Source organism: Lynx canadensis, chromosome F1 (assembly GCF_007474595.2).
Source record: "Lynx canadensis isolate LIC74 chromosome F1, mLynCan4.pri.v2, whole genome shotgun sequence".
NCBI lineage: Eukaryota > Metazoa > Chordata > Mammalia > Carnivora > Felidae > Lynx > Lynx canadensis.
Window position 1 is genome coordinate 65,947,956 of NC_044319.2, and position 69,246 is coordinate 66,017,201.

Sequence of the window (69,246 nt, forward strand, 5' to 3'; positions counted from 1 at the left end):
CCTGGGAGCTAATGGTTCTGCTCTCCCCGGGAGGCTGCCTCTGTGCAGCTAATTGCAGTGAGTAAAGGAAATGGAAAAGTGAGGAAGCCATCTTTCTCCTCCCCCAGGTTTCTGCTTTGCAAAGAGCCCTGGGGGCCGGCCGGACAGGCTCCACGAGGCACATCCCCTGGCATCAGGTCGCTGCCCGAGCTGTCAGTACATGGCGTGTGTGTGTGGGGCCGGGGGACGTTGGTGGCGGTCAGCTGTATGGCGGGATGCTGCAGAGCGGGGGTGGATGCCGCGGAGGCAGTGGACCGAGGTAATCAACTCGCGTTGGAATAGCATTGAGCAATTTGCGAGGGGTTTTGTGTATCCCATTGCACGGAGGACTCACGATGTTTTACAGGCCAAGAAAAGGTAGCTCAGAAAAGCGTGCTGACCTGCCGGGAGTTGTGGAGGTGCGAGGCAGTGCTGGGGGGGGGGGTGCGACTGTCCACTGCTCACGATGTCTCTGAGGACAGGGGCGGGTGCCCCCCGCTTCCCTTTCACCAGGCCGACGGAAGCTGACATTTACCGAGTGGTCCTGCGCTAGGAACTCTGTTAAGCTCGGAGATGGGGACAGGAGCCGTCAGTTCAGCTCCCACAGGGGAAAAGTGAGATGTAGAGAGGCACAGTGACTCCCCGAGGTGCGAGGGGGCAGGCAGTGAGGTCCCACATCCATCAGGACGTGCCCTGCGACGGCACGGTGACAGGCAATTCCACAATCTCGTCATCTTAACGAAACAAAGGTTCCTCTCTCCCTCGAGCTACATTGGGTTGGCGGAGGGGCTCGGCTCTGAGTAGCCGCCGGGGGCCCTGGGCAGAGAGGGACCCAGCAGCACGGACCGGCCCGTCTGGAATAAACGAGCTCCTGTTGGCCAGGAAGGTGGAGGGAAAGCCTGAGGGTCTCACACTAGCAATGAAGTGCTTCGGTCTGGAAGCCACAGGTCACTTGGCTTATCACACACTGGCCCGGACAGGTCAGGCTGGCCTTGTCCAGCGGCCCGGGGTCTCGGAGAGACTCAACGTTAGTGTTGGCGGCATCCGTCTGCACGGCCGGCTGATGCGACAGCCCGTGCTGGGGGCCGCCATGCTGTCGTGGGTGAGGTCCCCTCGGGGTTCACAGGGCTGCTCATGTTCCTCTCCTGCTCCCCATGCTCTGTTGGGTGGTGAGGATAGTGAAATCAATGATACGTGATCTCGGGTTTCAAGTGCCCTGATTAAAAAAAAAATTTTTTTTTTATGTTTCTTTATTTTTGAGACAGAGACAGAGCATGAGCAGGGAAGGGGCAGAGAGAGAAGGAGACACAGAATCTGAAGCAGGCTCCGGGCTCCCAGCTGTCAGCACAGAGCCCGACGCGGGGCTCGAACCCACGAGCCGCGAGATCATGACCCGAGTCGAAGTCGGACGCTCAGCCGACTGAGCCACCCAGGGGCCCCCAAGTGCCCTTACTTTAAGAGGAAGGTGCCGATGTGTCCCACATGTAATCCTGCCGTCGGAGCACACGGGTGCAAATGAGACCAGCCAGCTAGAGCTCCCAGGCCTGGGACTTCCCAGGAGGGAGAGAAGGTGGATAAGTAATGAGTCAGGCAAGGCTTCCTGGAGGAGGGGGCCTTTGAGCTGGGCCCTAAAGATGAGTAAAACCTGGAAATGAGGAGGCAAGGACGTGTACCAACTGGGCCGAGGAGACCTGGGACCTGAGCCCAGAGGCAGGGTGTGCAGGGCGGGGCCCCAGGACAGCCCTCCAGCTACCAGGACGTGAGAGGGAGGGAGGAAGGGCTGAACAGGTGCATCCTCTGGGGAGATGGTCTTGATGGAGACCAGTGGGGACCCTGAACTTGGCGCGAGGGAGGGCAGTGCCTCAGGCCGGAGGCAGAAGACCTCACAAGGAGGGAGTGGCTTTTAAAGCCGCAGAGCTTGGCGATTATGACTTGTCCTCAGGCTGGGGATGACTTAAGGGAGGGCTGGGCCCCCGTCACCACCGGAAGAGGCCTGGCCTGTCTTGTGCCCGGAGCAGAGTGATGCCGTCTATAGCTCACAAGCTGGTGCCCAAAGGCCCACCGGCCCCGAGCTGGGCTCTGGGGATGCGGAGAGGAAGACAGTGCACCCCACGCGGACCCACAGCACGGCAAGCGGCCACCGAACGCTCCTGGGCCTAAGGGAATTCACCTGGGTCTCCCTGTCTGCACACACGTGCCTCTTCGCCTCTGTTGTTCTTCTTGGTCTGTGCTGTTGGCTTCTGGACCCCAACTATCACGCCATGTTTTACCTGCACCAGTTCAACCTACCCGGCTGCCGCCTCCAGGTCCCCCTGCCCCTGGGCCTCTTGGTCCCGCCCAGGTGGCACCCGCCTCAGGCTACCTGCAGGCTCCTGGTCCTGGACACAGCCTCTCCCTCAGCGGGGCTCTGGGCCGTGACCTCCAACCTCCCCATGCCTCCCTCCGTCCCCGACTGTGTCCTGTGTCCCTTGTGCCACAGAATGGCTGCTGTGGACCAGCTTTAGTTTGCCTGGCTGGCACGTGGATGATGCAAACAATAAACCCTTGTGTTTTTCTGGTGATTTATAGCTTTCAGAAAGCATTATCTGGGGGCGCCTGGGTGGCTCGGTCAGTTACACGTCAGACTCTTGGTTTCGGCTCGGGTCGTGATCTCACGGTTCGTGAGTTCAAGCCCCGCGCTGGGCTCTGTGCTGGCAGCGTGGAGCCTGCTTGGGATCCTCTCCCTCCCTCTCTCTCTGTGCCCTTCCCCCACTCTCTCGCTCTCAAAATAAATAAACTTTAAAAGAAAACCCACATTATCTGAAAGCGACCTTTTTTCTCCCTGTGATCTTCAAAGGCTCCAGGGAAGCGTGCAGAGTGAAACCCTCACGAAGGCCACTAGACAGCAGTATTGTGAATTTCCCAGTGGGATGGCCGCGTGTGGGCCTCCAGGCACCTGCTCACACCTCCTCACGCCCAGCCAGAGGCCGCAGGCCTGGTAACTTCGCTCTTTACCCAAAGCTCTGCATCTTAGTAAAAGGAGAACCAACCCGGCTCCTACCCCCTGCCAGTTCCTTCGGGATCTGGACCCCAGGTCCAGTCACCCCCTTTCCTGCACCGCGATCGGACTTAGCACCAGACTTTCAGGTGTGGTGTTCCCACGGCACGGCCCCCCAGCTGTCTGCACGCCCCCTGCAAACTGCCCACCTTACCAGGCCTCAGGGTCCCGCTACAGCCACAGACATAAATGACGGCCCGCAGACGACACAAATGCCTCGGCTCCGCAGTCTCAACCCAAAGTCTCTCACCTTTTCCCCGAATCTGACCATTTCACCCCAAATCTGGCAAGCTCTTAGGTAGCTAAAGCTGCTCGTGCACTGAATAACACAAAACACGGTACTTTTTAAAACATTTATATTTATATATATAAAAAAATTAAATATATATAATATATAGTGTGTTTGAGACTAAAAATATAGTACATAATATTTAAAAAAAAGGAAAATGAAAACAGGCAGAATAGGAAAAGGCGTGAGGACACACAGACACATTGCTAAAAACCTACGATGGTCTGTCCTAACAAAAATAATATTTTTTTTTCCTCTTGTCTTGTCATCATGGATCCATTTATTATCGGGGTCTGGGAGCAGAAAACTCAACTCGAGCCAGAAACGCAGGCTGGGACCCCAAGGGCGGACAGGGTGCACAACCCGACCACCGGGGCCCCAGGCGCCTCTGGGCCAACACGGAACAGCCAGGCCTCCGGGGTCACGGCTGCTACAAGGTGGTGTCGAGCGTGACCGAAACGGCAGCTTGGCTGCTCTCTCCCCAGGGAGGGGTATTCTGGGTGGGGGGGGGGGGCAGCATCTGATCTCCAGAAGCACGTAGGCGGCCCCATGGCCCACCGACCCTCGAAAAGGCCAGTGGTCACGGCCAGCGAAAAGCCAGGAGCAGGGGCAGGAGGCTGGCGGGAATGTGATAGTTCTATGCAAATGGACTATTATTATTCATTATTATTATTTTCACCGTTATTATTTCTAAGGGCAGGCTTGTACCAGAACCGCCCATATGGCCTGTGGCTTCTGCGCAGCAATGATTTCTCCAGGGACGGGGCCTGGAGCTCCCTCACAGTGATGCAAGAAAATGGGAACCTGCCCTCCCCCACCCCCCACTCTCTGGACCCTCCCAGGGGGCCACACACATCTCCGCCCTTGCCACGAGGAGCCCGAGGCGGGAGAGCAGGCCAACGAGGCTGGCCTCTGGGAGAGGACAGAGACTATGGGGGATGGCGGGAGGTAGGGGAGGCAGGGACAAGGAAGTGGGGTATTTAAATGCTAGTTTTACAGCCTCTTCACAAAAATAAATGTCTTTCCAGTTGTGCCCCTTGGTCTGCGCGCATCAGTGTCCCACGGCCATCTCCCTGCTGGTCACGCTGAGTCAGGAGCTACACGGACGCCTTCCAGGGGCCTCCCTCACGAGGGCCTGTAGGGGCGCAGGGCGGTGACCCTCTCAGGACAGACCTGAGCTACCGTGGCAGAGAAGCCAGGGTTTCCGGGGCTGGGGCGGCCGAGGAGTGCAGTGTCCATGGACGGAAGCGTCCACACAGCAAGGAGCGAGGCAGTGACTGAGCCAGTTCAGTCCCGCTGGGGGCTGGGCTTTGATGTGGTTTTCTTACCACCTGGCCGACCACCGGATTCCTCGCTAAGGAGCCTAGGACCTGTGGCTCCTGACCGAGCGTGGGGGCAAGAGGGGCTCCAGGACAGGGGTCAAGACGACCTTTTCCATCCCAGGGCTGGCGTTCCGGGGAACACCACTCCGTCCCCTGTGGCTCTCCTTCCTGACCTCCCGAGGACTCTGGGGCTGGGCTTAGACAGATCCGGGATTTGGGGTGCAGGCTGGGCCCCCCCCCATGAGGAAAGAGACCGCGGCTCAGCCAGAATCACAAGAACCTCTTCGAGCTCCAGAGTTTACGTTAGAGCTGCTCTACCTGCCTCTATTGGCTGACCTCCTACCCGCCGCTTCACAGACGGGCTGGCCGAGCTCACGCCTCACCCTGCGGCTCAAGATACCTGGGCCCAGAGGTTTCACCCCGCTCAGCGAGAACGAGGCAGCATCCCTGGCTCCCGAGGACGGGGTCGGGGGTGGCTGCTCTCACTCTCCCCGAGTCAAAGCTGCCTGGAACCAGGGCACCAAGGAAAGAAAGTCCCCATGCCCTGCCCTAGACCGGCAGGTGGCTTTGCCAAACCGGCAGCATTCCGAGTGGGTCCCCAACCATGAGCGGCCGTTCCCGACGGTCAGAGGATACCCCCCACACCAATGTCACCGAGGCTCAGGGTACGCTTTGCTGCCATTTGAGATCCAGGGGACCCTGATGGAAACTCATTCACGACACTTCCAACAAGAGGCCCACAGTACAAGCTTTTTTTCAAGAGAGAATCTTCTACTCCCCATCCCTCCCCGGCTCACTTACTTTTTCCAGCTCCTTACAAGGGGTGGCTGGGCCCTTCACCTCACCAAATACAGCAAGAAGAGAATAATTCTAGCGTTGTGCAATCCGCCCCCCTACTTTTAAGGCCAGAAAATCGGGGGCAATAAATGTAAAGAGGTTAGGCCAAGGTCACTCAGTCAATGGCAGCTTCAGAACAGGGTCCCAGGTGTCCTGACCCCTAGTGCGGTGCTCTCCCACCAAAGCGAGAATGTGAAAGGGGATCAGGATCGCCAAGGTGACCACGTCAAGTACTCAGGCACCCTGCTGGAGGGCCCCCGCCTCAGACAGCAAAGCTCTATGTTCAAGGAAGGGCACCTTCAGCTCCCCAGAAAAGCAATCCCATTAAGCCCAACAGGAAGGCCCAAATTCAGATTGTGATCAGACCAGCGTGCAAGCTGCAGAGGCGGAGAGGGCCTGGGTTGCTGATGTCTCTCTGTGCCTTGCACTGTGCAAACTCAACACCCGGGAGGCCCTGGTTCACGTGTTAAAGAACAGAGAACGGTGAGTGGCTGTGAACAAGCTTCTGAAAACTAATGGTCCCTGTAGCGTCAGCTGAGTTAGCTAGTGACCTTGGGCCCCTCCTCTCCATCGTTTCAACAGAATGGGCCCAGCACTAAAACCAAAAAGGAGGAAACAGAATGTGGCCAAACCCCAAACACAACGGAGCATTTCTTGGAATATCCCTAAAGTTTAAAAAGCCATTGCCATCTTTAGACTTTGTTTGCATCATGAATGGCTTGTGTTTCTGCAAAGAGAATCAAAATACGTGCGAAATCATCTGCACAGGAACCTGCATCCTTAACAGATCTTCTCGCGTGGCTCACGTAGGACTCTGTGGGGAGGTGTCAGACCCCACGGGGAGGGGACAGAATACAGCTGGAGCCTGGACAAGGCCCCCAGCCGGCAAAGAGCCACCCAGGATTTGCCCCTGCTGCAGCCGAGGGGGACACGGAAGCAGCCTGCTACGCAGGAACTGAGCCACTTTCTTCCTGGGCGTTAGCTGGTCCCCACCAGCAGGGACGGTGAGGAATGTCACCCCACAGACCCATCCGCAAAGGTGGCGATGGCCCGTGGCTGATGAGCATGTAACTCATTAAAACAAACATGACTAATGAGCGGTGACCGCGAGAAAGGGCAAAGCGCGTTCTGGGGATCGCCCCAGAGGCCCCGCCCGCTGGGAGAAGGGGAGGCCGGGGGCGGGGGCACAGTTCTCTTTGGTCAGAAGGTGGTGGCTGTGAATGGCCATGTGGAATGTGTGTGTGGGAACAGCATGGGCATGACAGCCTGCAGTGCCCTCCCTGTGCTACCTTACTGGGTCAGCCCTTCCTTCCTCTCCAGGTCCCTCACCCGCCGCCCCCCTCCCCACGTTCTGCAACACCTGACGGTGTCTCTGGGGCTCGCAGTACCTGTCCCCTGTGGCCACCCACACAGGGCTGGTCAACCAAAGCTGGACACTCAAGGCACTGAAAGTGGAAGAAGGAATCTGATTGGTCCGAGGAAAAAAAAAAAAAGACACTTAACAAGCCAAAACCTGTCGACAGTTCGGTGCCCCCAGAGGGTGGCCTCTCTGACCAGCTAGCTGGTGGGCAGGACAGCGAGTCTGAGAGCCAGGCCCCCTCCCTAAACCTGTCAGAGCCCGCTGGCGACAGGTCTTACCACCTGAATGTTTAAAAATGGATTCAAAGTGCTTGGAAATCGAGAGTAATGGACGGTGTTAGGAATCTGGTGAGCAGGTGCCCCCTTTCCTTCCCATTGGGACTTGGGGTGGGGGAATCCCTACAGCTTTTAGTTTTTCCTCCCCACATGAGGTTTTTATTGTTTCTGTCGTCGTTGTTGTTGTTGTCTTTGAAAAACAGCCTATAGCATCCCACCCTCATGGCACCAGGCTCAAGAGTTCAAGCCAGGACGCAGGGCCCGCTGGGGAGGGAAGGGGCCCCTCTGGAGGGGACTCTGGAAACTGCTCTGTAGCACACAGCCTTCTTGCTGGTCAAACAGGACACGGGTCCCCACCGTTCTTGTCTCCACCCTGACCTCTCTGGCTGGCTCTGCACGGAGGGGCAAGGAGGAGGGCGCTACTGGAGAAACGTGGGTCCTGCGAAGGCTGACACACGGGTGTTCACGGGGAGCGGCAGAAAGGCTGGCACTTGCGTTCGGCTCAGCCGAATGAGGGCTGGGTCTGAACTCCGCGCCAGAGCTGTGGTGTGCACAGCCGCGAGAAACCCACCAAAGCCTTCCGCAGTCCCCCGGAAGGAGGGACGCTGCCAGGGTACGAGTGCAGAGAGCAGAGGGGCCCGCCAGGCTGTCCCCTTCCCACTCATCTGGGCCAGAGCCACCCCACCCCACCCCACGCCGCGTGTCCCCTCGGCCCAGGCCTGCTCATCCTCACACGGCCCTGTCCACTCAGGGGAGCCGAGAGAGGGGGGGTGGGGTGGGGACAGAATGGGAATGCTAAAAAGTGCCCCCCTCGGCTCTCCACGACCTTCGCTTCCCTGGCCCGCCCCGTGCCGGGGTCAGGCGAGAGCACAGGTCAGAAGACACACGTCCTCCCGAAGAAGAGGGAAGGGCAGGCCCAGGAGGCTGGGGCATGCACAGAGCACCATCCTCGGGAGGGGGTGTTTCCGGGAGACCTGCTCCCCACCTGCCCCGGGCGGCGGCAGGCCGGTCCGGGCCCCGCAGCCCCCGCAGCGACGCGCAACGCCCCTGAATATCAGGGAACGGCCGGGAGAGCCTCGTCCTCTGCCCCGCAGAGGCGCCCCCGCTCGGTGGCGCTCCGGGCCTACACGTGAGTCTGCATGCGCTGCTGGAACCGCTGGCCGTAGTCCGCGTGCTGGGACGTGTAGGAGAAGCGCGTGGCCGTGGCGTACTTGCCGATGGGGTCGTAAGGCTCGTACGCGGTCCGCTCCAGGCCCGACGGCGGCGCCTGCGGGTAGCCCAGTCGGTAGGTGGGGTAGCCGGCCGCCGCGGGGAAGGGGTGGGGGTTGAACTTGTCGTAGTTCTCGAAGGACAGCGGGCCGGCCGAGTCGGCGCCGGCGGGGGCGGCGGGCCCGGGGGCCGCGGGCTCGGGGCCGAAGTCGGACGCGGGGGCGCGGCCGTAGGAGCTGAGCTGCGCGTAGCCGCTCGAGTGCGATAGGCGCGAGGCCGGGCGCCCGTCGAAGCGCGCGGGCCCGGGGGCGCGGTAGTCGGCGTAGAGCACGGCCCGCGACGCCGGCCGGTCCTCGTGGGCGCGCACGTTGTAGTAGCCGTTGGTGGGGTCCTGGGGGCGAGGGGCGGGGTGGAGGCGCGGCCCTGGCGCACCTGCTGGGTCCCGCGGGGAGCCCGCGCCCCTCCTCCCACGCCTGCCCGTGCCTGCCCCGCGCGCGCACCTTCATCTCGTACTCCTCCCGCGTGTCCATGGTGTCGCAGCGCAGGTCCTGCTTCAGGTCCACGTCGTCCTTGAAGGACTGCGGAGCGGCAGGGGTGGGCGTCAGCGCTGGGCCGGCGTCGCCCCCCCTGCGGAGCCCGCCCCAGGCCCAGGGCCCCCCCCCCACCCCCCCTCACCCCCGGTGGCTGGCAGGGTCTGGGGTCGGAAGGCCAGGAGAGGGCGCGGGGCCCTGGTCCTTGTCGCTGACGCACAGTGACCTTGGGAGTGTGGCGGCCCCTCTCAGGACTGTCTCCTCATCTGAGCAGGGGGGCGAGTTGGACCGGAAAACTTCCAGGGGTTTCCAGCCCTGTGCGGGAAGGGTGCGGCGAAGCGCGCACCCACGGAGGGCCGCCCCCGCCTGTGCTGCGCTGGAGGGAGACCCGCGGGGCAGAGCACGTGCGCGCGCAGGTTCGTGGGTACACGCATGAGCGTTTGTGCGCCTGTGTATTCGCGTGAGCGTGTGTGTGTGTGTGTGTGTGGCAGGACCAAGGCAGGCTGACAAAGGGGGGACAGAGGGGAGGTGGTTAGTAGAGCTGGGGGCGGGGATGGAGGTCCCGAGAACGTGAACAGGGGAGTGGGCCAGGAGGAGCGGGACCCTCACCGAATAGATGGCCTTCATGACCCGAGTCGCAGTGGACACGCTGGCGGTATCGTCCTCCCGGTCGGAATGCATCGTGAGTGGCTCGCGGTTCACCGTCTCCACCTTGATGTCCAGCTTCCTCAGGGTCACGTCCTTGCGACCTGGGGACAGGGAGGGGCGGCCCTGGACACGTTCCGCCAGCCCCCCCAGGCCAGCCCGCTGGCCGCGCCTCGGGTCTGCCTGCGCCGGAGGTGGGGAGGCGGGGAGCTCTGGGCGGTGGGAGGCCCCTACTCACTGCCTTTGCGGCGGCGATAGAGGAAGAACGCCAAGGCGATGAAGGAGAAGGTCAGCAGGATGCCCGCTCCGATGGTGGCCCCGGCGATGATGCCCACGGGCAGCACCTCTTCGGAGGGAAAGACAGGCGAGGGTGAGGCTGGCAGCTCGCGGGTACCTGAGGCCAGGCACCACGAACTCCGCCCGCATCCAGGGACGGGGACGGCACACTGTCTGCTCGGGAGTTTGAGAGGAAGGTCTGCGTCGTGTCCGGGTTCAGGCCCGAGCTCCGGCTTGGTGAGTTGGGGGCACAGCCATGTGTCATCCCCGCGGTGTGGCACAACGTGACCCTGGCCCTGGCGGTCGGTCCGTCCCTGCCCTGCAGCCCGTGCGCCTGTGAGGTTTGGCCTCTGCTTCCTGGGCTGGGCTGCTCTTGAGGCCAGCTGTCGCCTCCCGATCTGTCACCGCCTTCCCCCCCCACCATTGTCAGGGTGGCATGGGCACCCACCCTCCCAGGGCTCCCACGGTTCTCCTTGGTTCCCCCGCTCCCCAGCGCTGAGGATCCGGGGAGCCCCCTTCGGGCTTTCTCTCCCTGCCCGGGGGTCCTGGATGCATCAGATCTGCAGGGAGCTCTTCCCCTCCTCGATGGGTGGGCCCCGCCTTCCTCCCGCTGCTCCGTTCTTCCCCACTGACCCTTTGCCGGCACCCTCAGCTGAGACACACCTGATGGGAGGCCCAGCTTTTCCTCCTCAGACTTCAGAGCTTCCGGAAAAGTCAAAGGCAGTGCCTCCTTTGACATGCAGAGTGTCTTAAAGGCGGAAGGATTCTCGAAGAGGTGGGGAACCACACCCTACTACTGGGCACCTCCTACGTGCCCAGTGTTTTATACACACGTGTCATTTAATCCTAAGGACGACCCAGTGAGGTCGGTGGTATTATGCCCTTTCACAAAGCATTTGATTGCCCTCCCGAAAAATCCTTCTACTCTGAGCACTGCTCCATGGGACCAAAAGCTCCGAGAGGGCAGGGCCCGTGTCTTGTCACATGCATCCCTGTAGCCCTTAGCACAGGGCTGGGCGCAGCGTGGATGCTCAATGAATGTTTATAAAAGGGAGTGGCTGTCCCCAGCTGAGCGGAGGGCGGGCCCGGGAGAGCTGTCTCCCCACGAGACCCACTGGGGGAGAGTAGACGGAGCCCCCCCCCCCCGGCCCCGGCTGTCCTGCGCCCCGGCCACAGTCACCTCGCTCCTCCAGTTGGATGATGGCCGTGCCCGGCCCGAAGCTGTTCCAGGCCGTGCAGTTGTAGTGTGTCTGAAAGTCGGCCTCCATGACGTTGTTGATGGTGAGTGTGGACAGCACTCCGCTACCCGAGTTGGTCCTCTCCACCGTGTAGCGCTCCAGCGTCCCCACCTCCAGGAAGTTCTCCTTCCATGCCCAGGCCTGGGGTGGGGAGGGCAGGCGGTGAGAAGGAAGGGGCAGGTGGCAGAAACACCCGACCCGGGCTCCAGGCACCCTCGCCCCGTGAGCCCTGTGCGTCCCTAGGCCCAGCCCAGCTCTCGCCCTGCAACAAACGCAAGTTCACCCTGTTGCCTGGAACCGTGGCCTGGAACCTCCAGCCTAGGAGGAAAGTGGCTCTGGACATGATGGAGATGTATGCCGGGAACATTCGGACATGCCCAGGGACGTTCTTTAAAGTGCAGATTCTTGGGGCTTAACTCCTAACTATGAATCTCCAAGGGAGAGATCCAGGAGTCTCTATCTTCATAACCATCCCACGGACGCAGGTGCGGCTGGGCCGACGAGCCGCTCTTTTGCCCAGACCCTTATAATGGGGAGGATCCCTCGCCCAGGAGGGGGTATCCCCAGGCTCCTCCCTCCCTGACCTCCCAGCTCGGGGCACCCCCCCCCCCGCCCCAGGTCCCCTCCCTGAATGGAGCCCGAGGGAAGGGGAACCACTGAGCACTGGCTCCTTTCCAGGGATCAATCCTCCCAGCTCTGCGAGGAAAGCCCCCGGGAGCAGAGCCGCCGGCTGCCCAGGCGGCCGTGGTAATGAAGTGTCCCTGGGCAGCCCTGGAGTTAGCCAAATGGTCATTCAATGTGATGAGGGGTTTGACGGTTAATGGGCATGGAAGGAATTAATGGCTCATGGTGTGGGGAAGAGAAAGGAGGGTGGAGGGGAGCTGGGAGGAGGAGGCAGAAGCAGGGAGCGGAGGGGCAGGGGCCAGGCAGGGCAGGGAGGGGAAGAGGGAGCAGGGAAAAGATGGGAGAAGCCCAGGAAAGGGAAGGGGACGAGGGACAGAGAGCAGACGGTGCCCCGACCTTTCACACCTGTTGCTACAGTCACCTCACAGCCACCCTATCGGGCGAGGACACCGCCCCCGTTTTGAGGATGAGGAACCTGAGGTTGGAAACGCCAAGCACGTGGCTCGGGGTCCCGCAACAAGTGAGAGAGGAGGTGGCATCCGAGGGAGGACGGGGGGCAGAGGGACGGAGCTGCGTGGGGAGCTGGCAGCGAAGCAGGTGGCTGGCTGTCCGCGGACCCGGCACTCACAATGCGGTCGGGGGGTGGCGTACTCCCGATGAAACACTCCACTTTGCCGCCGTCACCCCTGACGGCATACTGCACCGCCTCGCTGGAGATAATGGGGGGCCCTGCGAGCAGGGAGACGCGGTCAGGGCCGGCCGAACACGGCGGCACCTGCCCGCCCAGGCCCAGCCCCAGCCCCGAGGGCCGCTCACCGTTCACGTAGAGGGGCACCTCCCTCTCGGCCACTCCGATCCGAGGCACGATGGCCCGGCAGGTGTAGGTGCCGGCATCGGCCTGGGTCACGGACTTCAACAGCAGCTGGTTGCTGTTACTCAGGACCTGGGCAGAGAGAGCAGCCTCGGGTGGGGAGCCGTGGGGCCTGGGCCCCTGGGTCTGGGTGGGGCCCCGCATTGGAGGCATTGGAAAGAAAGCGGGAAGGGCCACAAGTGAATTCCCAGAAGGGAAAAGCGTGCGTCCCCTGACTCTCAACGGGGCCTCGCGGGCTGCGGTGGTTTTACAGAGGACGCAGCCTCTCGGGTGGTCTGTTCTAGGGCTTTTCCCGCCAAACAAGGTAGGAGGTTTCACCCTGGAACCCCTGTTCTGCGATCCTGGCCCGAACTATCTAACGCAGGTGTCCGTAGAGCTGCAGGGTTCAACCTCCCCACCCTCCTGTGTAGGTCCAGCCACCAGATCTCCCCCCCAGCACAGGTCCGTGTGTCCCTCCCACAGCCACCGAACCGGCCAGCTGTTCTGCAGGGAGAAGTGGGTCTTGATCTCAAGCACTGGCCTCCTCCTCCCCCAAATCCCAGGACCCTAGAAGCACTCTGGCTTCGACTCGAAAAGCACTGTTGCCCTTCCCTTGCCCCAACCCCGCTCCCCCGCCAGAGCCAGAGTCCTTCCCCCGCCAGCCAACCCCAGCACTCAAGACAGGCAGCAGGCGTCTTACCATGTTGGAATCCTTTTTGGTCCAGGTGAGGGTGAGGGGCGGATTCCCCACCCAGACACAGGTGAGGGTCACATCAGAGCCAATATCTGTGGTCGTGGGCTTGGGGTCAACCACGATCCGGGGGGCAACTGCGTACAAGGGAACACTAGTGAGGGTCTCAGTCTCATCGGGGGTCAGCTCCAACCGATCCTGTCTCCCTTCTGCTGCCCTCCCACCTCCCCATGCCCGTTCCCGCTCCCCACCCCCACCCCCACCCCCACCCGGACCCTTTAAAGGCCCTCGATCCAGCCCCGCCCTTGCGGCTGCTCACAGTGGACGTTTACTAAGGTGCTGACGTTGGTGCTTCCCACTTTATTGTGAACCTCACAGGACACAGGCTCCGTGAAGAAGGAGTAGTCGACGTTCGTCTGATAGCGACTCTCGTGCGCATCTTCAATCAAGAAGCCCCCCTTGGCCCACCTGGGGAGATGGCAAACAGGGCGGGGATCAGGGCTCGGGGCCCCGGTCCGCCACGCCCAGTGGCACTACCCCAACCCCCGGCACCACCCCCACTCCAGGCCCAGGGTGCCCCCAGCCCCCACGCCTTGCACCTGTAGCCCAGGATCTCGGGGTTGGCTGTGGCCTGGCACGTGAAGACGACGCGCTCACCCTCCTGTACCGTCTGTGGCTCGATGGACAGGGTCACCGTGGGAGGGTCTGCAAAGCAGGGGACGGGAAGGGGCTTTTCTGTCCCTCAAGCTTCTTTCTCTAACACACACACCCAGCCTTCCCCACTGTGCGGAGACCTGGGGGTCGGAGGTCACGTCGCATCAGCTCCAATAAATAAGCCACCTCCCTCACCTTTACCCCGTGGAGCCTCCAGGGGGCCGGCCAGGGTGCGGGACCCAGGCTGCCGCTGAAGGGACAATTGGGATGTAATGGTGCATCGTGGCCACGAGGCGTCAGGGTGGCCCCGCGTGGCTCCCTGAAAGGGGTGGGGGAGGGGCGCCTCCAATCCCTGCCCAGCTCCCTCCCTCCTGTGGGCGGAGGGACCCTGCGCTGAGCATCCCCTGAGTAGCAGCCTACATTTGGGGATAATCTGACACTATCATTTAAGCGCCACCCCCCCCCCCAGCCCCAAGAGGCAGGAACGGGTCCAAAGTCCCTTCTCTGAAGCCCATGGGTTGGGATGTGTTTCAGAATTCGGCATCCCCCACAGTCTGGAAAGGGACTGGCACGCACAGACCACGGACTATGTAGGATCCCGCAGGGTCTGGGCAACACCCCACAGTGACATAGGGGATAGACAAGTAAACTATGAAGAGCCTCAGTTCACGTCTTGCCAGGAAATTGCTTCTAATTTGGAATTTCAGAGAAGCGACTGGAGGTCCGTATTCGATTTTCTTCTAAGCACACAGAATTGGAAACTGAGGCTCGCAGAGATTAAAGCACAGCCCAAGTCACACGCTGGATGAGACCCAGGAGCGGCCTGGCTCGCAGCCGATGCCCCTCCCGACCCTCTGTGCCCACGGCCGCTGGGTGCTCCCGCCAGGGGATCCAGGGGGTGGTGACAGCAAGCATCTGTCCTGGGATCCCCAGAGGATTCCCGACGGGCACCCAAGGCCCCCTCCCCCCACCCCTGCCCCCAGCTCCGCTGTGGGACCCCTGCTCACGGTGCACATCCAGCTCGATGGAAGTCTCCTTGCCGCTCGGGACGGCCTCGTTCACGCTGCGGCAGGTGAACACACGCCCGATGTCCAGGTCTGTGGGGTTAACGAGCAGCTGGCTGACGGTGGTCTCCCTCTTCCCATCCTTCAGCAGCTCCTGGGGCGGGACAGGCGGGAGGCCGGGTCAAGCCAAAGCACCCCCCCTGCCCCCGAACACTGTGGTCAGGGTGGCCCGGCCCAGAGACAGGCTTGCGCTGGAGAGGCATGTCAACTTTTACCAGAAGCAGCCTTCAAACCCCCGGCCCCAACCTCTCCCCCAGGTTGGCTTTGGTTTGGTTCTCAATCGATAGACTCCATTTTTTGGAGACGTTTTAAGTTTACAGAACCGAAGAGAAAATGCGGTGAGTCCCCAAAGGCCCTGCCCCCAGACCCCACAGCTTCCCCTGACGAACGTGATACACGAGGACACTGCAGGCGTAAGCTGATGAACCCGCGGCCCTGCATCCCTCCTGACGGAAGGCCACGGTTGCCATCAGAGCCCACTGTGTGCGTCCTCCTGCGCCCCGTGGTTCTGAGCCCCATTCCTGGGATTTGTGGAGCGCAGGGCAAGTTCCTCCTCTCTGCAAAGTCTCCGTGGCCATCCCGGCCCTCAGGACCCTCCCAGTCGGTCTGTCCGGCTCTGCTCCGGGCTCACGGATCCTGGCCTCGTAGGTACTATGCTCCGGTGCTCTCCGGCTAGACCGCAGGCCCCTGGAGGGCAGGGAGGGCTCACTGGCTGTCCCACTGGCTCCGCGGTGGCCAACCTGAGGCCCCTGAATGTGGTCACAGGACCCCTAGGGCTGTTTTCCACATTGCAGCTGTCTAAGGGAAACCGGACTGCCTGCCGGCACCGGGCCCTGCGCTTTGACAGCCACACGCACGCCTTTCCCGGGCAGGAGCAGCACCAGTGTGGTTCGCTAGCACTGGCCGCTGCTGCTGCTTCCCAGGGATCCGCTGCCTTTAGTAAACGTAAGAGCAGAGCTGGACCCCAAGTGGCCGTTAACAAATCGGCTTGTTCGGTCGCCAAACTATCTCCAAATAGGTAGCCCTCAAGGAGAAAAATAGCGGGTGTCTTGGGGGTAGAAAGCTAAACACCTGGGAGGCCGAATTCTCCTTGGTCAAGTGGCGAAGCCAAGGCCAGAGAGCGGAGACCTGTCCGAGGTCACACAGCCCGTCGAGGGCAGAGCTAACCCGGTTCCGCCCCCGGGGCCGCCCTGCGCCGCACACAGGCGGGCAGGTGTCCCCCAGGACCCAGCAAAGGGCTAAGCTGTGTGTTTGCCCACAGCTGGCCGAAGGGACCCCACACAGGGGGCGTGGATCCTGATTCCAGCTCCTCCCAGGAGGTCCCTGGGTGGCTTCTCGGTCGCAGCTTCCTCGCTACGCGACGCACAGGCGAGCGCTGCCACGTCAACGCCTCACCTGTGCCACCTGGGCGCACGCACCCACTACAGGCCGAAGGTGGAGGTGCCCAGGGGAGAGCACGGCCAGCCGTGCTGCCTGCTGGCCGTGTGACCTCGGGCAAGGCAGCGACCTCTCTGACCACCGTGGTGAGTAGGAAAGGACACCTGCCTTACGAAGCTGCGGGGGCTTAGGAGGGACTGTCCACTAGGAGCTCGGCGTGCACCGTGCCTGCACGCAGTAGGTGCTTAACCCGTGCAGCTGGTGTTACCGGCACTCAGGCTCCACTAGCCACTGACTGCACCCCGAACCTGGCAGCTCCCGCCCGCTCCGTGGCTCTCAGCCTCCCCCACTACGTGGTGAGAGGGCTGGACCAGAACGGCCTCCAAGGTCTCCTCTCACGTCTGTGGCCCCCGAGCCTGGGTCGGGCCCACGTGGGAACGGAAGGCGCCCTGAGGCGGGGCCGAGGGGCCCGGGAGGGGGCAGGCAGCGTCTCACCGTGCTGGCCACCGCGCCCTCCTGCTGAGTCCCGTCCCGGAACCAGATGATGGTGGCGGCGGGCTTGGCGTTGAAGGCTCGGCACGTGAGGTTGTGTGGCGTGCCCGCTTGCAGCAGGATCACGGGGCCGCCGTCGATCCTGGTGTCCTCTGGGGGGACTGCGGGATGAGCGCAGCAGCCGATCAGGACGCGGCCAGCCCCCACCCCTGGAGGCGTCCCTCCCTCTGCATGACCACCCCGTGGCAGGGCGCTGCTGTTCCCGGGGGGGCTGCGCCCCAGGCCACCGGCCACCCGTTCTTTCCCAGCCCTTGTGGTGGATGAGGGGGGGTGGCCTCAACCAGGGAAGAGCTGGGCACACCCGGGGAAGCCTGGCACGGGAGGGTCTCCTCAGTCTGTGCCGTCCCGAGTGCCCTGTGCCCGGGGGTGGCCTGACAAGCCGGCTCTATCACAGCAGCCTCCCGAGTGGGCCCCCTGCCTCCAGTCCCCCGGCCGTCGACATCCATCACCCCGGCAGGTTATTTTCTCCGGCGCTGCTAAGACCGTGCGACTTCCCTGAGCAGACACCTCCGATGGCCGCCAACTGCCGCGGGCACCGTCACCGGCATCTCAGCCTGCCTGCCGGGCGGCGTTCCTCCAGCCAGCCCTGCACCCTCCTGCCTCCTCGTCCTCGCCCCTGCTGTCCGTTCCCCCGCCACAACCCGCCAGCCAGACTCTGGGCAGTTCCCAGGCAGGGGCTCTGAGTTCCTGACCTGCCTGGTGTTTGGGTCACTTGGGAGGACGGTCCGGGCCCTCCTCCCAGCCTAAGCTGTCACGCCAGAGAAGCAGGGACCACCCCTTCCAGTCTCACTGGCATTTCTCCTGTCTCCAGCACCTAAGAGCGGCCACAGTAGGCTCTCGCTAACAACTTAAGGGATCGAATGGATCGGATTCCCGACGCCAAGAAAGAGGGGGTCTCTCTGTGCCCCGTCCCCACAGGCTCCTAAACGCTCAAGCGATCCAATCACATGTTCCTTGAAGGTAGGACGGCCTCTCTCTCCGAAAGCCCGAGGTCCGGCACAGCTCGGTGGACAGCAAGCCCTCGGGGATGTTAGCTGAATGGATGAGGAAGGGACCGAAGAGATCGAGGCAGAATTTCGATTATGATCTTCCCGCCGCACCGCGTTCATCGGGCCAGCGGCGCAAAAGGCCTGTGTTTGCCTTGTGCTGGGAACGACCACCAAGACCCAAGGCCAGGGGGCTCTTGGGAGACAGCCCTCGAGCGCGGGCCCTGGAGGCCCGTGGAGCCCGGCGGTGGGCAGGGCCATCCTGGAGGGTAGGAAATGCAGGTCCCGAGCCTGGCAACCGCCTGCAGCCCGTCCGCGTCGTGCACGCAGAGTGGTGGGGTCTCCAAGCAGGAGGCCCCGGTCTCCAGCCCCAGCACGTCTGTTTACCTGCCGTGGGATCTTGGCTGAGAGTCTCAGTCTCTTCGCCAGGGGCCCTCGTGAAGGTCACCTGGGGTGTCGGGTCTGGCCTGTAGTGTGCGGGGCCCGAGTGACACGTGACATGTGTTCACTCGGCTGCTCGGACGACGGCCAGCTCCCGGCCCGCTGGGGCCCTGGCTCCTCCCCTTTGCTAGCTGCAGAACCCGGGGCTGGGGCCAGACGGGTGCACGTTTGCAAGCGGGACGGCAAGGAGTTAAAGGTGGAGGGAAACGGATCAAGAGCCACCACTCGGGGTCTGCTGGTCTGCGTGGACCCCTGCAAGGTCACGCCTGCTGTCTCGCCCAGGAAGAAGGTCCTGGACGAGCAGAGGCCCTGCACGCCGACACGGGCCACCGTGTCCGGACGCAGGAGCCCCCCGGAGGGAAGGCTTCTCCTCCCATGGGCCCTCCCTTCCCCAGAACGCTGGCAACTTTCCCCTCGTTCAGGGAAAGACCATCCCTCTGTCACTAATCTTTCTCTTCGTTTCTGGGACAAAGGCAAATAGAGCTGTTGAAGCGTCTGCTCGGCCATCAGTTAGAGGGCACGTGTCCGTGTGCAGGCCTGTTTACGAACACACTGTGACAAATCTGTCCATCAACACGCACGTGTGTGTGTGTGTAAAATTCTAGAAAATAACACTGACACCCTGTGACGTCGGAATGAGATCGTGGATGTGAAGCCAGCTGTAAACTGTGGTGTGATCGGCAACATTTCCGCCGTTCGTGGAGCGCCGACCGACGTGGCAACAGGCCGCGTGCGGGCTGCGGGCAGCCCTCACCACGGGCGTCCTGCGTTAGCGCTTCTGCGGTAAATACCAGTAACCCCAATTTGCAGACAAGGTCCTGGGGCTCAGAGAGGTGCAGAAATGTGCCCAGAGGCAGGAGAGTGAGCTAAGCAGCGGGGCCAGGGCAGGGACCGGGCCCACTGACCCTGGAGCCAAGCCCGTCCCCGCGGTGGCTGGGGTACAGCTGTGGCTGCTGATGATGGGGGGCCACAGGCCTGCAAGTCTATCCCGTGTCTGTGTCTCAGTCCGCAGGCTGGCCTGGCCTGAGGCAGGGGGCGGGGAGGCCACCTCGGAGCAAGGCTGCAGATGGGGGGGGGGGGGGGATCTATCAGGCACTGGACGCAACCCACGCTGGACCCCGCCCTGCCCAGTCTCCAGTCCCCGGTGCCACGAGCAAAGCTGGACGGGAGCAGGTGAGCAGGGAGCGCGCAAGAGATAGCCTGCCTCCCTAGCCTGCACGCGGCTGCAGGGGGGGTCGAGAGAGAGATGAACAAGGGCAAGGAGATCCGCACTAACCTCTCACCTCTCTTCCTCCTGGGGCCTCGTCCTGCCCCCCGCTCGTGCCCCCCAAATCACCCAGATAGGCTGGGAAGGCCCACACACGGACCGTGCCCTCCAAACTGGCCACCCAACAGCCCCACTGTGCGCTCCGCCTCAGTCTCCTGCAAGCTTTTTAACAAGGTACTCCTCCATCTAGGGTCCCCGTTGATATCCTCCTCTTCCAGGAGGCCTTCCTTGAGTGACCCAAGACACTGGACGCCATTATAAGCCCCGTTCCTGCGATGCCGAGAAGCTTGGCTGGCCTTTTGTCTTTTATTTCTCTGTCTCTGGGGGTCCGGGTGGGAGAGGGAAGAGAGTATCAGAGCCTCCTCGTTAGGATGGGGTCCTCCAGGGCCCCAAACACAGGCCGTTAGGGAGGGAAAAAAGAAGAGACAAGGACTTCCAAGAATTCCACGTCCCTTAGGTGTCCCAGGCTGGCACGGGGCTCACACACACCCCAGCGAGGGACAGGAGACGCCATGATGGCACCCCACGCCCATCCCTGGAGCCACCCTAAGTCTCCCCAACATCAGTGCCATGCTTTGCTCATCCAACAGGATGAATGAGCCCCCCTGCAGCCCTGAGTCCTCGCCCTGCGGGGCCCTGACACCCTGTCACCTCACTGCCCAGGCCCTCCCGGTTCACAGCTCCCCGGGGCAGGAGCGGCAAAGCAGAAGTTGCTAAGGAGAGGCTGGTGGCCCCGTGACGCATTAGCGACGGGCAGACTGATCCCCAGGGGTCGTGACCTCTTTGGGTCACAGTGCCAAAATGGCCCAGGCGTCCCGACTCCTAGCCCAGCCTTTCCCTGACAGAAGGAAGACTTCTCACGCCCTCCCCAAACCCCAAGTAAAACCCTCCTCGTGTCCAAGCTCAGGGTCTCAGCTCCTCCCTCCCCGGGGGTTTGTTCCCCCATCTCAGCGATTTCAGTAGGAAACGGGGAAGGGGCAGCACGGAGGGCAGAAGGGAAGAGGGAGGGTCTGGGCCGCACCAGGCTGGAGGGAGCCCCTTGTGCAAAGGGCCCCAGCGGGGAGGCCCACAGAGGGACATCTGCTCCGCTCCAGCAGGACCCAGCCCCCCGACCCCGGGTCTCAGCCCTCGGGGCTCATTCCTTCCGGTCCTGCTCCCTGGGGCTCCCGAGGGGCCTCCAGCGGCTTCTCAGTGCCCAGGGAGGAAAGGAGACGGTGTGGTGCAGCAGGGTAGGGGCTGAGTGAGGAGGAGGAGGGGCCCAAGGGGCAGTTGCCGGGGCCGGAGGCAGCAGGGGGAGGACGGGAGAACCGACACGCCTGGGCCAGGAGGGGATTTGTCTCCACCCCCCTGGCTCTGCCCTGACAGGGCCTTATGTTCAGCAGGCAGAGCCCGGTCCGGCCGGGCACACCGGGCACCAGGCCTCACGCACCCACAGTCCCGCCAGGGGAGGCCCACGTGCCTGCTTTGCTCTCCTCTGCCGGACTGGGCTTTGGGAGAAGTTTAGACAAGGATCTGGGGGCGGGGCGGGGGGGGGCAGGACAGGCATGAGGCCGGGAAGTGAGGAGTCCAGGGGACACGGGGGAAAGAACCCGAGGAAGGGGGGGCCGGGGCATTACTGAGCACGGTGAGCTTGGCCCGTCGTGAGCGCAGGGCGGCCTCCGTGGCCTGGCACTCGTAGGAGGCGTCGTCAGATAGCTCGGCGTCCGTGATCTCCAGGTTGTACTGCCCAGCTTCTGCAGAGCCCATGACCCGGTACCGCGGCCAGGCTGCAGGGACACACAGGGCGAGCGAGGTGAGCCCCCCTCCCCGTGCCGGCCTGGGAACCAGCCTGGACCACCCGGGCCCACGAGGGCCCAGACCGGTCCTCCTCCCCCCCACCCTGGCCTGGGAACTCGCCACAGCGGATAAGACGGATGAGGTCCCACGTGGGACACTGTGATGTCACCCCTGGGGCAGGAGCGACAGGGACACCGGAAGGGGGAGATGAGAAGAAATCTCCAGAGCTGTTGGCAGACAAATGTCTCTCATAATAATAGGAAGAAAAGAGGGGGAAAAAAGCAGAGAGGAAAGGGGAGGGAGAGGGGGAGGGCATGTGGGTGCTGGAAATACAGGGCATCGCAGCACAGATGGGGCTCCCTGGGGCCGGGGGAGCCAAGGCCGCACCCTTACTCGTGATGCGAGGGGCGGACGAGGCAGGGTCCTCCGGCGCCCTGAAGGAGCCCCTAACCCACACGGTCCCTGTGGTAGGTGGGCCCCTGAGCCTCCGGACCCCTCCCCTGCAGGCTCCCACCCCCTCCCGGGCACCCTTCTCCCGGGCTCCCCAGCGGCTCCCTCCCGTTATCTCCCTCTGTCCAGGGAACGTTGATCCTTCTCAGTCCATATCTATTGATCTCTCTCTCCCAGTTTCTCTCCTTTTCTGTCACCAGTAGACCCACCAGCCCACCCCTCTCTCTGCAGGACAAACCCCCCTCCCTGTACTAATGTGCAAAACCCACCGCCAACAACCTCAGCCCCCGGACGCGACAAAGAGAACAGAAATGCACGGCCCCTCCTGTGCCGGTGTCATGACGCTGCCTTACGGCGACCAGTGACTCTTCACGAAGCATCTTCTCTCATCTGGTTCAAAAGTCACAAACGCCACTCATAAGCCCGTGACTGTGACGCCTAGTTTTGCACAGCAGCAAACTGAGGCCCAGAGAGGGGAAGCGGCTTTCCTAAGGCCGCCCAGCTCACAGGCGGCAGAGGCAGAAGAACCGAGGTGTCTTTCTGCTCATCCACTGGCGGGAGGCCTTCCCCAAAGCGCCTTCCCTTGCTCCGTCATACAGGAGGCTGTTGGCTGTGTTTTCCTGAATCGTCACGTATGCTTCAGCACCGGCTGCGTCTTCCGGAATGCGTAGGGAAGTGAGTGCCCAGGCTGACACCAAAATGGGTTTTCGGCCTCTGAGCAGACGTCGCCCGGGCAGAGGCAGGAGAGGGGACTCGGAGAGGAGCTAGAGAAGGGTGGCCGCCCAGGAGCGTGTGCCGGGGACGGGGCACAAGGACAGGAGAGGCTGGATACTGTGGGGGGGGGGGGGAGCAGCCCACTCACCTTTGAGGCCCTGGCCCATGCCCAGCGCCAGCCCGTCCTTGGTCCATTGCACGATGCCCGAGTAGTTGAGCAGCACGCAGGGGAGCACGGCCCGCTGTCCTGCCACCACGGTCTGGTCGGCCGGCTCCTGGCTGAAGCGGGTCTGGGTCCCTGGCGGAGATAAACGGGCACGGGGTAAGGCCACGCGGCAGGGAAGGGGTTCCAGCAAGCGGCCACCCTGCAGCCCCTGCCCCACTGCAGCCCAGCCCTTGCCTTCAAGATGCACACGCTCGCCCCGGATTCCCTCCTCCCCCCACCCCCTCCCCGGCCCACGGGACCGGGTTTCAGGAGCCGAGGCTCAGCTGCCAGAGGGAGGGGCACGGTGTTACAGAAGGGCCTGACACGGGGCCGGGCCAACCCTCTCGTGCTGCAGGCAGGACACTGAGGTCCGAGGGGCGAGGAAATTACCCAAGGGTGCCGGCGGGGGCGGGGGGTGGCGGGAAGCGAGCTGCAGAGTGCGGCCTCGACCCTGAGGCTCGGCCCTCCAGCTCCCAGGACTGGCCCGCCACCTGCTGCCTCCCTCCACCCCCCCTCGACGCGTGCCGCGTCCACGACGGGGTCATACCACCCCCCCCTCAATCCCGGGGTGTGGATGTGCCACAGTACCCTTGCACGTGTCATAGGAGGCACAGTGAGGTAGCACATGTGCGCAGCCACGCAGGACCGTCCCCGAGGACGCACGCAGTGGGCGCGCGAGGGCGGGTCCGGCCACAGGCTGCCTGGGTCTCCGGGGGCCCGCGACGAGCCTCGGAGCCCAGTTCTCAGCACGCTCGCCTGCCCCACCCCGTGTGGCTGCCCCCTGCCCCCCCAGCTCCGGGGCACGGGTGCGGACGCGCGGACGCGGCGCCCCGTGCTGAGCCGCCCGCCGTGGGGGAGCCGAGCGCGCGTGTGACTGTCCCGCTCTCCCTCCGGCTGCCGAGCCACACATGGCCGCCCGGCCGGGAGCGTTTGATTAGAGAAGCTGCTGCGTAATTGCCTTTAATTGTGGAGCCCAAATGGAGCAGGGAATTGGACTGCAGCTGCTCCCCCCCCATCCCCCCACTGGCTCCCACCCCGGTGAGCCAGCGCTGGTCCCGCCGGCGGGGCAGGCCTGGGCACCTCGCTCCGGCCGCCCGGGCCGTGCGGAGAGGGGAGATGGCAGAGGCTGAGGTCTGGGGCCTCCGAGCCTCGTCCCCAATCTGTCAGCTTGGTCCAGAGCTCAGGGGACTCCTCCCTCTCCTTTCCCTCCCCAGCTCCCAGGTCTCCGCAGAGACCACGGTCCCCGCATCCAACCCTTTCCAAAATTTCTCTCTTCTCCACTCCTCTGTGTAAGCAGAGGGAACCTGTCCCTCCTCATTCTGAGACCTCCCCCGAAGCCACCAGAGACAGGCCCACCCCCCCCCCCCCCCCGCCAGGTTTCATCCCCTCCCTTCTGTTTCCGCCTCCAGCTCCATTTCTCCCCTTCTCTCCAAACTGGCCCCACATTCTCTTCTTCCAGGAAGCCCTCCTGGATTGATCCCGTAGCTCCTTGGACAAACACAGCTTGTCTCATCGCCCAGCCCTGCTGTCACAGCTCTGTCCGTGACGTTCCTGTCCCAAACTGTAAGAGTCTATGCCCATGTTTTTGTCATGGGGAAGAAGGCAGCTGGTGGGTGGGGGTATATGACCTACTGATTCTACCAGAAAGGAAACCTCTCCTCCAAAGCCAAGGGCCGTGCCATCTCCTCCCTCTGAGTCTCCCTGGACATCTGACACCCACATTGTTTGCGGTACACAAAGGGGACCGAGAGAGAGAGGGGGCAGGGCTGGGAGTGATGGCCAGCGTATGATTTAACAGAACGAGGCAGCCTCTGCTCTCGGTTTAGTGTACAAATTCAGCTCCTGGGGTCCGCAGGGGCTGGGAACTTAGAACCGGCGCCCCTCTGCACACTCCATGGGCAGCCCCCCACTCTGCCGACCTGCCATCCATCCCGCATTTCCAGGGATTCCAGCGGCAGGTGCTGAGATCCTGGGGGAGGGGGTGGGTCAGGTGAGCAGCGAGCATTATTAATTCAGGCATTGCCCTCATTATTATTCAAATTTATTCATATCTTTGCGCATTCCCTAGTGCTGCTACCTGCTGCGAGCCCCCCCCCCCCCATGCACGATTCTCCTTCCCACGGCCCTGGCCCCGGAGCCCAAGTCACCGTGCCTCAGAGATGGGACTCGTATTCACAGCCTTCTTGTGTGACCGGACACACAGGAAACACTAAGAAGCTGACGCTGCGGCAGGATGGAGTGTGAAGCCGTGTGCAGAGATGGGGACCTTGCCGGAGGGAGGGGCCGGTGGCTTGGGCATGCCCCCCCACCCCCCAGCCCAGCTGGCCTGCACAACGACAAGTCTGGGCACAGACTGCAGGGTCCCTCTTAGGAGCACAGGGGTCATAGGAGCACAGGCAGGTTTGCACAGTGCCTGCACCACACTTCCTAACTGCGACCTTGGCCAAGTCACTCTCTGAGCCTCCCTTCCTCACTGGTAAACCGAGGCATGATAACGCCTGCCTCCGGGCTTCTGTGAAGGCTCGTGGGTGAGGCATAAGGCAGGCCCGGTACCTCCCCCTGCGTGGGCCCACTCACTGCGGCTACGGCCCTCCCCGCCCCTTGGCAGCTGGATAGAGGCACCCCGGAGACCGGAGCGGGGACATGACAGAGAAGGCGACACCCATCGATTCGGGGATCTAAGAGTGGAACCTGCTTTGCTTTAGGCCTACTTGAAGCAACTCAGCTGGGAGACAGAGGGATGGAGGCAATGACCCTGAAGAGTCAGAGGGGAGGGAAGATGAAGAGGTCTCGGGAATCTCACTCAATGGGAGGGCAGCCTGGGTCCTGAACCTGTGAAAAGCACACGCACGCACGTTTTCCTGCCCCAAAGCAGCCCCTGCAGTCAAGACAGCGTCTGAGACAGAGGCCGGATCCCGCGGGTTGTCCTGACCTGGCTGCACGCTGCCCTCATCAGCTCCTGCGCCCTCTCCAGGCTTCTGTCACCCTGCCTGGTCGGGGGCAGGGAACCCTGCTCTCCCACTCACCTCCTGTGAAGTCTTCTCTTCCATGGCTCCCCGCTCGCCCTTGGAACCCTTCTTGCTCACTTCTTACCTCTGCTATCATGTGGTTCCCACTGTGCTGCCCACCCCTGCGCCTGAGCCCTGGGGGCTCCTGGAGGCTGGACTGTGTCCCTCAGAGCCCCCTGCCGTGCTGTCCCAGCACAGTGGCCTGGCTGCCAGGCCCACAGCAGGTGTTCCGAAGAAGTAAGCACTCTTCGCCCTGCGCCCCACCCCCTGACCCCATCAAGGAAAGGGAGGCAGAGTATGCCTGTCCCGGTCAGGCTCCTGCGGAGGCAGAGACAGGGCAGGGGACGGGAGGGGACAGCATGGGGCCACACGGACTGGGGGGAGGCCGGCAAGGACACCCACACGGAGGAGGCCGAGGGAACGAGGGGCAGACTTGGTCCTGGTGAGCAGGAGGCCAGAAGAGGAAAAGACAGGCCCGAGGCGGGGTCTGCAGGGAAAGGCAGCAGACGGGACCCAGTGACAGAGACCTCAAGAGTCACGGAGCCAGGCCAAGGCAGGGGAGCGTCCCGGAGATGGAGGGGGAGAGGCAGAGGGCCTCTCGTGTTCTGCACACTTCTTCCCCTTAGACGTGTGTGCCGAGAGGCTGGGCAGGTGCCCCGACCCGGGACAGGGGACCCCCCCCACGGGGTCTGCAGGCAGGTGAACAGCTGGGGAGACATGCGGAGCACAAGGGGTGGGGGGGATGGGGCTTGTGCTTCTCACCCGAGCTGAGGATGGCTCAGAGCTGCACGCACCCCTATCCCTCCACCTCCCCGCCCCCCTCTCTCCCAGGCCTCCTTCCTTTCATGTTCCCTGGGCACCCCCCCCCCCGACTGCCCACCCACCTCTCGCTGCCCCCCCCTCCAAGCCCCTCCCCCATTCTGCCCCCGCATTGTTTGGGCTTCTGGCTACAACACTTCTCACAGCCTGCCTTGGATCACCAGTTACTGGTGTGTGCGTTTCGGTCTCTCCCACTCTCCTGGGAGCCCCTGGAGAAGAGACGCTTTGATTTACCTTCCTTGTCCCTTCAGTCCCAGCAATGTCCCTTCATAACGATAACTCCCAATTATGAGATGCCAGCTAGGCACCAGGCACCGAGGCAGGTGCCTCACAGACATTTCCCGCCTGATAATCCACTGCACGGCGGTGGCTGCTATCTCCATTTTCGAGGAAAGGGAAATGAGGCTCAGGGCGCTTATGGCCCAGACATTGCCTAGTGGCAGAGACGAGAAGGATCTCGGCCTTCTCAGATGCACGGCCCCTGCCGCTGGCACCGTGCCACGCCACAGGAATACGCAAGAAGCATTTCCTGGATGCACGTGACTCACGGCCCCCGCCCGGGAGACCCTCTGCGCCCGTCCACGACTCCGGATCCCCACGTTTCGCCTCAGACTTCCAGCATCATCCTGTGCACCTCCGGGGAGGGCCGTGCTCCTCGACGCGGGGCTGGCCAGCACCCTGCAGCCACAGGGGCCTTGGTCCGCGCGCTGTCACCAGCCACGGGAGAAGCTTGGCGTGCATACCCCTACGCGGAGGACGCAGCGGTTCCCAAGGCTGGAAGGACATCAGCAGCACGCAGAGAGGCTTCAGCGATTTGCAAAACGCTAAGTGTTGAGCCCCCAACGTCCACCAGCAGCCGTCATAACACACAGCCCCTGCCTGTAAGTGCCAGTCCCGGGACCGCGCACCTCCCCGGGCTGCGCACCTCCCCGGGGCCAGCTCACTTCCTGTACAAAAGCGCCCCATGAGGCGGGCGCCAATATTCTCCCCAGTAAGGATCTGAGGCTCAGAGAAGAGCAACTTCCCGGCAGCCACACAGCTGGTGAGTAGCGGGGCCAGTGAGCAGAGCAAAGGGCCAGGACACCTGGCTCCCGGACTGTCACCATGCCCACCCGGCCACTGCTGTCTTCCCTACTCTCACCACCGCTGGGACCTCCCGGCACAGACAGGCCATCGTGCAAGGGGGCCCTGGTGCCTCTGCACCTCCCCACTGATGCCGCCCCCTGGGAGACCCTCTCCTCCCCCACCCCTCCTCAGCCCTCACGTTCCCAGGCGACACTGCCTTCCCCAGAGGTAGTTATGCCAGGAGAGGCCACCTGCCCCGGAGTCCCCTCCCGTTCCCGTTGGGCCTGGTGAGGACAGAGGTGGAGTCCCATTTCTGACTCAGAGCTAGGAAGTGACCTCTAGCGTACAGATTCTCAGACACACACCACGTGCTCCTTGTGGGCACGTGTGTCCCGTGCGGAGCACGTGTGCACACGTGTTTGCTGGTGCACACACACCCACCTCACACATGCAGTCGCCGGTGCGCACACACCCGTCTCACGTGTTCACAGTGCACACACAGCCCTCTCGCACACGTGTTCGCCGGTGCACACACACCTGTCTTGCACATGTGTTCACGGTACACACACACGCCCGTCTTGCACACGTGTTCACGGTGCACACACAGCCCTCTCGCACACGTGTTAGCCGGTGCACACACACCCGTCTTGCACACGTGTTCATGGTGCACACACACACCCATCTTGCACACATGTTCACGGTGCACACACACACACCCATCTTGCACACGTTTATGGTGCACACACACACCCATCTTGCACACGTTTATGGTGCACACACGGCCCTCTTACACGCGTGTTCACGGTGCACACCCACCTTGCACACATGTTCATGGTGCACACATAGCGTGCTCGCACACATGTTCACTGGTGTGCACACAGCCGTCTCACACACGTCGTCACAGTGCACACATAGCCCTCTTGCACACGTGTTTGCTGGTGCACACACACCTGTCTTCCACACATGTTCATGGCGAACACACACCCATCTTGCACACATGTCCACGGTGCACACACAGCCCTCTCGCACATGTGTTCGCTGGTGCACACACTCCCGCCTCGCACACGCGTTCACTGGCATGCACACACCTGTCTCACACACGTGTTCACAGTGCACACACAGCCCGTCTTGCACACATGTTCATGGTACACACACACCGTCTTGCACACATGTTCACGGTGCACACACACCGTCTTGCACACATGTTCACGGTGCACACACAGCCCTCTCGCACAACCGCACGCAGGCACATGCTTCTGCACCCCACGGGCCCCTGTCCGCGCCCGTGCCTCGGCACACGTGTTCCCAGAGCCCTGCCTGCCGGGCCAGCCAGGAACCAGAGAGGGAGTGGGGCCACGCACACGAGAGGCCGAGGAAGCTGGGCTGCAGGAGAGGGGCTGGCGGAGGCCGGGCCCTGTCTCCCCGGATTTATCAAACATGCAGTAATGAGCCCCCTGGGCGGAGCCGTCCCCGAGCTCTGCACTCCAGATTGCTGCTGGTTCAAAGGGAAGCCTTTGATTCGCACCGACAGCTTTCAGATGGAACTAAATCTCTCCACACTGCACTCCTCCTCCAGCCCCGCTGGCCCCGCTGCCTGCTCTCACATCTTCGCTCGCCCACCGTCCCCCCCAGACCCTCTCCCCAACCCCAGCCGTTCCCTTCCTGCTCCATGAAAAATACAACAGCCGGGGGGGGGGGCCCTCCCGTTGGCTCTTCTCATCTCACGGAGAAAAGAGGATCATGATTCTCCGGGGCCGGGCCAGCCAAGGGGAAAGGAGAGGAGAAAGGCAGATTTGCACCTTTGATAGAGGAGAGAAGGCAGCCGAAGGGAGGGAGGGAGAGGGGGAGGGCGGGAGGGGTGCCGGATGGGGCGGAGAGAGCGAGGACGCGGGGAGCAGAGACACGCGGATGCAGACAGAAGGGGGCTCGGGACCCTGGGGCCAGGAGCTCCCCGCTGCCGGGGCACGAGGGCCGTGGCTCTGCCGATTTGGAGGACACAGAGTCCAGCCCACAATCAGAAACGTCCAGATGTGACGTGGCTTTTTCGAGAGGCCCTGACAGGTGATGAACCAGGGGTCAGGAGGCTCCCAGCAGGTAACTTCAAGTGTGGCTGAGAGCGGACCTCCGGGTGAGCCCCCAGACAAGTCTGCAAACATTCAGACTATCAGCGCCCCCAGCCTGCTGTCTGCCAGCCTTCGTTTCACGGTCTGACCTGAAAAAGTCACCCTGGGCAGCAGGGGCCTCGGTGCCTTGACTCAACCTCCCCACCAACCTCCCCCACCCTCCCACCCCCACGCCAAGTCACAGGCAGAAGAACCCGTCTCTCCTCCCTCCCCCCAGTCTGCCTGGCCAAGCCAGCCTGATGCCATCTCCAAGGCCGGGGTATGGTAGGGACAGCCGAAGGGGAATCTTTCCAGGGACCAGATGGGATTTTACAAGTGGCCACAATCTGGCCTGGTTTCCTTGCATTTGAGCAGACCACAGAGGCCGGCTGCAGAGGCTGGCCCCAGGGCCCCGGCTGGTACTCCCAGTGATGGGGAGCATGGGCTTATTGGTCTGGGCCAGTGGATTAGTCATGGAGAAGCAGGACAGAAACTTGAAAGAGACAAGGGCACCTAGCCCAGCCCCTGCCAGGGAGGGACAGACGCGCTGCGGGCCGGAAGTCAGGAGATGTGGGCTTGTCTGGTCCCGGCGCTGCCCCCACCCAACGGGGTGACTTTGGGGAGGTCACTTCACTTGTCTGGGTCTCAGCTTCCTTAAACTATAAAGAGAGGGAGCTGAACGCTTGGACCCCAAGGGCCTTCCCGCTGTGATGTTCTAAGATTCTGCAGCGTCGTCTGCTGTCCCGGGGCCTCAGCCAGGCCTTGCTGACGCTCCAAGGACTCAGCTCTGTGCCCGTCCCTCTTGGACTGTGAGGGAGAGGGCCGGTGCACCTGCAGCCGGGCCAGTCTGGCAGCCTCCCCACAGGGTGTAGAGGGCAGTCTGTGGCTTTGTGACACTAGGACCATGGTGCAGAAGACCCAGATGGGGCCCCAGCACAGGAAGGAAGCCCACTCTTTGCTTCCCCTGCAAGGCACTCCCCACCAGTCCTCCCCGCATCCCCTGCGCTAGGCTCAGGATGGGAGAAGGGGGGGCAGAGGGCGGGCAGTCCCGGTCTCGGAGGTGACCTGTCAGCCCAGGCCCACTCACAAGGACTTTGAGCTCCCGAACTAAAAGACACTGGCAGGTGCAGCTAGACACATGCACCCCTCCCCCACCGCGGCTCCCATTTGGACCTCCAGCCCCCTCCGCCCTGCCAGCCCAATGACACCCGGGCCAGACCTGATCTGACAACTCTATGCAAATGTGCCCTGGCAGGGGACCCTGAGAATGTTTTCTGGGAAGGACAAGGGCACCGTGAGCCCAAGTGGGGTTGGCCGTAGCAGGTATGACAGCGGGAGCAGGAAGGGGAGTGGCAGGAATGGTGGACAGTTTTGCTGAAAAACCGAATTTCAATCTGGCTTCCGTGGGAAGGGAAGGGCGGCGCGGGAGAGGAGGCAGGTGGCTGGCAAGGACTTAGTGCGGACAGGGGACACAGAGGGGAGGAGGGGGGCGGCCGGGGCCAGGACTGTCACAAAGCCAGAGGCCCGGGAGATGGGGCCAGGTGCTGGGAATGGTGTGGGGGGCGGGGAGGGGCGGCAAAGGAAGCGGGCCCTCTGCCGCCGCCCGACCCTGTACCTGCTGCCCCCCAGCCGTCCCCACGCCCGCAGAGCGGCGGGGAAAAGGAGCAGAGAAAGAGGAAGGGAAGGGAAGGAAGAAGGAAGGAAGGAAGGAGCCGAGGTGCCCTTGGCTGAGGTGCTGAAAGAGAAGGAAACAAGACAGGAAAGGGAAACAAGAAAATTCAATTAGAAAGAGAGTCTGAAGGTCAGAGCGGCACAGGGCCTTCATCACTAATGCAACACCTTTATGCGAAGAAACTGAGGGTCGGTAAAGGAGAGACGTATTCGGGGCAGGCCTGCCTCCCCACCGCGGACGCCCCGTCGGCAGGCCGCCCAAGCCCTGCCCAACCTGCACAGGCGGCAAGAGAGGAGAGGACGAGTCCTTACCCGGAAACCCTCCTTCTCCAAAAGGAGGGAGGGGAAGGGACAGCGAGAGGGAGGCTACAGAAAAGAAGGCCGGGAAGATGGACAAAGCGGGACAGAGAGAAGGAGGCCCGGGGCGGTGCAGGCGGGGGGACAGGGATCTGAGGCCACCTTCTGGCCAGGCCATGAGCATTTAGGTCAAGGGAAAGGAGTGAAATCCTTGAGAAATGGAAGGGATTTCAGAAAGGATTAGCCAGGCAGGGCCAGGAGGAGAGAGTGAGGTGGGGCAGCGTCTGAGGAAACTCCAGGCCTGGTCTCCCCCCCACAGAGCAGATGGCCCATCTGGCCGGGTCCCTCCACAGGCGTCCTGGGGGAGGCCTTCCAGAGGGGTCCATGCACCAGCCTCACCTGCTACCCGCCTGCCCGGCCCGGGGCCCAGCCCCATTCCCTCCTCCCGGGGCCTCCGGCGAGTTCTCAGCTCAAGGAAACCTTTTCTCAGTTATCCCGTTAGGGATGTGGCTTCCGTGTACGGTCTGGCAGCGGCCAGAATGGGACCCCTGAGTCTCCCCTGCCGCAGGCTGCAAGGCTGCTTCCCAGACCTTCTCGGGATTGGTTTCCTGGCACCTTTAGGAATGGTCTCCAGAATGAATAGCATCAACTCAGAAATCCAGAAGACGGAGGCGGGCAGGAGTGAGGATGCGTTCTCCCGCCTTCACCCTGAAACCAAGAGCCCTGGGGGCGGGGGGAGGGTGCCGGGGTGGTTGAGTGGGTTAAGCATCTGACTTCAGCTCAGGTCATGATGCTGAGGTTGGTGGGTTCGAGCCCCGTGTCGGGCTCTGTGCTGACGGCTCGGAGCCTGGAGCCTGCTTCGGATTCTGTGTCTCCCTCTCTCTCTCTGCCCTTCCCCTGCTTGCGCTCTGTCTCTCTCTCTTTCTCCAAAAAAAAAAAAAAAAAAAAAAAGAGTCAGGAGACTCGGGTCTTCTCCTGCCAAGCAGTGGCTCTTAAGGACACCTGTCCGTTTCTGAGTTGAATGAGCTTTATTGTATTTCTGCACCCCCTCCTGCCCCCTGCCCCCCCCCCCCCCAAAATTAAAAAAAAGAAAAAGAAAAAGCCCAGGAGATCTAGGTGTTAGACTTTATCTCCTTCTGGGGCCGGGAACCCTTCGCCACAGATGACCTCAAAGATTTCTCTAGAACTTCCAGATGGAGCTAACAGACTTTATGAGCCAGGTGAGCAACTCACACAGGGAGGCACGGGGGTGGGGGTGGGGGGCTCTAGCCCAGCACCGACTCCCCAGCAGTGTCTCTGAGAAAGGCCGACTTCGCAGACACACCGCAAGCCCACGGCACCGGGGCATCCCCAGACTCCATCACTTGGCCTCCATTACAAGCCTCCACGCCAGACATCCGTGACCGTGGCCCCGAAGGGACCAGGCTGGTTTTTACCCATATAAGAACTTTCCAGTAGCACAAGGCAGCGCACCCCCCAGCCCTAGAGGTGTTCAGATAAGGGTGGACGGTCGCCTGTCCACAATGCGCCAGAGGGCTCGGGGTCATATTTAAGGTCTTTCTTTCAGTTCTGGTGCTTTATGATGCTATTTACACACCTCCTATACTTTCTTCTTACTTAGACACGCGCCTATCAAATAATCGGTCTGTAACAGTTCGATCAAGGTGGACTGAAATGGTTTGCGGGACCAAGGTTTAAAGGAAGAAATTCTGAACAGAGCCCAGGGGCAGAGAAAAAGAACAGGTCAAAAACCGGGCTAGGACAGAAAGCAGAGATATAAGGAAAGCTTTTGTCTCCGGGCAATTAACCATGAAACTCAACACGTCAGCGATGGGGCCCAAGCATAGAATCGTGTCAATTTAGACCCAAGGCTTGGCCTGTAGCAATACCGTGTTTCATTAGGGCTCCTTTTCCACAAGACTCGTAAACTCTTTGAGACAACAGATGTAATCATACAGGTGCATTTTCCAAAGCGACGAGGGCAACAGTGCTTTGCGCACAGTAGGTGCTCAACAAATGCTTGCTGTTGGACTATTTGAATTAATTTATGGATAAAGCAACTGAACCCAGAGAAAGTCAGCTCCCTTCAATATTTATCCACTCATGCGATAAATACGCTGTTGGTGCCGAATGCAGAGCAAACACTGTCTGGGCGCTGGGCTGGTCCCGCCTCCCAGAGCTCAGTCTAGGAGACACAGCCAACGATCCGGGCGACACAGCACAACGAGTGCCATGGCGTAGGAGCAACGGAGGAGAAAGTACCTTAGATGAGTGAAAACGCTGCATTTTTCCGTACGTCTGACTTCCATACTGGTCTTCCCCTGACCTGAGACGCGGATCTTGCTGGCCTTTGCTAGTTCGGGCCTCCTCCACTCGTACAGGCTGGACACTGGAGGCCTTGCTTGGCACACAGTAGATATTCAATAAATACACACTTACTGATGAGAAGTGCATTGAGGCCTGACGACAAGCAGGATTTCAACAGCCAGAGAGCGGGAGGAGGGCATTCCAGACAAAGGGAACAGCATGAGCCAAGACATGGAGACATAAAGGACCAGTGAGCAGTTGGAAGTCACTGGAAACCAGGCGCAGAAAGAAACTGGAACTAAGGTCATAGCTCTTTAAAAATTAAACGCTGTGGGGGCGCCTGCGTGGCTCAGTCGGTTGAGCATCCAACTCTTGATTTCGGCTCAGGTCGTGATCCCAGGGTCGTGGGATCGAGCCCCACGTTGGGCTATGTATTGGCAATGGAGCCAGCTTGGGATTCTCTCTCTCTCTCTCTCTCTCTCTCTCTCTCTCCCTCTCCTTCTGCCCCTCTCCCACTCACACACACACACACACACACACACACACACACTCTCTCTCTCTCTCTCTCAGAACAAAATAAATAAATAAAAAGTAAAATTAAAAATAAACCCTTTCCCCCTGTGGGCATATTCCTCAGTCTCCACCTTCCAGAAACTTCTGTGCTGTTGAGAGACACTGGACACAGACCAAGACAGAGGTGTAGATTCAGAAAGACCAAAGTGGAGGCCAGGTGGCTGATCCAAGGGGCAGGGAGAGCTGCAACGTGTGGGCCCCGCCGGGCGAGTGGGAAGCAGAAAGGCGGCTACTTGGTGCGTGTGTGCATGTGGGGGGCGTGCGTGTGTCCTTGTTTGCGTTCACGCCACTCGTGAGCTTGTTACTGGGCATCCGTACACGAGTGTTGAGACGTAGCCACCATAGCTAGGACATTCTAGGCTTTTCCAATTAATCTCCATTAAAAAGATTTCCCCCAGAGGCATTTCTGGAGGCCCCGAGTTGGGGTCATCTGGATCAATCCTCCATAAAGTAAAGCAGCTCCAACCGGCTGCCGAATCGATCCATCTGACTCGGTTCATCCTGCGCGTGCAAGGGGCGTGGAACGTTAATCTGCTGCAGGAGCCCAGGGAGCCCGAGGCGCGGGCTCTGTAACCAGCGACGTGGGCGCGGGTCCCCACGTGGCTGCACTCCACCCCGCGGGGCGGGGGGCACCCAGGGGTGGGCCTGCGGGGTTGATGACGGTGGGGCTGCAAGGGCGGGCTCTGTCTGCTCATCTTTCCCATCCTGCCCGCCTCAGTTTCCTTTCAGCTGGATCACAACCCCCCAAGAACAGGGGAGGCCCGGGGACGTGGAAACCACTCCGCGAACCACGGCCGGGGGTCTGCAGGACATCGGCGGCGGACGCACGACCAGGGTCCATGGAGACACCTTCTCATCAAGCCTGTGCACGCTGACGACTCTTCCTGGGACCCGGACGCTTGCAAAAGCCAGGGCAGCTCTGACGGGGGCCGGTGGTGAACAGAAGGGGAAGAGCAACTCGCCCGTGTACGTGCCAGTCACCCTGCCACGGCCTCGCAACCTTCAGATCCCCCTCCTCCAGGCAGGCCTCCCGGTGCCACCCAAGCCGGCCGCTCTGGTCTGAGCCCCCATCAGCTTCCCGCACGCGCCCTTTTCAACTCTTCTGTTCACCGATATCTTCACTGATCTGGGGACGCCCAGCCCTGCTCGCTTGTCCCCCCACCCCGTGTTCCGTGTCAGCCTCGGGGCCACCCAGACACCAGAGAAGCCAGGAGCAGGTGGCTGACCGAGGTGCTCACTAAGGTTGCATGAAGAGGGGCTTGGGGGTCTGTGGCAAAGAGGGTCAGACGTCCAGGTGCGGGGGAACGTTGGAGAAGGCAGCCTGCCTCTTCCTTCCTACCCTCCCTGCATCTGATTCTCTCCTTCGCTATTTGAGGCCCTGTGTGCCCCCCACCAGGGGAATGGCGGGGGGGGGTTTCCTTCTTCCACCTCCGCTGTCCCCAGTCTCTGCAACAACCTAATGATTGCTCATTTCGCTGCCCAGCCCTCGATGGAGAGAACTTCCCTTTGATTGCTTGTGACACGGATCTCACAACAAATTTAGCACCTCATTTCCCGGATGAGCCAATATTCCCCCTCGATTATCTCCCTGCGAGGGGGACGGGGCGCCGTGCATTCCAAAGAGCAGCTTACGCCTCCCCTGGTTATCAGAGTCAATCAAGCTCACCGTCCTCCCAAGGATGGATGCGGTGGGGTGGGAGGAGGTCCTCACAGGAGCACAGGGGGGCTCCGAGAGCCAGGGAAAGGAAGAGGAGGGGGGCAGGGAGGACAGTGGGGAACAGAGAAGCCTCTGGAAACCCGGGCCCTCAGCAGGTGTGTGTGCAGGTTCTCCGAAACGGAAGGTCGCGGTGAGTACGGTCTGCTGTACTCAGATTGCTCAGATCATTCTAGACCTTCCTTCCCAAGCCTCTTCTGAGATCCTGGCACCTCATCCAGCCGCCCCCTGATGTCTCAGCATGGGGCTAGTCGGGGGAGGGGAGGGATGACCTGGGGCCTCACTGCTTCACCCAGGAATGAAACAGGGAGGGGGAGACACTCTCTACTCAGCGCCCTGACTCCAGCATCCCCGACACCTCGTCTCCCGCGGAAATGACTTTTCTCAACAAAATCACCAGCTCCTAGCTGGGCCGCTGGAAGGGACAGGTGTCCTATGAGGCATCTGCCCCACGGGACTGATGAGGGGAGCGAGAGGTGGTGAGGTGAGTTGGAGGGACGGGGCAGAAGGTTCTCTGAAGGCAGTCAGTGGAGGAAGGGCAGACAGGTGGGCCTTGGGAAATGGACCAAAGGAGGAGGGAAGGAGAGATACGGTCACGTCACTTAGAGCCCTGGCTACACGGGAGACAGGAAGGTGCAGGACACAGAAGATGGGAGCGAGCCTGGGGCAGGGGTGCAGAAGTGCGGGGCAGGGTGGGTGGGAGACGGCTCACCTGTCCTGCCCAGGACAGGGAGACGGAGAAGCGGGGCGCAAGGGTCGGAGGCTCCAGGACTGAGCTGCGGGACGGCTCAGCTGTGGCAGGGATGCAGGGAGGGCGGACGGAGGAGGAAGAGGGAAGGAGCAGGGCTGATACCGGGAGGACCAGCAGATGGCTGCTGTCACTAAACGGATTCCAGTAAGTCAGGGGGGCAGAGCCGAGCCCAGGGACGCCAGGGGAGGGGCGGTCAAGGAGCAGAGCCCGGGGCGGGGGGGGGGGGAGGAGAAGCCTCATGCCAGCCTGTGTTCCCATTTCCACGGCAACCCCACACCCCCAGCCCACCTCCACGCCAACGCGAATTCCCACTGGAACCTAATCCTAACGGTCATTCAACCCCGAGTCCCAACTGAGCTGAGCTTCAAGGCGGCCAGCACCGCAAACTCCCTCAGCGCCTGCTCGGCGGAAGTGATTGACAGATGCCGATCGAATAAAGGAGCACGCAAACCACACCTCGACCCCCACCCTTAAGTGTAGCGCGCTCAGGCCTGACCCCCCTGCCGACGCCAATGCCCGTGCTGGGTGCCGGGCAAACCCAAGCCCCAGCTCTGGCCGGCGGCCACCTCGGTCCTAAGAGTCACCGTCCCTAAGGCAGCGCCACTTCCTGACGGATCTCAGCTCGTTCCTGCCCCACCCCTCCGGCTGGATGGTTACAGTTCGACCTGGGGACCAAGTCAAGGTGGGGGTGCCGGCCCGAGCTGTCAGGCTAATTATGGGTGCTTCCTTCCTCTTGTCTCCAAGCCAGCTGCCCAGAGCCTTCTGCCCTAGGAAGTGGGGCTGAACAAGGCTGAGGCTCGGGACCAAGGGACCCCGACCCCGAGACCCCAGGAGGAGTGAGTCAGATGTGAAGACGCCAGCTTGAGCAGACCGAAATCCAGAGCGAGGAAGCGAGTGGGGTTCAGGAGGCAGAGCCCGAGCACCTTCCAACGCCACGCAGACCCCCGATCCCTGGCCCGGACCCAGGCCGTAGGAGCCCTTCGTGGGTGCCCATGGCGGTGGGGGGGTAGGGGTGGGGTGCCGTGGTGGGGAGGGGGCTGTGGAGGCGCTGAGCTGCTCTGGAGACCCTGCCTATCTGTCACCTGACTCTGGAGCAGGGCCTCTCCCTCCAGGCCCCTCCTCCCCCTCCTCCTCCTCCTCCTCTCCCTCCTCCTCCCCCTCCTCCTTCTCCCCCTGCTGCCCCTCCTCCCCCTCCTCCTTCACCTCCTCCTCCCCCTCTCCCCTCCTCCCCCTCCTCCTCCCCCTCCTCCTCCTCCTTCACCTCCTTCTCCTACTCCTTCTGCTTCTCCTCCTCTCCCTCCTCCTCCCCCTCCTCCTTCTCCCCCTGCTGCCCCTCCTCCCCCTCCTCCTTCACCTCCTCCTCCCCCTCTCCCCTCCTCCCCCTCCTCCTCCCCCTCCTCCTCCTCCTTCACCTCCTTCTCCTACTCCTTCTGCTTCTCCTCCTCTCCCTCCTCCTCCTCCCCCTCCTCCTTCCCCTGCTGCCCCTCCTCCCCCTCCTCCTTCACCTCCTCCTCCCCCTCCTCCTCCTTCTTCACCTCCTTCTCCTACTCCTTCTGCTCCTCCTCCTCCTCCTCCTCCTCCCCCTCCTCCTCCTTCTTCACCTCCTTCTCCTACTCCTTCTGCTCCTCCTCCTCCTCCCCCTCCTCCCCCTCCTCCTCCTCCCCCTCCTCCTCCTCCTTCTTCACCTCCTTCTCCTACTCCTTCTGCTTCTCCTCCTCCCCCTCCTCCCCCTCCTCCCCCCCTCCTCCTCCCCCTCCTCCTTCCCCTGCTGCCCCTCCTCCTCCTTCTTCACCTCCTTCTCCTACTCCTTCTGCTCCTCCTCCTCCTCCCCCTCCTCCCCCTCCTCCTCCTTCTTCACCTCCTTCTCCTACTCCTTCTGCTTCTCCTCCTCCCCCTCCTTCCCCTCCCCCTCCTCCTCCCCCTCCTCCTCCTTTACTTCCTCCTCCTTTACTTCCTCCTCCTTTACTTCCTCCTCCTTTACTTCCTCCTCCTGCTCTCCTCCGAGGACCCATCACTGAGGCTTGGACAGGAGCTGAGTATTATGTTCTGTTCTCGCTGCAACCAAATCTGATTACTGGGACATGTGATGGATGAGCTCGGTTTGGACCCCCAGCTCAGGCAGTGGGATGATGGAGCTGCCCTGTCACTGCTTCTCCCCGGGATGAAGCATCAGGTCCCATGTGGCATCTGGAACGTGCCCACCTCGGAGGTGTCTCCAGAGCCCAGATCCCTCTCCAGCCATTCCTTGGCACGAGGACCCCCGAGCACCCACACGCCCGCACCGGCTCCCCAAGCCCTGCCTCGAGGGGATCAGGAACCCAGCTGCACACCTCTGGCCAGCTGCCACTTCTGCGGGGGCCGGGGGGGAAGGCCCTTTGGGGGGGGGGGGGCTGGAAAAGGCTGCCTCCGCCTGGCTAGGGGCCTCCAGGCATCTCTCCGTGACAGCCGCGGGCCTCGCAAGCCTGGGGCAGGGCAGGGAGGGAGGAGGGAGAGAGACGGTGCAGAATAATGATGAAGGATTTTTAATAACTCGTCAGCTACGGTGTCGGCTCAGCGGCAGCAGCAGCACAACCCATTGGGAAAACTTTGCGAGGAATCGTCTTCCCAGGAAGCGAGAAATGAGGGGAGTCAGAAGGGCCGAGGGCAGGGAAGCGCCCGCCCCCCCCCCCCCCCCCAGCCCCTCGAAGCTCTCAGTCAGCACCCAGGGTGCAGGACAAAGTGCAAACAGAATTAACGGAGCCCCGGGCCCGGCCCCTCCGGGAGCTTCCACTCCGGGCCCGACCCACAGACCACAGACTCAGCCCAAGACAGGAGCAATCTGGGAGGACGTCACAGCACGGGCAAGCCCCCCGCCCCGGAAAACACAGCCCCCGACTTGCTCGATGGCTCAGTCAGCTGGAAGGCAACTACATGCTTATCAAAGGGCTTCTTCTCTTTACCTAATAATTCACCAGGGAATCGTTTGAAGTAGGAGTGTCATCAGAGAGTGTTACAGAAAGCCCTGGTGACCACCTCTCCGACAGCCTCGTTTTCAGACGAGGACACCGAGGTCCAAAGATGTTGCACAGACAGACGGTGGTGGTGGAGCAGGGTCCCTAGAAACCCGACATCCAGATCTCCTAAAAATGAGTGTAAGTTCACAAAAATAGAATTTCCATATACTTTTCAGGGGCGGATGCTGCACAGCCGGCGGTAACGGGCTCTCCAGCAGGTCAGGGGTGGGAGCGGTGGCGGAACGTGGGGTAAGCCAGCAAAACATTACCAGTCTTCTCTCTCCCTCGGATCACTCCTGGAGGGCTTCCCGGGAGTGGCGGCTGTGAACGTGGGCTGGGAAATGGGAGAGATTTCCCAAGCCTTTGGAATGACAGGTGGAAAAGGCCTCAGTGACACGGACAGAGCGGAATATTCTAGGTCTGTGAGAAGCCCCGGGAAGCTACGAAGAGATGGGGTCCTTATCATACGCACGTGTGAAAGGCAGAGGCTGCAGCGGGCAGGCTGAAAGTTCCAGCCCTTGGGAGGTCAGGGGCATTAAAGGCTTAGTGGCTCTGAGCAGCCCAAAGACAGGGCAGGGCTCCCCCTCCAGGTCCACAGAAGTGAGCAGGCTGGGACCCCCGGGAGCCCCGGCAGCCTGCCAACACCCCCACACACAAGAAAGCCGGGGCGGGGGTGGGGGGCAGGGACGCACATCTCCATCCCAACCAACCCCCCAGGTCCAAGGTGGTAGTGCTGCACAAAACAGGCACTTGATGAGGGTTTCACGAGTGAAGGGGACAGTGCTGGGGGCTTCGCGGGAGAAGGAAAGGGCAAGGGGAGGCCCCCCCAGATTCCCGCAGAAGGCCAAGACCGAAGGCTTCCTTCGCTGCGGCAGAAAGAGAAACTGAGGCAGCAGGGCGCGGGCCCATGTTGCCGAGGAGAAGGCCTGCAGCAAAGCCAGCAGCGGGCCCCGCAGCCCAGCCAGCCGCTCGGCAAGATGTAAAGTGCTATCCAAACGTGATGCATTATTAACACTTCAGAAATCATATTTCACAGCCGCCCGCTGGAGCCGGGAAGTGAATCTTTCCTCCTGCTCTCGGGCGGGGAGTTATTGTTAGAGCCACATGTGACAGCAGTGACGTGTGACCATGGCTGAGAGGGTGGGTGGGGGCGGAGGCCAGGGGCGCCCACCCGGGCAGCAAGCTGGCCCCTGCCTCTCCCACCCCATGGTGATGGGCTTCCAGGAGCCCCCAGCAGAGAAGGCTGACGGCGCCCGTGACCGAGCCCCTCCCCCGCTCCCCTGCACCACAGGATGGACACGGGGGCAGGAGATCCGGAAGGTCGCTGCTGCAGGGAAGCCCATCTGCAGGGAGAGGAGGGTCCAGAGCAGGTTGGGGAAGATGAGGCCCTGGGTCCCGGGTGGGCTGGGAGGCCTCCAGGCGGGCCCAGCCCAGGCAGAGGGAGGAGGAAGCCAGCTGCGAGCTGGGTCCTGTCCCCACTCGAGGTCGCCAGCCACGGGACCGGGAGGAAGGAGGGAGGGGAGGGAGAGCCCTGCCTGCCAGGGCAGCGCTGACTCTTGGGTAAGAAACGAGAAGGCGCTGGTGGTGGACAGGGGGGGACAGGGAGGCGGCCAGTCACCCCCAGCCCCTCTCGGACCCGCCCCCTCGAGGGACCCGCCTCGCTCTCGCCTGCAGGTGCTGGGCTGGTCTCTGTGCTCGGGGCCAGGGTGGGCAGCTTGTAATTAGGCACAGGGACCGGAGGAACCAATTTTCAATTAAAACCTTATCTACAGGGTGCATAGACATAAAGGCGGGTATGTCTGATTCTTTTCTAAGCCAGCCTTCGGTATTTGCAGTGCCTGGAAGGAGGCGCAGGGAGGGAGGGCGCCCGGGCAACCCTGGCGACATATAAATTCTACTCATAATTACATGACTTTCAACACCACGAGATGCCAATAAAGTATTTGCAGGCCCACAGACGAACGGCGTGCTGGCATTCCCGAGACGGTGCTTGGGCAGCCAGGGCACGGGGAGGGGCGGCCGCTTCTGCCTCGGGGGGTGGCTGCCCGCGGAGGGGGCTTCTCCTTGGCTGCTGAGCAGACCCCTGCCTTCAGGGCCCCGGGCCGCCCGTCCCTTGAAACCCAGCTCTGTTAGAGCCCCCCAAGCCAAGGACGTGAGCTGTGGGTGTGCAGAAGGAAACGGAGAAGTCTCCCTCCACTCCTGAGCCCAGCCCTCTCTTGCCCCCACCTTCTTGAGGCCGACCACCGGGCTTCCCCTTCCCATGCACTCAAGGGAGGGCAGGTGGCACAGTCAGGGGCGAGCTCCCCCTCTCAGAGCCAGGGCAGGCGGGGGGACACGGGACAGGGGGCATCGAGAGGGCCCACGAAGGAGCGGGGAGGCACTCTGGGAAAGCGGGGGGGCCTCATCCATCACCCCTGCCTCCACGCACACCGGAAGCAGCAAACCGGTCAGGAGCCTTGCCTTCCCCGTCAGTGTAGGCCCAGCCTCCGGGCACGGGCCTCTCTGCAGGGACCTCTCAATGAAATATACGTTAGCTGTGAACGGCACAGAATGGAGGAAGAGGGGCGACCAGGAACTCTGTCAGTGAGTTGGCGGGCGCGGGTTTCGGTAGCGACAGCAGCACTCCTGCTGGAAATCGGAACCGGTGTGGCTCCCGCTCTGCGGTCTCCCCCCTGCCCCCCCCCCCCCAGCGCCCCAATCCAGCCTGTGCCTTTCACAAGTGAGTCTCTGGGGACCAGGAACAGCTCTGAGAGCCGCTCAAGACGAGCTCCCGGCACAGGCTTAGCTCGGCCACGGGCACGGCACTCAGCACGCCGTCCGGGGGAATCAAAAATTAAATAATAGCGATAATGACGCTTCCACAAACATCCACAGGCAACTGGTCGGCAAGAAATCTCGTCAACGGCCTCTGCGGAAGGGGTCCTGTAGAGCCGAGGCAGCCCGCCCTCGGTCCTCCAGCCCGTTCCTGCCACCTTGATGGCTTTCTGCCTGTTTCCGGCCAAACCTGGAAGAACTTTGAAGCCTGGACAATTCCGCTCAATTCTATTCCACGCGAATCAGCAGTAAGTCTCGGGGACCTACTGTGTGCCAGAGTTTATACTAAGCACCACGGAGATAAGGAGATTAACGGGGCACAGCCTTGCTCTTGAGGCATTTATAATAAATAGCTTTTGCTAAAGATAAGGTTCAGGCCAGTCATCGGCTTTGGTGTTTAGGAGAGAAATGATTAATCCTGATCGTGGGGGAAGAGGAGAGAGTGATTTGGGGAAGAGACTGCGTAGGGGGCGAGATGAAGCCTCGTACCCGCAGGCACAGAGACAATGCGATCCTGGGCACAAAGGACATCGAAGACAAAGGCCGGGCAGTGCGCGGTGTGTGTGGGGGCCAGTCCGGCGTGGCCGGAGCTCTGGGCATTTGTCGAAGGGCAGGGCTGTCAGGATCAAAAGTGATAATCCCCTTAAACGGACTTGCAAGTTCCATGTGCGTGGCAATTATCAGGTTCCACGTTCGTACGGCTTGTGGGACATTACAGGCCACGTAGAGTGGGATCGGGCTGTGGCAGGTCTTGAATGCACTCGTTCACCCCCGCCCTCCACCCTGAATGCACCCTGACCCTCCCAGGCGTCAGCCACTGTGCTGGGGGCTGCAGGCAGGCAGCAGAATCCCACCCGCCTCCTGCTCCCAAGGAATGTCCACGGGAGCACAGACCTTCACACGTGAATGCAACACGGGGCTACAGGCGCCTGCAGTGATAAAGTACGGAAGGGGTGCAATGGACTGAGAGAGAGAGTGGATTTGGCCTGGGGGGTCGGCTGGCCACCAGGAAGGCTTCACGGGGACTAAGATTCGCCAAGTGGGGGGTGCCCACCAAGCAGATGGGGAAGCCCACCGCGGGGGTGGGGGAGACCCTCCAGGAAGAGCATGTACGTGAGCAAAGGCCGGGAGGCAGGGTCTTTGCTGGACCGTGGCCTCTCCACGCGGTTCTGACGGGACAGAGAGCACCAGCGGGCTGGGCCGGGCCCTGTGTCGTTCTACCTGCCGGCTGGAGGGCAGCCCTGGGATTCGGTGACAGCGGCTGAGAGGGGTAAAGCCTGGAGAGCCCAGCCGGCAGCCAGGGGAGCTGTGGCTCGGCTCCTGGAGAGAAGTTATAAGCACGCAGAACTAAGACAGCGGATAAAGAGAAATGGAACAGATCTGAAATGCATGGAGAGGCAGAATCAACAGGATTTAATGGTTGGGAGAACGTGAAGCGGAGGGGGATGGTCCTCAGTGTGGGTCGCCAGGCAGCGGACCCCGATCTGGGAATCCCGGAGAGGCAGGCGTGGTGGGGGTGGCCTGGCGGCCATCCAAGGTCATTCTGAGGCATGTGGACTTGATCCTCCGGACGGTGGGGGGGCCTCAAGGGTGGCTTGAGAAAGGCTGCTGTGCACCCAACCCAGGGAAAGCGCAGGCAAGAGGGGGGCTGAGTCAGGGAGGGGAGGATGGGAGGGGGGAGGAGAGAAAGTCTGCGTCTGCGCGGCCCCCAAAGAGGAGGTGACCGGAAGTCCAGTGTCGGTGCCCCAGTGGCCACGTGGCGGGTATTGGCAGTGTTCAGTTGTGAGGCAGACGTGAGGGGCACACACACTCAACACCGTAAAATACCAGCCATTCCTCGTCTCCCTAAAATAGGTTATCTGTGGTGTGACCCGACCCTGATAAGAACAGCTTGTCGTTTGCAACTGTGGATGACCGTAGGGGGGGCAGCGGGGGGGGGGGGGGGAGGAGCCAGAGTCAGGGGTGTGGTGTCTTCCCTGTTGCAGGAAGGAGAGGATGCCCTTCCAGGCAGAGGGACCAGCACGAGCAGGGGCTCAGAGGCAGGACGACTGCAAACGCAGGAGAATGTGAATGTGAGCAAACCTCACCACCGCACCGGGCCGTCTGGGGGACCCCGGCCCCGCCGGGCCCCCCCCAGGGCCACCATCAAAGAGCTGAGGGCCGTCAGCCAGCGCTGAAGGCTGGAGAGAGGCCTCCGCTCTGAGCACTGCTGAGCACATGTCCATCTCTGAAGCAGGAGGAAGGGGAGGCAGCCAGGAAGGAATCAGGAGAAGGTACAATTTTGGGAAAGCGAACATGGTGAGGGCAGGACGGGCCAGCTGGACAGCCGCCGTCCGACCGCACTCCCAAGTCTCGGAACGTCACGGCCGGAAGAGACCAACCCTCTCATTTCACAGGCGGGGAACCCGAGGCCCAGAGAGGTGCAGTGACGGTCACCAGCAAAGCCAGAAGCACAGCTCTGGCGTCTCTGGGCGCCTCGGGTGCAGGCTCTACCCCAGCCTGTCACCAGAAAGGTCCCTTGAACACTGAAGGTGTTGCACTCTGAGGGCTGAGCGGCCTCCCAAGGTCACGGGGCTCCTGCTGTAATCAGCGATCCCATCCCGTCTTTCTGGTAGCCTCCGAGCCCCTTCTCTGACATCCCTGGCCCCTGCAGAACCCTGGGGCGGAGGGCCTTGGGGTTCGGCCTCTACTCTCACCAGGAGGCTGCAGGCGGGGCTGAGCTGGAGCCCAGGAGCACTGCCCGTGGCAGGTGCCGAAGGCCCTGGGGCCCGGGAACTCTCGGACAGATGCTCTGGATGTTCTCTCCAGCCACACACAGTCCTCTCCCCGAGCCCCACCTCCAGACACTGATTTTCAGCTTTAAACCTCAAAAACGGCCAACGGCCCCCCCAAGCGGGGGCTCCCAGGGAGTGCTCACTGGAACATGAGGTCAGCTCAGTCCAGGAGGGCTGTGACTGCGCCTCCAGCCCTCGTCACAAGCGGGCAGTGGCCGTTGTGACCCGAGCACCTTCAGCCTGGTTTCCTGGTCCTTCTGCCCACTGACCCCAATACTTCTCCGCCCGCACCCAAACCGGGCACTCGCCGCGGACCCCTCCTGGCTTACCTCGCGCCAGCCAGCACCGGACACGCCTCCTCAACAGGTCTCGGTCATCCCTGTCCCCGACACCTACTCCCCTCGCTGAAGCCCCCTCTTTTCTCCCTGGACTATGGCAACACCCCTGACTGGTTCCCCCGCCTCCAGCTCGTGCCCCTTAAATCCATTCTCCACACAGTTGCCAGAATGATCTTCCTAAGACACAAATCTATCGCCACCCCGTGTGAAACCTTCAGTGGCTCCCCAGTGACCTCGGACGAAGCTCAAATTAGCTTAGGTCCCGGCCAACCTCACTGCTCCCACAGTGTCTTCTGTTCTCCAGGACATGCGCTCCGCCTTGCAGAAACCCCAGCACGCCAGGGGTCTCCGTGCCCATCCTGCCTCAGCCCTCCAACTTGCATGCTCCCCTCCCCTGCCACCGGGCTCCCCCCCTCTTCCTCCTCCAAGAGCAGTTCAGGCTCAGGGCCCCAGGAGCCTTCCCGGATCCCCAGCCCGTGCAGCACTGAGCTCACAGGGTACTTACAGCCCTAGGACTGAGAAGCACTGAGCTACAAGCACCTCAGGACAGACGCTGTTTGTAATCCAGCCTTGTACTGAGCAAGGACGCCCATCTCCTCGTAGACGCTCAACTAACGCTTGTGGAATTGAACTGAACCCCAAAGTTAATCTTCTCTTCCTACCTCGCCCTACAAATACATTTTATTCCTTCTGCCTCCTCACTTGCTAACCCAAGTTTTTCTTCTTCTGTGCCATGCAAATGCCCCCTCTTCCAAGAAGCTCTCCCTGATAGCCCCCCCTCCACACCCCCGAGCTTGTGCCACACGGCTTAGCATCTCTGCTGCCTCTCTCCCGAGAGTGAGCTCCACTCCCAAACCAGCCCGCTCGTTCTTTCTCAAAGGCAGTAAATGCTTCCTGCGCTTGTGGTCAATGTCATAAGATTTCTTACCCCTGCAATTCCTCCTCCAGCTGCGGGGCGAGGACTGTGCCCCAGCCCCACCGCACGTGTATTGGCTGTGACAGGTGCACGGTCACGGCTGTTCAGGGCCTGTGTTGAACTGCTGACTTGTGTGTTTTATGTTATTTTTGTACACGAGCAAAGGTGTGTGTTCCCTTTTCCTTCTAGGTGTTTCTCTGCACCTTTCTGTGTCCCACTTTGGGCGACAGCTCCGAGATCCCTTCCCGCTTTGATGCTGGGTGAGTCTGCAGCTGTGGGTTCACTGGGGGCAGGAACTACATCTGTTTCTTCCCTCCTGGCTTCGTACACCGGAGGCTCGAAAAATCGTGCTGGATGGAAACCATTCCTGGTCTCTGCTTCTCCCCTCTTCCTCTCACGGGAGGCAGGCGCATCTAGGAGCTAAGTTGGTCAGTAGCCAGCTCTGCTGTGCAGCCTGGGACCATGGGCTTCACGTCTCTGTGCCTCAGTGTCCTCGTCTGTAAAACGGACGTGACATCAGTATTTCCTCACAGAGACTAAGCCCCAGGCAAGTTTTAGTTGTTATGATTATGATGATGATGATGATGATCGCCTGATCTTTCCATCTTTCTTATCTCATTTTTGGATTCCTCACCCTTTTTGATCTCGGGGACCTGATAAGTGTCATCGGCACCAAGGAGCCAAGGACGGGAGTGCTGGTGGAGGAAGCCCGCGGAAGCCCAGGGCTAGGTTGCTCTTGGGCTCCAGAGATCTCTTGCTCAAGAGAAAGGGAGGGTCGGGGCCGGGGCAGGTGCAGGAAAGTCCTGGGCAGAGGAAGGGACCTGCCAGCTCACTCAGAGCAGATCATTTTTGTGGGAGCCACACCGGGGAGGGGGCACGGCTTATGGAACATTCCACAGGACACCCGAACCCTGGCCCTGAAACACTTGTGTGCGCGGGTCAGAGCAGGTTATAACCAGTGTGGCCGAGGCCCTGGCCGCTCCGGGAAGGACGTGCACAGGGGACCGGGGACTCGGGAATGTGGTTGTGGCCCCGGCTCTGTAGCAATTACGACCTCAGGCAAGGCTCACCGCGCTGAGCCTCAGTTCACCCAACTAGAAAACAGGGACAGCAGAGCGATCTGGGCGGGATCACGTGTGCTCCGTAAACGACAAAGCGGCACCCAGCTCTCAGCCCTCGTTGTTATTAAGGCTGTAACTACACGGCCTAGCCATCCAGAAAATGTACCTGATAACTGAGATTCAAGTACCTTTTTAAGCCTCATTTATTTAAGCCAAACAGGTTCTCAGTCATCAGAAGGTGACCGGCCTCCATGAGACTTCACGGCTCCCCCGCACAGCCTGACCTCTCTCCGCACCACCTCCCCAGGCGGACCCCGGGGGGGTCTCCCTCCCCGCCAGCCCGAGGGGCTGAGTCCCCCGCAGGGCTCAACCCCGGGCGCCCAGGCCAGTGTCACGCACACAGTAGGCACGCACCGTGGCTGTCTTCAGCGAGTCAACGAGCAGGTGCACAAATTCTCCCTTCGGCGGCCCTGCAGGCCCCCCACCCCCACCCCGTCCGCGGCCTCTAACCGCCGGGGCTGGTTCCTCTCTCTAGAGTCACATAAAATGAATCTAATTCTCCTCCACATGACAGTGCTTCAAGCATGTGAGCAGAGTTATGACGTGCCCCAGAGTCTCCTCTTCTCGTGACCAGACAGCCCGCGTTCTTAAACTGCTGTTTCCTCCCCACGGGCCCTGCGCACACGCCGGCTGGGTGTCCTCCCCTGGCCCGGCTCCCGCCCCGCTTCTCTACTCACAGCAAACCACGAGCTCCTGCACGCGGGGCTCTCCTCCCGGGCCCCACGCCACGGTTTCCGGGGTCAAGGTCACCAAGGACCCCCAAGCGGCTAAATCCAACATCTACCCTCACCTTGGCTCCCACCTTGCTGCACAGACCAGCAGCATCTGGCACGGCCGGCCGCTGCCCCCGGGGCTTGGCGGCCTGGCGCTCTCCCGGGGCTCACCCTGGTCCTGTGCCTGCTGTGGTCCCCTCTGCCCTCGCTCCCTGCCGAGTTCACCGGGCGCACACCCACCGCCTCCAGCCAGCTCAGACCTCCCCCCGCCGCCCCAGCTCCGGCCGCTTCGGCCAAGACACTTATTTCACGGCTGCACTTGTGTGTCCCACGGGCATCTCCCACTTCCCTCCAAAACGGAGCTCCCCATCTTCCTCCCCCAAACCTGGGCCCCGCAGCAAAGACCACCCTCTTCCTCCGGGTCCTCAAGACAAGCTCCGTTCTCTGCCCTTCCCTTCCTCTCTCCCACTGCTTCCCCTCCATCAGTGCATCCTGCCGGTTCTAATCCTCAAATAATTCCAGAGACGAGCCCCGTCCGCAGGAGCCACCGGATGGGTCCCCTGTCCGCACACAGTCTGTTCATAACACAGCAGCCGGAGTGACTCTGTTAACACGGAAATTAGGTCTCAGAACCCAGCACTGACTTCCCATCTCATTCGAAGTGGAAACCCGGGTCCTTGTGATTCCCTCAAGGTTCTTGTCCCCTAACCACTTGTCTGGTCCTGGTCCTGGGTTCCTGGGACAGAGGCTCTCAGCCTCGGAACTTCCCCAGTGATAAGGGTGTCTTTGGGCTCTTGGACCACACCTGGGTTTGTGCTAAGGAAATGAGTCTGGGTGGGGGCTGGGGCTGCTGGTGGACCAGCCACGGGGTCGGTAGGCTGGGGCTCCGGGCCACAGACACCAGCCTGACCTCCTGAGACCCGGGAGAGGAAGAGGGTTCAGTGGGTTCCATCGTGGGGCCGGTGATTCACTCACCAAACCCCAATAAACACTGGACGCTGAGGCTCAGGGGAACTTTCCAGCTGGTGAACTCTTCCGTGTGCCGGGAGGGTGATGGCCTGATTCTGCAGGGAGGGCAGTGGGGGCTCCTCTCCTCATCGGGTTGGTCCCGATCTGCGTCCTTTCTAGCGGAGCTGTAAGGAAGGCACTTTGCCAAGTTAGAGTCGTTCCTGGCCCCTGAGGGGGCCGCGGTCAGAAGGGCGCTCAGGAGGTGGCCTGGGATCCCACCCTGGCTGGGGCTGTGTCCTGAACACGTGGAGTCTGAGCTAACTCTGGATGGTTAGTATCAGAACTACAGGGCGTGCGTGTGGCCCCTCACGATTTGCATGCACGTGCATGTTGTATATGCACACGCGCGTGCGCACACACACACACACACACCTTGTTTCTACCACTCGTTCCCTTGCTCACTTTGGTACATTTATACTGGATTTCCTCAAACGCAGCAGGGACCCTCCAACCTCAGGACCTTTGCATTTACTGTTCTTTCTGCCGGGAATGCTTCCCCCTGGTATGTCTGTTCCCTTCCCTCCTTCAGACCTTGTGTCAAGTACCACCTTCTGAGTGAGTTCCTACCGAACCACATCACTTAAAATTGCACAACTGCCCACGACGTTCCGGAAGCCCCTTCTCTTGTGTTACTACTCCCATGGCGCATATCAATATCCAAGTTACCTTTTATTTTATGTATTAATTTGTTTATCGTCTCCTTCCCTGACACGAAGCCTTATAAGATCTGTGAGGGTAGAAATACACACACACACACACACACACACACACACACACACACACACATTTTGGTCACTGCTGTATCCTCAGCGCCCAGAAAAAGCACCTGGTACTTTAAGGATACGAGATGAATAACAATGAGTGTTATGGTTTCTAGAAGCTTTACTACTGTCCAGTTGGCCTACTTCCCATTGAGCCGGGTATCCAGAAAGGATGGACGCTGCCTGGCGTGGGTCCCCCAGGACGGTGCAGAGGAACTCCTCCTCTTCCAGGGAGAATGTCACACCCAGCACTGGAGGCAGACAGCAGGGGGTTCACCTCCGGCTATGCCCCTTCGTGTTTAAGCTTATTTTTGAGAGCGAACACACAGGGAACGGGCAGAGAGACGGGGGACAGAGATCCGAAGCAGGCTCTGCGTTGACAGCAGTGAACCTGATCTGGGACTCGAACTCACGAACCGCGGGATCACGACCTGAGCGGAAGGAAGCTGGACACTCGACCGACTGTGCCACCCAGGCGCCCCTTTGCCACTTTTTTCTAGCCGCCTTTCACATGATGCTTTGTGCACAGGGTGCCCCTCGGGCCGTGCAGACAGTCCCCGCTCCAGGAGCACAGGGTCCCCGTCCGCCGCACCCACTCTTGTGGGCCCAGTGGGTAGCACCGTGCCCGCACGAAGGCGGCATCCGATTCACACCTGCTGAACGGACGAATGAACGTTCCAGACAGGACGCGTGTCACTGTACATGGACTGTCTCACGGAATCCTCAACACTCCCCATTACGCGGCAAGCAATCAACCTCGTCTTACTTATGGCGCTACGACGGGAAAACAGGATTAAGTTCTGGGTCTTCTGGCGTCCAAGGGCGTCCTCCTAACCTCCGGGCTGTACCGCCTCAACGGCAACGTGGCTGTGCACAGGCGAGCCGCCCCTCGGGGCCTCAATGTCTTCACCCGCGACTGCCAGGACCAGGCGGGTAGAGGCGGGCGCGTGCTTAGCCGACCAGCACGCTGCGTCAGAGGCAGGTGTTAGTGGAGTGACTTGAAGCTGCTCTAGCCCTCTGTCGTCCACACCGAGGCCCGCAGTTCGCCTTACCCTAGTTGGCAGGGCACCTTCCCGCCCCTGGGAGGGGATCCGCGCAGCCCACGTGGCCACAGCCACCGGGCACGGGCTGCCAGGGGCCCCGGCGCCCTGTGGCACCCTGCGGCTGGTCTCGGTGGCAGCTGGGGGGAGCCGGCCAGGAAGCCTCCCCGTTCCTGAGGCTCACGGCCCCCCGCCCGGCCTCCTCACTGCCTCTCCAGGAGGCACGTTTTCCGCTCTGTTTCCTCTCCTCCCCGGAAGGCGGGGACCCGAGAAGGCAGAAGCCTCCCCGGTGGCCCCTGCAATTTCACCGCGATGAGGTGCCCAGGCACGGGGCAGGTGGCAGAGGAGAGTGGCAATAGATTCAGAGAAAAGGCGGGAGCCCTGCCCCCTGGGGTCCCCTGGACTGTCAGTGTTCCCAGACACGGAGGCCTTTATCCCTGAAAGGGAGCGGCGAGGCATGAAGACAAAGGCCATATCTGATCCTGGCTGGGGCGAGGCCGTGGGGCAGGGGGGAGGGGAGTGCGCAGGGGCCCGGGGCAGGGCGGAGGCAAACAGGAGGACGGGCGGCCCGGAGTCCGCTTGCGGTCCTCCCCCGTGAGAGGAGCGGTGCCAGCTGGTGCCCTGCCTGTGCCCGTGTTTGTTTCAAAGGCGCTTTCCACGCGCTCTCCCCCCGTGGATCTGCACGCAGCTCGCGGTCTCCCCACCATCCGCCTGCCCGCACGACGAATGTCAGTCCTTCACAGGACACGCGGTAAGGCAACAGGCCCGCACAGCCCGTCAGGAAGAAGGGGCACACGAGCTGACCTCGGGTGGAGGTGACTCTGTGGCGAGGCCGTGTGCACGGGTCCAGCCGGAGCAGGGCCTGGCACTCGGGGGACACCCAGAGAACGCTGCTGGCCGCTGTCCCAGCGGGTGGCCCCTTGCACACGGCAGCGGCTTCTGTCCCCAAAGCACCCGGAGGGAGGGGCCGCCTCCCCTATGGCAGCACGTGGGCGACCGAGGCCCAGCTTACAGGGGGCTCCACACACAACCAAGGACACGGCCTGCTGCCCGTGTTAAAGAACATTTGCGGCCCCCCGCCCCGCCCCCTCAAGAAATGGGAGGCAGCTGGGGGGCACGGGGGCTGCCTGCCCCCCACCCTGGATGCCCCCCTCACCTGGAAGCCTTGTTCAGTTACCATCTGACTTAACACACTCACTCACCTGTCCCCGGGGAAAGGCCCTACCACCACTGGTCTTGCCCGGACCTCACCTCTCCGGTCTCTGGTTTGTGAAGAGCTCTCTTCCTGTCCCCGGCCCTCCCCCCTACCTCCCGAGCACTGGCCGCGCTGGGCAGTGCAGCAAGTCCTACGAGCCTCTGTGAAGGCCCTGGGTTCCCGAGAGGAGAGGCCCGCCCCAGACAGCGGAGGGGAGAGCCCAGACTCCCAGCCCGGCCCACAGCAGTCTCCCCCCACCCCGCTAGATCCCCGGCCTGCTGTCACCCCCCGCGAGGGGCCGTTCCCTAGGGGGCCTGGATCTCCTCCTCCCCTCAATCTTTGCCTCAAATCCATGATCAGTTCCAACTCCAAAATACTTTTCCTGAGCGTCCCTGGTTCTAACTGGCACTCTGTCTCCTGGACAATCTCAGTCCCAGGACCGCCTGCCACACCGTGAATTGTCGGTGTGAATGACATCTGCACGGAGGAATGCCAGCCTTGTCCACAGCCTTTCACTGGCTGTCCCCACTCAGGCTCCCTCCAACCCGTGCCTCTCTCCAGAGCGTGTCCTCTATTCTCTCCCTCAGGGATCCTACCTCACTCAGCTTTGTAGAGTGCCTGGCGCATAGTAACTGCTCAATAAGCGTTTGTTGACTGACTGTCGGTCATCACCCTGCTGTCTCTCCCCTCCTCCACATCTCCTTCTGGCTTCCACGTTGCCCCCCCCACCCCGAGTTATGATCCCAAAACACTAAATCGAGTCCATAACTCACTGCTTTCTAAACTCCATTATGTCCTTGCCGTTCACGATACGATTCAAAATCTTTAGCTGGACACCCAAGGCCCTTCACAGCCAGGCCCTCGCCCCCTTCCCCACCTTGCCTCTGGCCACCCACCCCCGGCACGCAGCAGCCCTCCTTCTCTGAAGCGGCCCAGTCTTTTCCGTACTGGGTTGGGTTAAGGAAATGCTGAAGCAACTATCCCCTCCATCCCTGCTCTGAGCTCAACGGCCTCCCCCACCGTGAAGCCCTCCAGGCAAAATGAGCCACTCCTGTTACACTCGCCCAGACAGGGGAGGGGGGACCCATATTTATGGGGCACTGATGCTGCTGCATGATCTAGTTTAATTCCTCCTCAGTACAGTGTTGGAAGACAGACGTTAATCTCTCCACAAACCACGGCTCAAGGAGATCACAGAACCAGTGAAAGCAAGGCTCGGGATTCGAACCCCAGTCTGTCGGACTCTGGAGTCCCTGGTCTTTCTCCTCCTCCCCACTGCCTCCTACCTCCGTCATGGGGCCTCCTTGCTGTGTCTACGGCACGCGTCGGTCTACACCCCTGGTTACACGTACGGCTACTCAGATCTACGTTCCTGGAGGCCAAGCCCAGGAATGGGCTCCTACAAGGTCCCCAATAAATGGTTAATCGAACAGATACACAAGTGAGCGAACGGAGGCACTGAGGGTTACATCACTCCCCAGGCGTGAGCCGCGACGAGGGACTGTCCGGAGGAGACCCACCTGGGGGACCCCGCCTCCTGCTCCCAGCATCAACCGGATGCTCTCTTCGGAGCTCTGTTTTATAAGCAAACCAACAGCCCTCAAGGAGACGGCATGGTTACCGAAAACCAAACACCAAACACATCAAAACAAACCACGAAACATAACAACAACACCCACAGGTGACAAGCACGGCTCCCTACAAAGAACAAGACAGACACATCCCTCGCCCTCTGGGACCTGCCTCTGAGACCCACACCACCAGGGGTGGTAACGCCAGGCCGCTCGGCAAGAAGGCCTCGAAACAGAAAATCGATAGAGTTGGCCAGACTGTATCTACAACCTGGGCCCGTCAGGGGACACGAAGGGGTGGGGAGGCGAGGGGAACAATGCTGAGGCACAACCCACCCCGAGCCCCTGTGTCCAAGAACAATCGGGAGGCAAACCAGCCTGATGAGCTGGTGTGGGGCACGGGCTGGGAGGTCCCTGGCATGTGGGGACGTGAGCGCACGCTCGTCCCGGCCCCCTCGCCACCCCCGCCCTCCCTACCCCCCTCCCCTTGCGCCTCTCGCGTCTCGGGCCAATGCTGCTAATCGTTTTCTCCACCGGCCAACTGGTGGGAATGAGGGGCGTCCAGCAGTTTAAGTGTTGGCCATCGGATACGGAAAAATAAAACGGGGACAGAGCTGCGGGGTCAGGAAAGGGAAGCCCGTTTCCAAGCGATTTTCCCTCTTAATGCTGATCCGTCAGGGCGCGTCATGGACAGCCCTACTGCAAGCAAGACACAGTGACCGTCAGCAAAGTCCAGGCATTCATGATGCGAGGCCAGGCAGGCTGGGCCCGCGCACGGTGCTCGTGGAATGGCAGGGCCCCGGTGCTGGGAGGGACGGTGGAGGTCACCTTGGCCAACGTGCTCCTCAATCAGAAGTCCCCGGTCCAGCGTGCCCAGCCCACGGCCCTCCGGGCTCTTCCGGAAGCCTCCCGGGCCACGGGGCTTGCTGCCTCGTGAAGCAGCCCTTCTCGTTCGCTGGACGCTCAGGTGGTCCAGAAGTTCTGTCGCTTCTGCGACGTCCACATCCATCCCCCGCCCCCCGCCCGGCCCTCTGGAGCCGGTCCGCACCGGCCGGACCTACTTCGCACGGCTGTTGGAGATTCCGAAGTTACAGCCGCGAACGCACCACGTCCCTTGGGGTGCTCCTATCTAGTGGGCCAGTCTAAGGCTTCCTCCATGTGACACGGGGTGCTCCCTCTTCCCCAGACCCTGGGTGCCCCGTTTGGGTCCAGTCTTCCCTTTGTGAGATCTCGGAGGGCCGAGCGCGGTCTCTCCTAGTGCCCAGGGAGGCAAAGCTGCAGAAGGACCAGAAGTTGGTTACTTCCAGCATCACGGCCCCTGTTCCTGGTTGGGCCGCTTAGCGTCCTGTACCTCCTGCCAGCACGTCCAGCCGGCTCCCTCCAGCCACGCCAGGGCAGCCTCATCCGCCTCCCCACCGCGCATCTCTGGGGCCTAGAACAGCGCCTGGCACGTGGCAGAGACACGTAAACATCTGCCGAGTTCACGACCACGTGGACTGAGGCACAAGCTTCGGCTCACACATGGCCTCTGCACAGGCCTGTGTCCTTGGGCTCCGTCGCCCGCCCCGGGAAGAGAGGGCCGGCCTCCCGCCCCCGCCAGCCAGGCAGATGGGGGGGCCGGTAGAAGAGAGCCTCCCGGGAAGGTCTGTGGGCACAGAGCCAGGCCACGACTCCACCAGAGTTTCTGAGCGGCTGGCAGGCCGGTCCTGCCCGGCGTCTAGCTGACACAAGAGCCCGGACGGTTTCCTGCTGAGGCAACGGGGGTGAGGGGCAGCCGGCTCAGCCGCGGGCCCTGCAGGGGGGAATCTGTGCTGGACTCCGGGGACAGATGTGGGGAGGACGGGAGACAGGCCCCCACTCTGGAGACCGTGTTTCTGGAACGCTCGGGATGACAAGCCAAAGCTACCTGGGAAACCAAAGTGGGGCCTCAGGAGCCCAGGTTCAGTAGAGGAGTCCTGTGAGCTTACAGAGTGCTTCCTGGAGGAGGGGGCTGCAGACAGGGTTTGGAACGAGAGAAAGGGCTTGAGAGCTGACCATTTAACATAGCGCTCGCTCATTAAACACCGGAGCATACTGGGCACCCTGCTAACCTCTTGCGGACACCGGTTCATTTAACGCCCACAACTCCAGGGAAGGGGATATGAGGGAGTCCTTCCGTAAATGGAGAAGCGGAGCTCAGATGTGACGTAACTTGGCTAAGGTCCTATAACGCGGGGACTCGAGCCCAGGTGTTGAAGACCCCATGTCGGAACTTGCTGCTGCCACGGTATCAGCGGGTCCCCAGACATCAGCGGGCATCATGGCACCAGTGGCCCCCGGGATGCCATGGCATCTTCTGGGACTTCCGTCGTGGGAAAGCCAGCTCCCACAGCAGAGCTGCGACTGTGTGTAGCCGAGGCCCCCTCGGAGTCCAGAGCCCGTGGAGGCTCACTGCAGACCGGCCACGGCTTCTCAGAGGCACCTGCCGAGGCTGCCAGCCTTCAGAGCCCTCCCCGCGGCCTCCCTGCTCCGGGCTCACAGCTCTGCCCCTACAGCCCTCCAGCCACCCGGCTCCCCCGCTTCAAGCTTCGACCGGAAGACGCGAGAGCCACCACCCTCCCTTGACGTGGGGGGCATCCGCCCCAGTGGCTGAGCCAGGCCGCACCGGCCCCGGCCCGTCATCCAGGCTGTGGCTCATCTGGGAGAGTCCGCACCACTGCCACTCCCGAAACACACTCGTTCTCGCCCCTGGGGGGCCTGCCCACATGTGGACGGGCCCAGGAGCCTTTCCAACTGTTCTTGTTCTCTGTGCCCCTTGCTTGGGCTGAGGTGCCCCCCATACTCCAGGCGGAAGCCCCAACCCGAGTACCTCAGAGTGTGACCCATCGAGGGCCTTTAAAGAGGTGATTAAGGTCTATGAGGCCATGAGGGAGGGTGCTAGCCCAATCTGACGGGTGTCCCGTGGGAAGAGGAGGTGTTGGGGTGGGCCCACAGGAGACAGACCACGTGGGTTCACGGGGAGGAGGCAGCCGTCTGCCTGCGGCACAGACACCAGGTCCGCTGGCACCTTGATCTTGGACTTGCAGCTTCCAGAACCGTGAGCAGATGAATTTGCGTCCCAAGCTGCCCAATCTGTGGGGCTTTGGTGTTTTGGTTGGTTTTTTAAATTTGTTTTTACTGTTTATTTATTTTTAAGGGAGAGAGACAGAAAGAGACAGAGTACCAGCAGGGGAGGGGCAGAGAGACAAGGAGACACAGAATCCCAAGCGGGCTCCAGGCTCCGAGCTGTCGGCACAGAGCCCCACACGGGGCTCGAACCCACGACCCGTGAGATCATAACCTGAGCCGAAGTCAGATGCTGAACCCACGCAGCCACCCCTGTGCCTCCCCGTGAGCGCAGCTTTGTGACGACAGCCCTAGCGACTAACACGGCCCGTCACCAGGGGTCCAGGTGTGAATTCAGGTTACCCAGTGGAGTGCCCCGCTGCCTGGGCACGAAGCGCATGACATCCCGAGCCCCCTCGGCAGCCTCGCGGCTGCCCAGGATGCCACCGGCTGATGCGCACGCCCGCGCTCTGTGTTCACCCCTGTGCCCGTCCCAGTAAGTTAGGCAGAAAGTAAGTCCGGAACAGTGATTCATAAACGAATGGATTGGTAAATGTTCTGAGTCCCCCTCTTCCGGCTCTGTGCTCCAGGGGGCGCCGTCTACACTGTCACCATGGACACCCCCACTTTCAAAGTCCCCAGAGCCTCCCGGGAGGAAAACGAGCAACCCGGAGCACTTCCGGCGATCCCGGAGCAGTTCCGGCGATCCTGGAGCACTCCCGGCGATCCCGGAGCACTCCCGGCGATCCAGGAGCCCCGACTCTGGTGCTTCCCTTAGGGAAGCGTCCGTCCGCACCGGGGTGTCTGCGGTGGTGGGGCTGGGCTGACGGTAGCCTCTGGGCGCAGAGACCCACCTGTGCGGCCCCAGACCCCTGGCTCCGCGGGGCTCTGTGGGATCCACACCTACGGTTTGGGTGGCAGCAAGTCTCTTCCGGGGACGTCCCCCCCGAATCACAGGCCCGGCTGGAATGCAGATGGTGCTCCATCACCCGCACGGCCCAGCTACGGCCGATGGCCGGGCAGTCGCTGCGGAGCGGGAACGGGCCTCCCTCCCTCCCTCCCTCCCTCCTCAGCGCGGTTCCCTGAGGCCAGAGAGACAAGGACTGAGGAACACAGCAGGGCTCAGACGGGTCGGTTTGATCCCACCTCGACCGACCGTCACCTCCCTGGGCCTTCGCACCTCTTCCAGAAAAGAGAATTCGTCATTTTATTTAACAAGGCTCCAGGAGAATTAAATTAAGTGGGTCAACAGTAAGTAGGATATCTAGCAGAGTGTCTAGTGTGGGGTAGGACCCACTACATACTCATTCTGTCCCTTGGTTTCCGTCCGTGCTCTGTATCTGCCCTCCCAGCGTGAAGGCCGGGGTCTCCTGCGTCCCTCCTGGGACCACCACCCCCGCCCCCCACCTCTGGTGCGTGGAGGGTGCCACACACGAGGCAGGATCCCGAATCCTGCTACGAGCCAGGAGGCCGGGACCGTGGCTCCTACCAGATCCCGCTGCAACTCCCCAATCCAAAACAGGATCCCCACCCAAAGAGCTGGAAGAAAAGGATGTAAGGAGGACAGACAAGACAATGGCGCAGGTGCACACACACCCTCCCTCACACAGAGTTCAGATAAATGCTGGTCGGGTAGCAGACACCGAGCAGAGGCGATCTAAACGCTCCTGTCCCCAGCGCTCCTCAATTTCTTTCACCCATACCCGGTAGGACAAGAAACCAAGGAGTGATGTGCAGTTAAGCGGCTGGGCGGCCCCCCGTGACCTGAGAATATGTTCACACCGGCTGCGGCACTGTGGATCCTCCACAAGGACCTCCTTCCCTCGCCCCCGACTGCCTTGGTAAGGGACTAACAGGACTGGCAAGGAGTAATCACCCCTGACATCTGACAAACAGCTTCATAATTCAGAAATCATCGTCCTCTTGCTTTTAATTTCTGAACCATAAAACTCAGCGCTAGGAGGCCGAATGTCGGAGGGGTTCGGCGAGCTCCCCAAGCTCCTACAGCTGGTGACAGCACACTGTGAGTCTGATCGCACCCCGCCTGGCTTCTAATACATGCAGGTCACAAGGGAGGGACACAACCTCACGTGCCTGTGGCTTACCTGCATGTGCATACACACCACAGAGTAAAACGTCCAGGTGACCAGGTAACAGAGACTGGACAATTACCTTCTGTTTGGGATGCACTCAGGATCCTATCGGAGCTTGGGTTTCAGGGATACAGAGGTCAAACTTGAATGGGATCATTCAGGAGCCTATCAGAGCTTGGGTTTCAGTGACACAAAGAAGGTCAAGAACTTGGGTACAAACCCGGATGGAAACTGTCAGAGAGGAGACTGTGGGCGACTGAGGCATCCAGAATCAAAGAGAAGGAGGGGGAAGAATCTCATGTTGGCTTCACGAGCCCCAGTGACCACGTGTCGGGAGCCAGACAAGAGTCTGTGGCCGCGTCCCGCAGCGACGGGCTTCCAGACGAGGCTCAAACATCTGTGCAGTTGGGTAGCGATGGGGACCAACACAGCGGGGACGTCTCCCGCACAGGGTGCCACGGGTGCCGGGCGGCGGCCCTCTCAGAAGGGGGCACGGACGTCCTGCCCTAGGTTGGGGATGTTTCGTAAAGAGAGGGGTGCCCAGCGAAGGGGTGCTTTGTGGACAGGGGGGAGTCTCGCTCCAGGGTCTGATGCTAGAGAAAGGGACAGCCACAGCTCGGCTCCTCTCAGACCGGCTGGGGCGGGGGGGGGGGGGGGGGGGCTTTGAGCAGACCTCCGGTCCCACTCTCCATCCCCCTCCTCAGGAAAGTCTTGCGCCTTCAATGCCCTCTGACCCCACCAACCCCAGAGACCACGGGAGGGGGCTCCACGTCCCTAGCAGCCTGTCGCATCGGGTCTGACGCACCCTCACGGGAGCACGCACCCTGGGCCGGGCCGTGGGGCGCTGGGGAGTCGGGCCTCCCCTCGGGGCACCCGGCAGACCCGCCCCAGCGTCCACCCACCCTCTGCACCCCTCCGGGCTGTGTGAGCGCGTCCGCTGAGGTCTGCCCAGCTCGCCGTCCCAGCCAAGTGCTTCACAGTCTGTGCCCATTTTGTCCTCGTTGCTCGTCGTCAACAGACTCCGGGCCTCGCTAGTCACCCCCATGGAGCGGGACCCTGCCCCCCGCTTCTCCCCACGCTGCCCACAGAGGGCGATCAATACCAGGGACTCACTGCCAGGCCACAAAGTGCTTCCGGGTGTCGCCCAGCCATCCGGACGCAACAGGTATTTATTGAGTACCTACTGCATACCCATGGAACGTGTAAGCAAGATATACCCGGTCTTCTGACCAGAAGACAAACGGTTGGCTCTAAACGATCGAGGCCTTGCCCGCAGTGAGAGGTGGCGAGGGACAGCCCAGGGAGGGTTGGAACTGAAGTCACCTGACTGGGGTGGCCTCTCCATCCCCACCCCGACGACCCAGCCCTGGGCCCAGACACCAGGGAAGCAGCAAACAACACGATCCTAATGGTGTGTGTGCACATGCGTGTGCGTGCTGCAGAAAGGGACAAAGAGAAAGCGGTGAGAAGACAGAGCTGCAGAAGGACAAAGGTGTCTGCCGTCACAGAAGCGGTGCAGAACTCAAGAGAACCTTCCTCCCTGTTATTCCATATTAGGGTAGACATCCTACCGCCTGCCTCCCATTACCGCCTTCATTCCCTTCTCGTTCGGGGGACCCGAAGCACAGAGCGGGCTTGTTGATTGGTCTGGGTTTAATTCATCTGTGTAATATCCCTGTTCTGAACGATGTCTAATTAACACTTTTGTTGGGGGGAATAAAACCTCCCATGATCATTAATGAACGGGGGAGGGGAGGGGATGCTTGCCCAGGCAGCAGCGCGGGTCCCACCAGGCGGCTTGGGGACTCTATCTTCCGGTCCTCTTAATGAGACGCGTCTTCACGATGGGATCGCCGCTCACCCTGGCCCAGGCCAAGCAGATGGCACTGAGGTCTGGTGACAGGATGCGTGACGCTGTGTGAGTCGTGCTCACACCCAGTACCGGGGCCTTGATTCTGGGTGCGGGATTGGAGAGGGGCGGGTGGCCGGATGGCCTCCACCCAGCAGGAGAGGTTCCGGCCCAGGCCCGGGGGCAGGGAAATTCCAAGTATGAAGCTACCTTCTGCGTTTCTCACTCCCTCCAGGCCTTGTGGGGGGTAATGCATCTTAGATTTGTTTATGCTTTCAGAGGCTATAAAATGACTTAATGGGTTTTTTTTAATGTTTATTATTTATCTTTGGGGGGGAGGGGAAGAGGGAGAGAGGAAGGGAGAGGGAGACACAGACTCCAAAGCAGGCTCCAGGCTCCGAGCTGTCAGCGCAGAGCCCGACGCGGGGCTTGAACCCATGGACCGTGAGATCATGACCTGAGCCGAAGTCAGATGCTTACCCAACTACGTCACCCAGGCGCCCCCAAAATGACTTAATGTTAATTGACAACTCTTTGGGGAGAGAAAAGTCGAACCCCAAGGACGTGTCCAAGGTCACGAAGCTGAGATACACTGTGGCGGGGAGCAGAGACGGGAAGTCTTCCAGCTCCAGAGCCCTGGGCTTCTCACGGAGCAGATGGTGTGTGGGCCGTGGCTCTCCAGAGGGGCCCCACAGAGGACACAGAGGCCTGGGATGGATAGTTTGGGGATCCCGTGGTGGAGAAGCCACATGAAATCTTATGCGTGGGTCTGGATGGCATGGGGTGGGGGTGGGGGGGGGGCAGGGGAATCAATGGCGCTCCATAAGATTCTAGAGAGATTACAGCCCCCAAAGCACAGGACGCAGCAACGGGGTCCACTCTGACCACAGCCTACAGCGGGAAGTGAGAGCCGGGCTTCCGGCTGGGTGACCTCAGCTAAGCCGTTCAGCCTCTCTGGCCTTCAGTGTCCATTCCTGAAACACAGGGATGACCACAGAGCGATCCTGTGAGGCCCAAAACGTGGCTGGGAGACAGCCACGGGAGAGAGATTTCACCACGTACCCGTCTGCATTTTTTTTTAAATTTGGTACCACGTGCGTTACATGCTAAAAATAAAAAATGTAAAAAAACTTCACAAAGACACATGACATCATCGGGTTACAGAGCGCTTTACACACAGCCTCACCTCGCTCTCTGCGCAGCCCTGCGAGCTACAGATAATTCTCCCAACCGCATACGACAAAACCGAGGCTCGGCAAAGCGCAGATAAGTGGCCCGATGTCACGGATGTGACTAAATATTAGCAGGTCTAGGATGAAAACCCCTATCGCTCTGATTTCGAAGTTGCTGTTGGGTTTCTCTCTCTCTGTCTCTCTCTCTCCCAACATTACAGGTGCTCATTCCATCTCATAAGGGCTCAGCGTTAAGAGAGAAACTTGATGGGTGCTGGAGGACAGTGAATCTTACTGCCGGATGGTGACGTTTCCCCATCACCCCCTGAACACAGGACGCCCGTCACCACCTGCCTTACAGCCAGCCCAGTGCACGCTGGCGGCCGGAAGGGGTACGCGCACGGACGCATGTGCACACGGGCTCTGTGATAGCAAGAGGAGCAAGAATCGGGGTGACTGCCGAAAACGCACCCCCGTGGCCTTCCGCCCCACTCCGAAAACGCGCTTACCCCCGCCTTGCACAGTCTTGTAAAGACTACTGTCGGCCCACGTTAGGGCGTTGTTTTCACTCTGCTGTCTACACGGCCCTGGACGGGCTCATCCACGTCTGCGCTTTGGCTGAGACCGCAGGCCCCGGAGGGCAGGGACTGGCCGCACGGACCTCGTACCCCGCACCCACGCCGAGCCAGACACAATCATGTGCTTAATAAAGGTTGCAGCAGATGACCACAGAGATACAACTCCATTATTCCAACTTAAAGAGAGGCGAGCCCTCCGGGCAGGGCAACTTTCAGCGGACAGCGCTGGGCAGCGGAACGGGCACAACCCCCTGGACAAAGCGCGGATCTGCGTCCTCGGCCCTCCCCGGCGCCACCCGGCTCCAGAACAGAAGGGTCCCCTCTCGGTGCAATGGGGACGATAACAGCCCCTTCGCGGGGCGGGGGTGCAGTCAAGCAAACGGGCTGAGAAACGCTTAGTGAACAGAAAAGCACTATGAATCTGCCGCTCAGGAAAAAGGAAGAAGAAGTAAAAAAATAACAACCGAGCCAGCGCCTGGGATGTCCAAGCATCCGGCGCCTTATTACCAGGAATGCCTCCCGAGCTTTCCATCCGCAGCAGCGGAAACGGTCTCCTTCACCTGATCCCCTGGGCCTTGCGGAGGGCCTGGCGCATCCCGGCGAGCGGGCCGGGCGCACCAGAGAGCCTTGCGAAAAGCCGGCTGCTTCGATGGAAAGTCGCTTTGCACCCACCTTTGGGAGCAGCTGGAGAGAAGGGAAGAAGCCCAGGTTCTCTCCCAATCCCGTTATGTCCCACTAAGCCCTCTAGCCATCCTGGATGGATCACAGCACGCCTCACACGTTTCCCCACATTGGGGAGGGTTTGTTCCAGGCATAGACGAGGAGTGGGGGGCGGGGGACCACCTGAGCAGCTACAAAGCTGCCAGGGTCAGTCCTGCGGGGGCGCTGAGCCTGCTTTTCGTGAGGTGAAGGTCCAAGGCTGGTGGTGGGGTGAGAAGGCACCCCAGGACGGGGGCATGTCCCAAGCCTGAGCCACTAGTAAGTGAGCAGGTGTTGGGTGGGGACCTGGAGGGAGTTGGGGGGGACAGGATGGAGGAGCAGAGGAGTGAGGAGAAGCAGTACCGGTGCCAGGAAGTAGGACTGGCACAGGGGTGCGGTGGGGAGGTCACAGGGGTGCACTGGGGAGGTCACGGAGATGCGGTGGGGGTCATGGGGGTGTGGTGGGGCGGTCATGGGGGGTGCAGTGGGGGGGTCATGGGGGTGCAGTGGGGAGGTCACAGGGGTGCGGTGGGGAAGTCACGGGGGTGCACTGGGGAGGTCACGGAGGTGCGGTGGGTGCGGTGGGGAGGTCATGGGGGTGCACTGGGGAGGTCACAGGGGTGCAGTGCGCAGGTCACGGGGCTGTAACGGGGAGGTCGCAGTGCTGGCCCCTTTGACGTGGTCTCTGGATGATCATTCCTTCCCCGGGGCGCCCCCGCTCTGTGTCTAAGACTGAACTGCTGTCACTTCTCCCGGACGCTCAGGCTTGCTGGGCACCTGGACAAAGGCGGTCTGCCCTCACTCGGAGCTTCCTGGCTGTGCTACTCCTCGGCAGGTTAGCACCCACTGCCTTGCTCTGGGATGATACGAACACACTGAGGACCTACTATGTGCCGAGTGCTCCCCGTGGATCTAGTCCTCCCCGCGGCCCCATACTCGGTCACATCATCCCCATTTCAGAGAAAGGACTTGGAGCGAGGTCATCGGCCGCACGGTCTCCAGGCCGGACACCTGACCCCAGCCCCAGACGCCCTGTCCTTTGGACCAGTCGCTTAACATCTTTGTGCCTCAGAGTTCCCCTCTGTAAAATGGGGACGCCAAATACCTACCTCACCCCCGGTGCCACTGTGAAGGCCATTAACGAACCAGGCATAAATGCACGGCCATCACTTAGAAAGGTGCCGGCACACCACTAACTGAGGCTCGGAAACTCGCCCAGCACCCGATATGCTACCCAGCTGGGGTGCTAACCAAGTAGGTCTGACTTTATTTATTTATTATTATTTTTTTTAATGTTTATTTATTTTTGAGACAGAGAGAGACACAGCATGAGCAGGGAAGGGGCAGAGAGAGAGGGAGACACAGAATCCGAAGCAGGCTCCAGGCTCTGAGCCGTCCGCACAGAGCCCGACGCGGGGCTCGAACTCGCGGACCGCGAGATCATGACCTGAGCCGAGGTCGGTCGTGTAACCGACTGAGCCCCCCAGGCGCCCGTAGTCTGACTTTAAAACCCACTCTCTGTCCATTTCTCCAGACTGTCCCCGTCTGCGACAAGTCAGGCTGGGTTAGAACGCGCTCGAGAGACACGGGTGCACTCCCACCCCCCACCCCCCGCTGTCGCCCCAGCCCCTAGAGGCCGTTGGACCGCGTGAGCCCCGACAAGTCAGGCCAGGGCGAGCGTGTAGTAGACTCCGCTGATGCGTCACCCGCGTCAACCCGGCAGCACAGGAGGAGGAGGATGCTGGGCCTGCCCGAATTTGCTTCCTGCGCCTTTGAGATTTGGAGTAGGTGACGCTGGGCGGGGGTGCCGGTGGGGGGGAAGGCCTGGGGAGAAGAAACCCCTGCCGGCAGCTCCTTCCTCTCCTTCCTCCTCCTCCCATGGTTTTGGCTCCGCCGCTTCTCCAGGAGGCCGGCGGCTCCAGAGTGCCAGGCGGGGGTAGGGGCGCCCCCGACACCTCCCGCACCACGGGGCTGCATGCCACCCGTGCGCGGGAGGCTGGCGGGTCCCCGTCTGCCGTCGTCTGCCATCCTGCCAGGTCAGCACCCCTCCCGCCCTTCTCCCCCTCCCCGCTGAGCGGGGAGAGGGAAGTGGGGCCCCCCAGGTCCCCGCTGTCTCCGCTCTCTCCTCCAGCTACACTGCCCCCATCTCCCCATCCCCTGCTTCCCTCACTCCCCCATTGCTTCTCTGGCCCCTCTGCACCTCCCTCCGCATTGTGCTGTCATCCTGTTCCCCCCCCCTCCCCCGCCTTCCCTCCCTTGGCTCTCCCAGGCCTCTCCTTGTCTCCTGACCTCATTCTCGGGCCACCTGTCCTTCCTGCTCCTCCCAGCCCCCCGTCCCTGGCCCCAGGACCCTATTTTCTTGCCTCTCTTGTTCTACGCCTCTCCTTCTGCTCCCCCTTTCTCCCCAGCCCCATTTCTCTCTCCCCTCCTCCCACCTGTTCCGGCTGGTTCTGCTCCTCCCCCACCCCCACAACTGGTGCCTCCATCCAGGGAAAGGCTCTGTACTCTGAGGGGCCTGTGCCTCCCTTCCTGGTGGGAGGAGGGAATGGGTAGCTTGGGGGAGGACGCTGGTGCGGCGCTCAGGACCACAGTGAGTCCCCACCACTGGGACGGGCCGTCTGCCAGCCACACCCGGGCCGCCCACGGCTGCGGAAATCTGAGGCAGGACCCTTTTCTGGTCCGGTTTCCTTCACTGAGGGCAAGCAGTTCCAACCTTTGAGGGCCTCTGCCGTGCCACTCTGTCCCAAAATTGCAGCTGGCAGCGAGTGGCCTCCAGTTCTGAGGTCAGGGAGGATCCTGCCTCAGAAACATCTGGTTCCCTCCAGCAGGTCCATTTGTGGTTCCCTCTATAAACCAGTATGCCTTCAGGTAGCACCATCTGCTAGCACTGGGCCCAGAGACCGCACGCTCTCCCCCACTGGCTTCCCCAGTTCCTACGCTGCTGTTCACAGCGTCTGTTCAAAACCCTTGGTCTCCACTTCCTCCCTCCCCCCGACTCACTCCTGCCTCTGTTTCTCCCAGGGGACACCGCACAGCACGATGCCTCTCCTAGCACAATAATTTAATGTTTCTTTCCCGTGCTTCGAACACTGCACTTCCTCCAGGAAGCCTTCCCGGATTGATTCTATCTTAAAGATGGAGAGAAATGATTTCAGTTTAGAGGACACAGAGCCAGAGCCGCTCAGCGCATTGCCTGGCCCAGATGGAATGTTATCGGCAATGCTGTTGTCCCCGGACTCCTCGTCCTGTGCCCGTTCCCTTGTCCCCGCTGCCTCCCCAGTCCAGTAGGGAGAACGGATGGTCCAGTGTGGTGGCCGGGGATTTCCGAAACTATGCCACTCCGTCTCGATCGCCAGATATCCTTCCCTGTACTCACTCTCCTCCCACGTCTGACACAGGTGTTGTTGGTCTCAGATAAAAAGTCACTGAACTGTCGGGGCGCCTGTGTGGCTCAGTCGGCTGAGCGTCCGACTTCGGCTCAGGTCATGATCTCACGGTCCGTGGGTTCGAGCCCCGTATCGGGCTCTGTGCTGACAGCTCGGAGCCTGAAGCTGCTTTGGATTCTGCCTCCCTCTCTCTCTCTGCCCCTCCCTCCCCCGCTTGCGCTCTGTCTCACTCTCTCAAAAATAAACATTAAAAAAAATTAATAAAAAAAAAGTCACTGAACTGTGTGCTCCTGGACGTAGGGAGCCCTACTGCGTTCCTGTTTCCCCAGCACCTAACAGCGCCTGGCACCCAGTAAGTGCTTGCCAAACTAAACCTAACGGAAAGGAGAACATTCTGTTGACCGGGTAATCCTGCCGAGCCTGCACCCTCGGTTAGAAGGTGAGGGGGTCTTCTGTAGCTCGGGGTCAGAGCGGAACCCTACCTACCCCCTGGGCCTGGGCCCGCCCCCACCAGGCACTGCCCCTGGGGGCACGGCTTGCACTTCTTGACCCTTCCAGACAGGGAGAGCCAGGCACAGCCTCCCAGGCTGCCGACTCACCGCCCTTGGCCATCTTCATGGCTACGGGCCAAGCCCGTGGAGAGGAGAGAGCAGAGGCTCCACGGGCTCCACGGAGGACTCTGGAAGACACCCGTGGACCCTGACATCACCTAGGGTGGTCGCTCCTGGGTCCTCCCGGCCCCTCCTGGACCAGATCCCAGGCTTCTTCCCTCACACACCCATGCCAGGTACATGCAGGTAGGAGTCCACAGGGGAGGCAGCAAGCTGGCCAAGGCCCGTGCCCTGTAGCAGGTGCATTTCCACTGTTCGAGCACTGGGGTCCCGATGGGGACAGGCCAGGGAGGAGCCCAGGGGAGCAGCGCTTGCCTGAACACTTTCACCTTCTCCCTTCGGATGCATCTGTTGTGAAATCTGCGCAGGAAGGCCTCGTGGGGGGGGGTTAAGTCTCGGGCGGGGATTTGGGCGGCTGGCACAGGATCTGGGGCAAGTCCTGACTTCTGATTGTGGCGGGGGCGGGGCGGGCAGAGCCGCACCCCTACAGTAGAGCTCCCGGGGTGTGTGAAGGTGGCTCCCAAAGGAGTCCTCAGGCACTAGGTGCAAATTTAACAGGGAAACTGAGGTCAAGGAATGCACTGGTCTTTAGCTCTCCTGAGAGTTAGGAAACAGCTGTGTGCCACTGGGCAGGGCCCATCCCCTATCTGGTCCCTACTTCTCGCAATAGACCCTTCCAGAACTGATGCCCCAGAACACAGTGAGGGTTTAGCACAAGTGAGATGACTAAATGGAGCCAGTGCTGAGACGTCCTTCTCCCCAGATATTTTTTCCACGCCGCTCGTATGGTCTCATTCGGAGGACAATGGCCCCTTCGGCCTCCCTCCTGCTTTGTGTCCCCTCACTTCCATATGCCCGGCAATCTGCTCGCAGCTTCTTAAACTTCATTTCATTGACCACTTCTCAAGAACCCGTAAGAGTGGCGCACCTCGAACCCAGGCGCACAGGGCTTCCCACGGGGCCCCTCCTCCTTCCCCACCGCACCCACCTACACACCGGGGTGCTTTTTTTTCTCCCCTGGCAATCTACGCACGTCCCCTCCTCCTGAGCCCTGCTCCAAACTTACACCTTTAAGGAAACCTGGCCAAACCAGCATCATCTATCACCACACCCCGTATTATTTCCTGCCCCTTCCTAACGCCTCAGCTGCTTATGTACGTATCCTAGTAAGTACAGGCATAATTTACCCCTGAAACCCGAGGAGGGAACAGAAGGGACTGAAGAAAGCCCCCTTTCATAAAGTCCACGGCACCTGCCATACCCACACAACCTCAAGGGGCCAGCTCTCGGTCCCCCAGGTAAGGGACAGTGGTGAAAAACGTAATCCTTTTACATAGAAACACCCAAAGCTACAGCCAAAATGAACCTCTGGTTTCACCTAGCCCGACTTCCTCATTAGGGGAGACTGAGGCCCAGAGAGGTTAAGCAACTTGTCCCAAGCCACACGGCTCACTTAGCAGTCAGGAAGGAAACCAAGGTGAGGGTAAGGCCTCGTGCATCCTTTTCCCAGCTGATGGAATTAGCCAGACCCGGGAG

The 69,246-nt window shown here is 61.3% G+C and overlaps 1 protein-coding gene across 1 annotated transcript; it reads right to left on the minus strand.

Moving 5' to 3' along the window:
* Positions 1-8,152: 8,152 nt before the first annotated feature.
* KIRREL1 (kirre like nephrin family adhesion molecule 1) lies at positions 8,153-55,247 on the minus strand. Its single transcript, XM_032591721.1, has 19 exons — positions 55,067-55,247; positions 52,214-52,411; positions 51,502-51,612; positions 51,268-51,399; positions 50,577-50,683; positions 22,631-22,847; positions 21,159-21,308; positions 16,792-16,949; positions 14,863-15,013; positions 13,801-13,906; positions 13,521-13,669; positions 13,211-13,338; positions 12,477-12,603; positions 12,289-12,389; positions 10,979-11,177; positions 9,761-9,868; positions 9,487-9,626; positions 8,848-8,925; positions 8,153-8,738 (listed from the first exon to the last, which is right to left on the minus strand). The coding sequence occupies exons 1-19, from the start codon at positions 55,245-55,247 to the stop codon at positions 8,262-8,264; spliced, it is 3,018 nt and encodes a 1,005-aa protein (XP_032447612.1). The 3' UTR covers positions 8,153-8,261.
* Positions 55,248-69,246: the final 13,999 nt, after the last annotated feature.

Excerpts from the sequence above, each read along its gene's own strand:
- KIRREL1 (XM_032591721.1), bottom strand. The coding sequence starts at position 55,247 with ATGGATGTGGACGTCGCAGAAGCGACAGAACTTCTGGACCACCTGAGC. Across the intron at positions 22,848-50,576 it reads GATACCCGGCTCAATGGGAA|GGTGGCCGCTTGCTGGAACC; the intron begins GTAGGCCAACTG and ends CAGGGGCTGCAG. Across the intron at positions 13,670-13,800 it reads CCCGAGATCCTGGGCTACAG|GTGGGCCAAGGGGGGCTTCT; the intron begins GTGCAAGGCGTG and ends CCATCTCCCCAG.